The 72,089-nt window shown below is 39.0% G+C and overlaps 1 protein-coding gene across 1 annotated transcript; it reads right to left on the reverse strand.

Annotated features, from left to right (window-relative positions):
* Positions 1–35,893: 35,893 nt before the first annotated feature.
* LOC131243986 (uncharacterized) lies at positions 35,894–36,250 on the reverse strand. The gene has a single exon (XM_058243651.1). It carries the CDS (start codon positions 36,248–36,250, stop codon positions 35,894–35,896), a length of 357 nt encoding a protein of 118 aa, XP_058099634.1.
* Between the last annotated feature and the right edge of the window lie 35,839 nt (positions 36,251–72,089).

Genomic DNA, 72,089 nt, shown 5'->3' on the forward strand with positions numbered 1-72,089 from the left:
ACCAACCAATCAGATGATTATGAAGGTTAAGAAGGATAGCGCCATCCAACCATGCCTAGGAGACGATGGCGAACAACAGGGCTTCCTGACGTCATAATCAAAATAAGGAAAAAGAAATACTCAAAGCCATTGCAGACCCATTGTAATTTCAGTCACAATAGACCATTAAAAACCAAAAATATTCCCATAGTAAAATTAAATCAAAATCCCTTCAATCTACATAAAAGACACACACATAAATTCGCCCATCAGACTACAAGCTTCACCTCTTAGCCCTAGCTAAGAGGTTTAGCTGATCACGGGCATGATTAAGCTAAATTCAAAATAAACAAAAGAAGAAGAAGAAAAGAAAAAGAAAAAAATCAGGTCCAGCTCAAGCCTTGCTCCCAACTTCACGTCCCAGCTTTTCCAGATCTTCCCCTCTTTTCTCTCCCTTGGTTCTCTCTCTCTCCCTTGCTTATATGGTCTCCTCCGGTCGGCTGGGAAATGTGGAGACTTCATGCAGAAGTCTCGGTTGGATGGCGAGGACGGAGGCTGGGTCGGTTGAAGCTTCCGCACCTTTTCTTGCGCAGCAGCAAGAGATTTCTTACGCAAATTTTCTGGTGGGGCCCATTCTTAAGTTCGGACAAGAGATCCACTCCGTTCACCAGCTTCTCCTCGAAATTTCGACCGGAGATGACTGGTTTTGGAATGCTTTTGACGCGGCCACAGGTAATAATCACGCTGCAATCGGTGCAGGGCTATCCGTTTATGACCGTTGAAACCAGCACGTGTGCATGCATGAGTACACAAAATCAACATGAGTTTGACCAGATCGCACCCCTCTGCATTATGGACGACTCAGATTGATTATTTGGTCCATGATGATGGCCCACTGAGATCATCCACAGCCTCTGTTTCGCAGACAGAAACAGAGACGCGGATGCGAATTGAGTCGGTAGTGTCTGTGGGCCCACACTAGAATTCCAATGGGAAATCCATGCCGTTCATTAGATGAAGGACGAAAAATAACTCGGACGTGAATGGTTCTTGACTGATTTCGATGTGGCCCACTGAGTTTTTTAGACTGCCGTCCGAATTACGTTCGAACGATTGGGTTTAGATCCTCGCAATATTCTGAAATTACGCCACCTAGGCCTGAGTGATAGGGGACATGTGAGTCTCATAGACGGTCCGGATCTGACCGTTGATGCATGGTGGTGGCCCACAAAGATCCGTCCGCACGTCCGTGTGCGGACGCTGGAAGGAAAAACGGACTTTCCGTTTTTTTACTTGGAAGGACTCTCGGTCAGAGATTAGGTTTCCTAATCAGTGTTTTCTTGGTCTTGAGCGAAAATTGTGAAAATTTTAAAATTTTCTGGGATTTCGTATGAATTCAAAGTGATTTTGATGGCCATCTGGGGCACTTGGAATTGCAAAATACATCATGTTGGTAATTTATGACTCTTGGATTCAGTTATCTGTTAGATTTCACAACTAAGTTGAATTGTTAATCCATTATTAGAAGTTGTAAACATTGATTGAGTCATGAATTCTCAGGACACATCTCACTTGCACATTAAGGTTTCAGTTCGATATTGAATTATAACTTGGTGATCATTAAGCATGGAAGGAACCAACCTGGGGAATTGTCTAAAAAAAAAAAAAAAAACAAAACAAAACAGTTGTCATTAGGAAAGGGTTGGGTGTACGATCTTCAACATAGGTTTGCTCCTTATAGGTGTGGATGCGATTCCCTTTCCCCTCGATGGAAAAATCAAAAGCTGGAAGAAAAAAAAAAGAAAAAAAAGAAAAAAAAAGAGAGAGAATTGTAAGCCAATTTTTGGTTAGGTTTTAGTTGTCTTGAATGCTCATTCGATCATCAATGTATCATAGAAATTGATAATTGGATCTCTTAATGATGGTAAGCCGTGATTACACTATACACCCATGGAACTCAATGTTTAGAATTTTTCTAATTGATGGATTAATACTTTGAACTTGACCATGAAATTTAATGTACGCTCGAGTCCAGGAGATAGTAATGTCCAACATTCATTAGTCTTAGAATTCTCGTATCTGGATTATTTTGCAAAATTCACTTGAGTACATAGAAATTGTCTTGTAATTCTCAACTTATTTTTGGCATATTTTGCTCGGGACTAGCAAGATGCTGGTTGGGGGTTGTGTTAAGAGTCAAATATTACATATTAGACCCCAATTATTACCTGGATCTTCAAGCATAATACTGCTTAATGGCTGATTTAATCGTGTTTGTGATGCAGAGTGTACTTACGAGCTTAGACTGAAAAGGGATGATAAAGCATAGATTTAATGCGCTGATGACACCAAGGGCAAGGGACGGACTCCAGGGGACCAAGATCAACGGAATTACACGCCAGGGGTCCGCGAAAATTGAGAAACTGAAGCTCAAGCGGCCTAAAAGTCAGCCAAAATGCAAGATCATTATCTGGGCCCACCTAATCTTCGGATATGCTTCAACTTTGGTCTCAACCCCTTAAATTTGATGATTCAGAAGATGGACGGTGCAGATTTCTCGTGAACATATAGTGCACACCTGTCTCATATGGGGTCCACATATGATGTTCGCGAGAAATCTGCACTGTCCATCTTCTGAATAATCAAATTTAAGGGGTTGAGACCAAAGTTGAAGCATATCCGAAGATTAAGTGGGCCCAGAATCAACTGTTTATGGGCTGATCCGACAGTTGTGCCACTTCCAGAGGCATCCAATGGGTGAAATTTTACGTGTACGGTTAATTTATGGCCCTCAAGCCATGTATGAAGTTTCGAGCCAAACAGATGATGAAAACCCAGTGATCTTGCATTTTGGCTGACTTTCAAGCCGCTTGAGCTTCAGTTTCTCAATTTTCGCGGACCTCTGGCGTGTAATTCCGTTGATTTTGGTCCCCTGGAGTCTGTCCCTTGCCCTTAGTGTCATCAGCGCGTTAAATCTATGCTTTATCATCCCTTTCAGTCTAAGCTCGTAAGTACACTCTGCATCACAAACACGATTAAATCAGCCATTAAGCAGTATTATGCTTGTAGATCCAGGTAATAACTGGGGTCTAATATGTAATATTTGACCCTCAACACCCCGTTGATTTTCTAGTTTTCTCTGCAGATTTTCTAGTTTGCCCCGCTGATTTCCCAGTTTGCCCCGCTGATTTCATAGTTTGCCCCGCTAATTTTTTAGTTTTCCCCGCTCAATTTCATGTTTGCCCTGCTGAATTTCATGTTTCCTCCGCTTATTTTCTAGTTTACCCCGCTGATTTCATAGTTTGCCCCGCTGATTTTCTAGTTTGCCCCACTGATTTTCATGTTTACCCCACTGATTTTCTAGTTTACCCCGCTGATTTTCTAGTTTGCCTGCTAATTTCATAGTTTGCCCCGCTGATTTTCATGTTTGCCCCGCTGATTTTCTAGTTTCCTCAGCTCAATTTCATGTTTGCCCCTCTGAATTTCTAGTTTGTCCCGCTCAATTTCATGTACGACTGAAAGTTGGGCGGGTTCAACCCGACCGACCCGTGATTGACTCGACATTGGGTTAGGCTCGGGCAGGATATATCAGGTCTGATCTCAAGCTTGGGCTATACAAACACCAACTCGATAAAACTTAGGTTGGGCTTGGGTTGCCTGACCCAACCCGAACCTAATCAATATATTAGTTACTTATAAATTATAATTGAGTGTGGATTGTTTGTGTAGAAGGTACACTAGTGATGTCGGGTCTCATTTGTCCACGTTATTTCTAAGGACTCAAGCTAACAAGATATGTCGGATTTCTCTCTCCCAAATAGATTGCGTACTATGCTAAATGTCTTTTTAAAGGAGTAGTCTTATATTTTAGTTTGGTTTTTTAAAGAAAAAAAATGAAGTTCTTTATGATGAATAATCACGTATATAATTAATAAAATCATAGATATAAAAAATAAGTCCTATATTGAAATATAATAAACTAATGTAATAATGAAAATATTAGCATGTATACACCTGACCAACCCAATCAAGCCGTCGAGCCCTCTTGGGTTGGGCTTGGGTTGAGAATTCCCAACCCAAGATTGGGTTGGGTTGGGTCAAGGTTTAGGTATAGGAACCTTGGGTTGGGTTAGGGTTGAGCACCAACCCGAACCAACCGGCCCAACTTTCAGCCCTAATTTCATCTTTGCCCTGCTCAATTTCATGTTTTACTGGCTAAATTTCTAGTTTTCCCCACTCAATTTCATGTTTGCCTCGCTCAATTTCATGTTTGCCCCGTTGAATTTCCAATTTGACCGCGAAGTGATTGAAATTGACCACGAACTGAATGAAATGGATTTTCGACCATCGACCCGATGGAATCTTGGAAAATAAGTAGGTTGGTTGGCTAAATTAGCTTCTCATACCCTAAAATCATATGTGGTACGTTAAGTAAATCATTCTAGTTTAAGAGATATGCTTGTTAAATAAATAGACAAAGAAATGAATTGAAAGATAGAAAAATATTTTTATATACTTATATATACATATTTACTTAATTATGTATTAGAGAAAAATGTAAAGGAAAAGTTCTCCATGTAAAAAAAAAAAAAAAAGACTGTCGCGGCACTACCGCCGAACCGATGGTAGTGTCGCAGCACTGTTGATATTTTTTATTTTTTTTTGTGATGTTACTTTTGTGGTCCCATCATGACGTCTGTGTTATATCCAAACCGTCCATCTATTTGGTGAGCTCATATTAAAGCTTGAGAGGTAAAATAAGATAGATCTAACTATCAAGTTGACCACACTATAAAAGGCAGTGGGGAATTGAACGTCTACCATTGAAACCATTTTAGGGGTTACAGAAGTTTTGGATCATTATGAAATTTGTTTTTCCTCTTCATACAGACCTTTGTAACCTTATGAATAGATTGGATGGAAAATAAATGTCATGGTGGGCCTTACAAAATTTTTAACGGTGAAAATCAATTTTCCCGCTGCTCTTTGTGGTGTAGTCTAGTTGATCTTTGGATATGACTTTTTTTTTTTTTTGGGGATAATGCTCCGAAATGATCTCGAAATATGGATGAACGTTGTGGATATAATAAATACATAACTATGGGGCCTTGTAACTTTGATCTCATTTGAGCCGTTCGTACAACTCTCGGTTGGAGGAGCGCTAGCGCTCGTCTTCGAAAGGAAGGCAGGGGTATATTTGTCCTGAAATTCTGACTCCGTACGAGGAGGTCCAGGTGCGTATTCTAAGTTTGTATTGCTATAAAAAAAATGCTAGATAAAAGGTGGGGTCCACAGTCGTAAATTTCTCAAAAAAAAAAATAAAGAAAAAAAAACCGAAGCCATCGAGTTGGGGTCGACCGGGTCAGAGCTTGGCCTATCGCTATGGATTATAACCGTAGCTATAACTGTAGTGCTATGCACTTTTTTCTCTTATTTTTATTTTTATTATTATTTTTTTTTACATAAAGAACATTTTCCCCCTTACATTTTTCTATAATACATAATTATGTAAGTATGTATATATAAGTATATAAAAATATTTTTCTATCTTTTAATTCATTTCTTTGTCTATTTATTTAACAAGCATATCTCCTAAACTAGAATGATTTACTTAAATTACCACATATGATTTTGGGGTAGGAGAAGCTAATTTAGCCAACCAACCTAGTTATTTTCCAAGATTCCATCGGGTCAATGGTCGAAAATCCATTTCATTCAATTCATGGTTAATTTCAATCACTTCGCGGTCAAACTGAAAATTGAGCGGGGCAAACATGAAATTGAGCGGGGCAAACATGAAATTGAGCAGGGCAAACATGAAATTAGGGTTGAAAGTCGGGCGGGTTGGTTCGGGTTGGTGCTCAACCCTAACCCAACTCAAGGTTCCTATACTTAAACCTTGACCTAACCCAACCCAATCTTGGGTGGGAATTCTCAACCCAAGCCCAACCTAAGAGGGCTCGACGGGTTGATTGGGTTGGTCAGGTGTATACATATTAATATTTTCGTTATTACATTAGTTTATTATATTTCAATATAAGACTTATTTTTTGTATCTATGATTTTATTAATTATATACGTGATTATTCATCATAAAGAACTTCATTTTTTTCTTTAAAAAAACAAGCTAAAATATAAGACTACTCCTTTAAAAAGTCATGTAGCATAGCACGTAATCTATTTGGGAGAGAGAAATTTGGCATATCTTATTAGCTTGAGTCCTTGGAAATGACGTGGACAAATGAGACTCGACATCACTAGTGTACCTTCTACATAAACAATCCATACTCAATTATAATTTATAAGTAACTAATATATTGATCGGGTTCGGGTTGAGTCGGGCAACTGAGACCTCAACCCAAGCCCAACCTAAGTTTTATTGGGTTGGTGTTTGTATAGCCCAAGCTTGAGATCGGACCCGATATATCCTGCCCGAGCCCAACCCAATGTCGGGTCAGTCACGGGTCGGTCAGGTTGAACCTGCCTAACTTTCAGCCGTACATGAAATTGAGCGGGGCAAACTAGAAATTCAGTAGGGCAAACATGAAATTGAGCAGGGCAAACATGAAAATTAGCGGGGGAAACTAGAAAATCAGCGGGGCAAACTAGAAAATCAGTGGGGCAAACTAGGAAATCAGCGGGGTAAACTAGGAAATCAGCGGGGGGAACATGAAAATCAGCGGGGCAAACTAGAAAATCAGCGGGGGAAACATGAAAACGGCGGGGCAAACTAGGAAATCAGCGGGGGAAACATGAAAATCAGCCAGGCAAACATGAAATTGAGCGGGGAAAACTAGAAAATCAGCAGGGGAAACTAGGAAATCAGCGCACGGCCGGAACATGAAAACTTAGGTTGGGCTTGGGTTGAGGTCTCAGGTTGCCTGACCCAACCCGAACCCGATCAATATATTAGTTACTTATAAATTATAATTGAGTGTGGATTGTTTGTGTAGAAGGTACACTAGTGATGTTAGGTCTCATTTGTCCATGTCATTTCCAAGGACACAAGCTAACAAGATATGCCGAATTTCTCTTTCCCAAATAGATTACGTGCTATGCTACATGACTTTTTAAAGGAGTAGTCCTATATTTTAGCTTGTTTTTTTAAAGAAAAAAATGAAGTTCTTTATGATGAATAATCACGTATATAATTATTAAAATCATAGATACAAAAAATAAGTCCTATATTGAAATATAATAAACTAATGTAATAATGAAAATATTAGCACGTATACACCCGACCAACCCAATCAACCCGTCGAGCCCTCTTAGGTTGGGCTTGGGTTGAGAATTCCCAACCCAAGATTGGGTTGGGTTGGGTCAAGGTTTAGGTATAGGAACCTTGGGTTGGGTTAGGGTTGAGCACCAACCCGAACCAACCGGCCTGACTTTCAGCCCTAATTTCATCTTTGCCCTGCTCAATTTCATGTTTTACCGGCTAAATTTCTAGTTTTCCCCACTCAATTTCATGTTTGCCTCGCTCAATTTCATGTTTGCCCCGCTCAATTTTCAGTTTGACCGCGAAGTGATTGAAATTGACCATGAATTGAATGAAATGGATTTTCGAACATCAACCTGATGGAATTTTGGAAGATAACGAGGTTGGTTGGCTAAATTAGCTTCTCCTACGCCAAAATCATATGTGGTAAGTTAAGTAGATCATTCTAGCTTAGGAGATATGCTTGTTAAATAAATATACAAAGAAATAAATTAAAAGATAGAAAAATATTTTTATATACTTATACATACATATTTACATAATTATGTATTATAGAAAAATGTAAGGGGGAAAATGTTCTCCATGTAAAAAATAAAAAATAAAAAAAGAGAAAAAAGTGCATAGCACTATAGTTATGGCTACGGTTATAATCCGTAGCGATAGGCCAAGCTCTGACCCGGTCGACCCCAACTCGCTGGATTCGTTTTTAAGTAAGCTGGCCTATGGCTACGGATTTAGTGACCTCTATGGCTATGGATTATAACCGTAGCCATAGGTACCGCTAATCCGTAGTCATAGGTACCTTGATCCAGGGACCCGATAAACTGGGTCAGCTAGTTGGGGTCGACCGGGTCGGTTGTCTTGCCCACTTATTTTTTTAGATTTGTCTCATTTTTTGTCTTATATCATAATGAGAGTAGTCAATTCATTTTTTTAGATTTGTCTCATTTTTTGTCTTATATCATAACAAGAGTAGTCAAAATGAATTGACGCGAGACTCACATAGCTTTCAATCGTAAGGAATTTCTACCCTAAGTTGTTGTGGGCAATTTGCATCCCTTTGGATTATAGGGAATTCATTTAACCCTAGGTTACAGGCAAGTTGCATAACTTTTAGACAATTTAGTTTGCATATGGCTTAATTGAGTTTCAAAACTCAAGATAAACTCGACTCGAATTGAACCACCAGCTCGAGTCGAACTCGACTCGAAAGCTTTGGCAAACAAGCCAAGCCTCAATGTTGAGCTCGAGGGCAAGCTCGAGCTCGAGTATAGCATGGACGAGTCAAGCCGAGGTTGGCCCACCTTAACTCGACTCGGCTCGATGTACAACCCTATTTACAGATAATGTGCAATAGTTAGGCCTTAAGTCCAGTTTAGGCATGATTTTGTTGGCATGTGAGTGGTGTAATCATGCATGATGAGCTATGCCCTATTCTCGGCAAAAAATACTCGAACATGTCCTATTTCACTCGGTATTGGATAGTGGGGGCTCATTTAGCACAACAAGCTCTAGATGTCCTGCTTGTGTTATTCAGATAAGGTATGTATACGAGGAACAAGACATGTAAACTAGACATGACCCATTCATGATAGTTTCCTCCGTATCAATGACTTGGATAAATATACAGGGTCAGGTGGAATAGATGGTTCTTGTGAGCTATTTTGGATGCTTAGCTAAAAGCATAGACTTCTTTAACTTAGCCACAGAATGTTGTGGTTAGACTTAGCTACAATTGGTCATGTGGGATAAACTATCACCATTCCGGCCCCATTCCAAAAGCTGACTAAAAGAATCTAAGCTTAGCTACAGAATGTTATGGTAGAGTGGTTAAGGAATCATTTCCATGCATTTTACGGTCACTTCGCTTCACTTCAAGGTCAATTCAATGCATTTCATGGTCAATTCCCTTCACTACACTCTCATGTACCCAGAAATGATGTAGATCCAAAGCTCAATGGGCCACATGATAGAAAACCGTGGAGAATGAATGCCATCACCATAAAAAATAGTTGGGTTCGACCGGGTCAGACCCGGTCGACCCCGACTGAGTTCCATTTCTCTCTAAGATTCTACCGATTTCTATTCCCTTTGGAATAAATTTATAAAAATCAAATCCTTTCAGGTACTTCCTTCATCTAAAGTGGTAGAGATCTCCTTAAAATCTTCCTGTTTTCGCTTTAAATTTAGTGCTTTTCGGATTCAAAAAAGTCTGTTCTGTAATCCAAGAACCACGCCTTCTTTCGTTCGTTGGAATTCTTGAAGAAGAGTTTTAACGGATAATTGAAGTCTAAACATTGTAAACCCCATGAAATTAGATTTTTCAAGAAATCATTTTAAAAAAATTTGTTTTATTGAAAGATCAAAACATCTCATTTCCCATTTTAAATGAAGAAATATTGCTTTTCTTCTTCAGTTCCTAAAATGTTTATTTGAATAGGTAGGAAACCATTATGAACTCACAGTCATACGGTTGATGGAAAAGGTGAAAGCAGTGAAGAAAATTAAAGAAAATGAGCACGACAAACATGAAAATGAGCGGGGCAAACTAAGATATGAGCGGGGCAAACAAGAAAATCAGTAGGGGAAACTAGATAATGAGCGAGGCAAACTAGAAAATGAGTGGGGCAAGCATGAAAATGAGCGGGGCAAACTAGAAAATGAGCGGGGCAAGCTGAAATATGAGCGGGGCAAACTAGAAAATCAGCGGGGGAAAATAGAAAATGAGCGGGGCAAACTAGAAGGTCAGCGGGGCAAGCATGAAAATAAGCAGGTCAATCATGAAAATGAGCGGGTCAAGCATGAAAATAAGCGGGCCAAACCAGAAAATCAGCAGGGCAAGCATGAAAATGAGCGAGTCAATCATGAAAATGAGCGGGTCAAGCATGAAAATGAGTGGGGCAAACTGAAATATGACCGGGGCAAATTGAATTATGAGCGGGGCAAACTAGAAAAACAGCGGGGTAAACTAGAAAATCAGCGGGGTAAGCATGAAAATGAACAGGACAAACTAGACAATCAGCGGGGCAAACATGAAAATCACCGAGGGAAACATGAAATTGAGCGGGGCAAACTAGAAATTGAGTGGGGCAAACTATAAAATCAGCGGGGTAAACATGAAATTGAGCGGGGCAAGCATGAAATGCATGGAAATGACCATGAAGTGAAGCGAATTGACCGTGAAATGCATGGAAATGTGGGTTAGTTTGCTAGTAAACACCCATGCCAGTACACACCGTCCATGTTAGCCACCCCCACTAGGGATCGATACCAAGGAAAACGTACCTAAATAAGACTTTAATTTCATTACTAAACTATGGAGGTGTCCCAAAAGAATACTTTACGGATCTTTTGAGGAATGCTTTGAATCATGCTCGAAATGTTCGTTTCAATAAGCACATTGCATTGAGAGGTATGTTTTTTACTTAAGACTTATTAGATGTTGTAGCTTCAGCTGTTGCATTATTACCAAGCAAGCAAACCATTAGAACATGTTTTTTCCGATAGAAAAAAGTGCAGCAATGCAAGCCATTGGGGCAGACTGGAAATTGAGTGGGGCATGGGTAATTAATAGGATAATACGATTTAGCCATATATTAATATAATAAATAATTACATGTCAATCAATGCATATAGAGAATAAATTAGTAATGAATATCATGCTATCAACCTACGCATCCTTCTCCCATATCGTACCAAACCATAACCCCGCTGTCGTGGCCTTGTTCGCTTCATACCAGTCCTCTGCCTCTTTCAATTGCTGCTCGGATAGTATCCTGAATGGATCCATCTGTAGAGGAAATGGTATCGGATTAGTGGCAAAAGTTGTTGCAGCCTTGAATTCGGGAACCAAACCAGGGGTTGTATCAAATGCAGACAGGGATAAGTATGGAGAAACCTTATAAATTGATGGCTTCAGTACCCTTTTGGGTTTCCTCTGATAGACGGGATGAGAAGTGGATGCATCCAATATATTACCCTTGGCGATACCAAACGAGTGCACATCGAATTCCCCATGCATGAAGCGTTCTTTCTCTTTAATATCATTTTCTTCCCCTCTCTTCAACTCCTCACCCTCCTCCTCCATCATACAATCTTCATTCTCCTTATTAAACTCCTCTCTCTCCTTCGCTAACTTTTTCTTCTCTTCAAAAAATAAATCCTTCTCCCTTTTCAATGCTTCTTTCTCTTTCAGTAACGCCTCCCTCTCATCAACCATCACTTCTTTCCTTCTCAACTCTTCCTTCTCTTTCCTCAATTCTTCCCTCTCCTTCTTCAATACCTCTCTCTCCTTCTTCAACTCTTCCTTCTCAAACCGGAATTCCTTCATAAGAATAATACCCCCCCTCGTTCCCTCTCCCTCCACGCCTTTCTCAACATTTTTTCCCTCTTCGTCTGATTCGTCTTCCTCCTCATACAGTGTACCGAGGGGCACTTGATGCGGCAACACCAGATTCTATTCCTTGCGATATTGTATAGTATCCTAAACTATCCCAAGGATAGCTATAGAAATCATCTAGCGAGTCCACCAGGTGAATGTAATCCATGTTGCACATGTTTTTCGGTTTGGTTCCCCTGAGAAAGAACTCTACAACCAGGAGTCAGGCAACCTTCATGACATCCTCATGCTTATTGGTGCCAACTAATCTATCAAACACGTCCATTAGGTCCTTCTTTAATACCGGATATTGCTTGAAGTATTTGTCTCTTAATGTACTCGTAGTGTAATAATTTTTTGGTACAGAAAGATCTCTAGTTTTAAGGCTCGTAATGAGGGCGAAGTCCATCTCGGTAAACTGCACTCGTCTTCCCTTGATCTCAAATACTAGATCACCTTTATATTGTTGAAAAAGAAAGTGAAATAGAGCCCCTAAAAATCTAAATGATGTAACATGTAATAGAAATGAAAAAGAGAATTGGCTAAACAAATTTAGCCGACTATCGTGCTTTTCCAATCCACCTTTCACCTTCTCAAGCCACCACTTCAGTGTACACCTAGAGGTTGGGTTAGGGATTACAGCAGAATATTCATCACCTGCAAAGATGAAATTGAAAAACATATCAAACATAAAATTCACAACATAAACATGGTGTGCAAAATCAGAAGTAATTGAAAACAATGTAGCATTTCATGAATTTGAACAAGGTTCATATGAAATAGAGATAGAAATTGAGCTAGGAAATACCAGAAATTGTGTAATACAAACTATCAAAATAAGCGAGGTAAACATAAAATTGAGCTGGGCAAACTAGATATTTAGCGGGGGACACTAGAAAAACAGCGGGGCAAACTGAAAATTCAGCGGGGCAAAGTACAAAATATAGCGGGGCAAACTAGAAATTCAGCGGGGGAAACTAGAAATTAAGCAGGGTAAACTAGAAATTGAGTGGGGCAAACATGAAATTCAGCTGGGGAAACTTTAATTTGAGCGGGGCAAACTTGAATTTCAGCGGGGGGAACTTGAATTTGAGTGGGACAAACTAGAAATTCAACGGGGCAAAATAGAATTCAACGGGGGAAACATGAAATTGAGCGGGGCAAACTAGAAATTCAGCGGAGGAAACATGAAATTGAGCGGGGCAAAATAGAAATTCAGTGGGGTAAACATGAAATTCAGCGGGGGAAACTTGAATTTGAGCGGGGCAAACTAAAAATTCAGCGGGGCAAACTTGAATTTGAGCGGGGCAAACTAGAAATTCAGTGGGGGCAAACTTGAATTTCAGTGGGGAAAACTAGAAATTCAGCAGGCAAATAAGAAATTCAGCGAGGGAAACTTGAATTTGAGCGGGGCAAACTACAAAATCAGCGGGGCAAACTAGAAATTGAGCGGAAGAAACATGAAATTGAGCGGGGCAAACTAGAAATTCAGCGGGAGAAATATGAAATTAAGCGGGGCAAACTAGAAATTCAGCGGGGGAAACTTGAATTTGAGCAGGGCAAACTAGAAATTCAGCGGGGCAAACTTGAATTTTAGCAAGGGAAACTTGAAATTGAGCTGGGCAAACTAGAAATTGAGCTGGGCAAACTTGAATTTCAGCGGGGAAAACTAGAAATTTAGCGGGGCAAATAAGAAATTCAGCGGGGGAAACTTGAATTTGAGCGGGGCACACTACAAAATTAGCGGGGTTAACTAGGAAATCAGCAAGGTAAACATGAAATTGGAGGGGCAAACTCAAAAATCAGCGGTGCAAACTTAAAAGATAATTTCATGGATTGAGCCCAACAATTTAAACGTATCCAATATTCAAATGGACCACACCACATGAAAGTTTTGAATTGAACTTCTCATGTTGATCATTTCTTAGGGGCCACAGAAGTTTTGGATTAAGCTTATAGTTGTGTTATGGTCCACTTGATCTTTTGATATGCTTCAATTTGGGGCTCAACCCCTTATACACACACACACACACACACACACACACACGCACGCGCGCGCGCATGCATGCACATGTGTCGTGTGTATATATACGTGTGTGTGGGAAAAGGTTCTATATGGTCGAGCTCATGTGAACTACCCATAAGGTTGAGCTGTGTGGGCGCTATCATGAAGTATGTCAAACATCTACCCCATCAGTCTGATGCACCATTCCATGGTGGGCCTAGAGCTTAAAAATCAAGTTAATCCGTGACTTTTGTAGGCCACACCACATATAAAACTTTAGAGGGGTTACCTTCTATTAAAACATTCATATTTATTTTTTGGGCCCACTGAGATGTGTTTCACAAATCCAGCCCATCCATAATGTGTGTCCCACTTGGATGAGGGGTCAGACCAAGTTTCAGATACATCCAAATTTCAGGTGGGCCCCACCAAGTAATTTTATATGTTTTAGGCATGTCTTCACATGATTTTAGATGGTATGGCCCGCCTGAGTTCCGTATACGGCTAATTTTTCTACTATCCCATAATTGAAAGGGGACCCATCAAGTTCACGGTGTTGATGTTCGACATACATCATGACGGGGCCCACACAGCTCGACCGTATAAAACCTTTTCCTCTAGTATAAAAATAAAAAATGGAACTACATACATTCAATGTGGGCCCAACCGAGTTTAAAATATACCTGTGCTGCATGCTTTCTTCACTGGACCGACCATTTTCAGAAGAAGACAAAATGTTGATGAGAGGGGCCCACAAAAAGAGTTTTTTGGGGCTTTCTACTGGAAATGTAGTGAGGAAAGGGGGTGAAAGCAACGGCAGTGAAAGCAACAGTGGAAAGGGAGAGGAAAAGCAAGCAGTGGAAATGGGAGAGGAAAATCTACAGCCGTGAAAGGAGGGGTATTTTCGTCCTGAAAATCCGACTCTGTACGAGGAGGTCCAGGTGCGTATTCTAAGTTTGTCTTGCTTCAAAAGAACCGCTGGATAAAAGGTGGGGTCCACAGTCGTAAATTTCTCTTTCTCATATATATTCCGAATGCTCAGTTACCCACCAGCTGTGAGAACTCTTTTGATAACTCATCAAAGTGATGTGACTCTAAAATCTAAACGGTCCAAGTGAAGCACCACCTCATGAAACCTTCCGTCTCAAATTTTACTTCAATCCAAAAATAGAAATTGAAAATAGTTTGCTCCCTTGACTTGTATTTCTCTTTGATATGGCCCATCAGAATTTTATATTTAGAGCATCAGCTAAAAAAAATGAAGCATGTGCCTTAAGTCTATGCCCTCTATCAGTTTTGACAGATCGTTTTAGAGCATCAGCTAAAAAAAATGAAGCAGATCCAATTCTTAAGTGGACCACACCACAGGAAACATTGGTTATTGACTATTAAAAACTTCTTGCAAGCCACGAAAGTTTGGATCAAGTTGCTATTTGTGGGGTTCCTTCTTCCGGGTCTTTTTGACCTTATCAATAGTTGGTCCTCGAGAAGTTTTTAATGGTGGGTATTCAATCATAATTTTTTCTTGTGGTGTGGTCCACCTAAGATTTGGGTATAATTCATTTTTTGGTTTCCTGTCCTAAAATGAGCTATAGAAAACAGGTGGACGGCATGGATATAAGGCACATGCATCACAGTTGGTCTTACCATGGCATCTTTTTTGGAAAGATATGCTCCATGCTCTAGAGAACCAAATATTACAATGCTCTTAGTTGCATTGGAATGCGTAGACAATCCAATCCATTGATCTGAAATGTCCCCCAGTCAAGAACACTTTTCACGGACTCCCATAAAAAAATGACATTGATTAGATGATCGAATCCATCTTTGATGCCTTATTTTCTATAGCCAACCCTTTTCCAGGCTATGAATGGGATGGTTACGATTGCCTGATAAAAAGTGAATCTCAAGAGCCATTAGTAACCAATGATGCTCCCAAACATATAAATGGATCAAATTGCTGGATAGACCTATTTTTATGTAAATAATCTTGATCATCCATATTAAAGGACATTTTTCAAATGATTAATAGTTGGATCGTGTGATGTTTTCATATTAGCCCATGAAAATGTGTTCCAGACCTAATGAATAACTTAGATCAATGGATTGGACTAAGAGTCCAACTATGAGCATATATAATTTATAATATCTGAGAGCACCAGAGCACATATTTCTCTTCTCTTAAGAAATCAGAAGTTTACAACCTGACTCGTCCAAGTTATATATATACTATCCAAGTCCCATCGGCCAGGTCTATTCCAGCTCAACACCACAAGTTAGCATCGAAAAAATGGGTAACTCAGCTGAGTCTTGACTTGACTGAAGACCAAGCAAACTGTATAATTGGGCGAGTCTTAAAACTATGGTAACTCCATCTAGAGCTATTATAACCTTGTGACTAGAAGCACATAAGTGGCGTTTGGCGTAGGGTATTAGATGTGATTAGGTGGGATAGAATTGCATTTGGTCCCGTGCAATTCCATCCCACATTTGGAGAAGATGGAAAGATTGAGATTAGGTGGGATAGAATTGCATTTAGTCCCGTGGAATTGCATTTGGTCTCATGCAGAATTTATGTGGATTTTGAAATCCACTACACATGTGGGCCCCACATTGATGCATGTGTTTATCCATGCCGTCCATCCAAATGCATTGTTTATACATGACATTCTGATTATATATGTGTACAAGCGAACAACATCCGTTGTGAATTTGATCTGTTGATTACAATTCCATGGTTCACCAAACATGATTTTACTTAATCCAGTGTTTTCCCCTGGCAAAATTTTTATTCCAAACATGGGATTGGATGGCTACAATACCATGGTATTTCTAAACATACAATCATTATACAATAATGATGTTAATCACATCTAATACAATTCAATACCATTCAATTCCACGAACCAAACACATCCTAAGGGTTGGGTTAATCCACTAGATTACCGGAGTTGGCTAATAATAAATCAGCTTGGATATGGATATGGACCTTTTATTTACTCTTGACCTAAAAACTAACCCAATTAGCTAATGACTAAAAGGCAATTGATCTGTCTAAGAGGGCCTTATTTAAGTTATCCTTTTCTTACTTCTAGATTGGCCAGGTTTGAACCACACAGTAATAGACCAAAGCGGATTCGACTTGAACCCAATCTAGACAGCGAGACAAGGCGCTTTAAAATTATTTAGTTATGGCAATCAACGATTCTAGTTAAAAGCTAAAGACCTACCTAATCAGAAAAAAAAATGTGGTAGGGTGTTTAACAAAAAGTCTATTTTTGATAGAGAACTAAAGATTAAGAAAACATGCATCCACCCAACTCAAAATCCTATCTAAATGTAATCAGGTTTGGATATATATTTTTCTTCTTCCCAAGCCTAACGGGCTTATTTCAACCTGGACCTGACCAATGTGTTAGTGCTTGTATGCTTGCACTAACCCATCAAGACACATTAAAAAAAAATAAAAAAAAATCCATTTTACCTTGTGTTTTGGACTATAAAAACGTGAGTCAGTGAAATTCATCAAAATAAGTGAAACAAAGTAGATAATAGTTATTTAATTTCACCTTTATAAAAATATGAATCCTGAAATTTTTATTTGTGATCAGTTTCTTCTTTCTTCTTCACAATGGTTGCTAGAAGCTTCAAACGGATGGTGGGAGAATAAAATAAAATAAAATCCAAAAACCTAGATTTATCCAGTAAAGACAATGAAGAAAGGATGCAGATTACATACTGACACCATCACTAGCCACCTCACTACCGGATGGTGTTCCTGTTAAACAGACTGAAATATACCTTGTATAGCTAGCATACCTTGTATAGTTAGTTTTCATAGGTAGAGGATTCTGATTTTATTTCTTTCCTTGTATAGATGCTGTAATCTCTATATATTCAACACCTTTGGGTTGTCTCAAATACACAAAAGCTTTCAGCTCCTCTCGGTTTACATGACATCAGAGCTTCACTGATCCAAATCCGGCACTACCTGTCAGATCCAACCATCCCTGCGTCGTCCGGCCATCCCTACGTCGTCCGACCACCTCTGCTCGTCCCGCGCCCTCTGTTGCTCGTCCCGCGCCCCCTGTTGCAGATCCGACCACCCCTTCTCGTCCGACCACCCCTCTGATCGTCCGACCAGCGTCGCCCCTCTGCTCGTCCGACCAACCCTGCTCCCATCCAGATCTGTTGCTGTTGCTGTTGCGTCGCCAGATCTCGATTATCCCGATCCAACACCAGATCTCGCTTATCCAGATCCAGATCCACTATTGCTGTTGCGATTCCGCCAGATCCAGATCTACATTTTCCAGAACAAGAGCTCCTGTTGCTGTTCCTATTCCGCCAGATCCAGATACTGCTACCCTTGCTGTACGGTACACCTAAAATATTCTTCTACTACAACTCTTTGCGTCCTTTACATTAATTCCGATCAATGGACAAGAACTCATCACGTACAGAGGCCCCAATGTGTAGTTTTGATGGTACCAACTATTCGCTATGGGCCATCCATTTTCAGAACTTCCTCAAGGGTCGTGGTTTGTGGGGACTAATTGATGGATCTGTTACTATTCCCACTTCCACAGATGCCGATAAATTGGCTGATTGGGAAATGAACAATGGACGGATTATTACCTGGATTCTCGATTCGGTCGATCGGTCCATTGCTGTTGGCCTCACACCCCATCGCACGGTTAAGGCAATGTGGGAGCATCTTCAGACAATTTATCAACAAAGTAATGCGGCCCGGTCATATCGTCTAGAGCAAGATCTCGTTAACCTTACTCAGGGTGACGACAGTATTCAGTCATTTTACTCTAAAATTGTCACAATTTGGATTGAGATGGCCTTGATGGATCTTACAGTTCTGTGGGCCACGACATGATATATGTGTTTTAGCCATGCCGTTCATCCATTTTGGATCATTATTTTAGGAAACGAGCCCAAAAATGAGGCAGATCAATATCTCAGATGGACCACACCATAGGAAAATAGTAGTGATTGAATGTCCACCATTAAAAACTTCATAGGAAGCACTGTAATATTTATTTTCCATTCAACCTGTTGATTAATATAGACTAGGATAAAGGGATAACAAAATATCACCTTGATCCAAAACTTTTGTCCCCTGAGAATTTTTTAATGGTGGGCGTTCAATTACCATTGTTTACTATAGTGTGGTCCACTCGAGATTTGGATCAGCCTCATTTTTTGGCTCATGCCATAAGACGAGCTGAAAGAAAATGGATGAACAAGGTGGATAAAATACATACATAATGGTGGGGCCCATAGAGCACCGTCCAGTAACATATTTCTTAAAAGAACACCGTTAGTTGAATGGTGGTGACCACTGTTCCGCCTGAGATTGGATTTGCCTTTCTTTCTTTCTTTCTTTTTTTTTTTTTTTTTGGTTTTTGTTTTTGTTTTTTCGTTTTTGTTTTCATTTTCGTTCTTGTTTTCGTTTTTGTTTTTGTTTTTGTTTTTTTTGAATGGCACATGCACTAAAATGAGTTGAAAAAATGATGGACAGCATGGAAGAAAAAACACACACATCATGACGAGGGCCATAGAGCACGTACTTGCTATAGGCAGTGTCATACGCTTTATAATAGAGGCAATGCAAGATATATGTACACATACTTGGAAAGTACTATTTAGAAAAATAGGAATCGGTCTACCGTCACAGGTAAGTGCCAGATAATCCAAAGTGCATGGTCATATGAAGAGTTTTTAGGGCATAAACAAACTAGCTGACAACTTGAATAACATAAATAATATCGGGACAAGTCATCATCGATCAAGTACACTAAACTATTCACGAAGCCACGGTAAAGTGTGCGCTACTCCAAAAGGTTACCATCATCACCGCCACACTGAACATTTAGCTCCATGAGAGTATGAACAAACTTATGGTAAGTCAACTTTGTAAGAATAATGAGATTTGTAGTATACTTATGCTGGCTAACAAGAATTTCATGCTTACATTGAAATATATCAAGACCAATAAAATAAATAAGGGGGTCCAAATTCTTTATATGTAATGAAGTGCACAAAATCATTTGTAACTCAAATAATCCTAGAAGAGTCACTACCAGTCAATAACAAGTCATGCACATAAATCAGAAGGATGACATGTTGGAAATTATATAGATTTATATTATTTCTGTATAATGTGAAAACTGAAAATAAAAATTAGCTTGAATAAGGACAGGCTGAAGCACGTCAGGGATGCTGTCCTTAAAACATTATTTGCCCCTACTCAAGTGAATTGAGTATGCTGATAGGTTACAGGCAAACCACTTCTAGGATATGACGAACTTGGTGTGGGTCTGCGTTCAGCAAATACGAAGGCCCACCAAATGGAACTCTGTTACACTCAGTCTAACAGAAATACAATAAAAGAGAAAATTTCAAAAAGAAAAGGAGAGAAGAAGATGCATGTAAATGAGACCACTGCACTTGTCTATTCTTTAGCTATTGATTCAATTGAACCATTCTAGACCACACCGTTGATTTGTTCTTCAAGCAAAGGGTTCAACCCTTTCTATCTTGCTGGAATCACTGGAGTATAGGAGAGGATAGTTGGCTGTTCCAGTTCGTATGGGTTTGCTGGAGTGGGTTAAGAGATGGTTTAGAAACCCATCCAGACCCTCCTTTTATAGGCTATGGTGGCTGGGGACCGTTTTCTAGCTATTGGAGAAAACTAGCCGTTTTATGACCATTTTCTGACTGTTGTGCATGGGCCATTAAGCTGCTGCATGCTGACTGTTGTGAGACAACAGCTAGCCATTTTCTAGCTGTTGGGCTAGCCATGTAGCAGTTACAGCTGGACCCTGCACTTATGGCACAACTGTTACAGATCTGCTACAACAGCTCTTTTTCAGCTATGCACTGGAACACGCAAGTTCCATTTTCCTATGGACCATGTGGGTAAGTATTACAATACTCCACCTCTCTCATGTAAAGTACTTTTTCTTCTCCTCTTTTTCCAATGTGGGACTATTCCCAAAACCCATAAAAAAAGTATTTTTCAAACTTTTTTTATAATATATATTATATTAAAATATATTTAAAATCAATATTTTTGCAACATGACAATGCCATGAAAAGTGGTGCGTGTAAACAAAGATGGGGTTGTGTTCACTCTAAGAGAAGCCATCACCAATACTCACATCATGAAACATTGGAACGTGGATCATGTTTGATGCTATATAATACTTTCACCAAATGACACACCATATATATCTCCAGAACCGTCAGTAGAGTCAGTTGATGGCTGCATCATATACACCATTTCATGTAGGTCACCATAAAGAAAGCCATTCTTTACGTTCGTCTAAAAATTTAGCCAAGTGCGAACTGAGGCAACTACAAGAAGAGTATGAACGGGCTTCATTTTTGCCCCTGGGGCAAATGTCTCATGATAATCAATCACATATCCTTGCTTGTACCCATGAGAAACCAACCGTTCTTTATACCGGTTAAGAGATCCATCATATTTTAACTTCATGGAATACACCCATTTATTGCTGGTAACCAGTTGCCTTAGAGGACATGGAACAAGGTCCCATGTATGGTTCTTAACCAACACTTTAAGCTCCTCTTCTATAGAATCTCGCTAACAACTTTGAGAAGTGGCCTGCGAATAGGAGGTAGGGACAAAAACAAAATCCAATGTAGAGGATATGACAAACATAGAGTAAATCAAACGATCTAGAGATTTATGGGGCTAAATAGAGTGGTGTACCAGTGGGGAGCTTGAATCGGTAACAATGGGGGAATAAGGAACTGTAATAGGTGAAGTAGCCGGAAGAGGAGGAAGAGGTGATACTTTGGATTGGTGTCAATAAATTTGCAAGGGATGAGGAATAGAAGAAGCAATTAGAATATCTGAAAAATTAATTAGCCTAGAAGAAGAAAAAGTTGGTGGAGTATTAATGGATGATTGAGAATAAAAAGATACATGCTCTATAAAAACTACATTACGAGAAATACGTACCCATCTATAAATAGAATCATAATAACGAAATTCCTTTTGAGTATCACCAAATCCCAAATACATACATCAAGTAGACTTGAGGGATAATTTGTTACGCTTTCGAGCAGGAGCGTGAACATAACAAATACACCCAAACACATGAAATGATGAATAGCTAGGTAAGATGTACTGAATGCAACATAGCCTCAACCTAGAATGCATATGGAAACGACATATCAGGCATTAATAAATTTGTAGTCTCCATAATGTGGCAGTTCTTCCCTTCAGCCACCCCATTTTAATTAGGGGTGTCAGAACATATCTTCTGACGATCAATAACCCCAAAATAATGCAGATATGCAACAAATTCCAAATAAATATATTCTATCCCTTGAATTAGAACACAACACTTTAAATATTTTTACCAAAGTAAGTATCCACTATGAATAAAAATTATTGGTAAATGTCAAAATTTGTGACTTGGAATACATGAAACAAATTCATGTAAACCGAGTAAAATCATCTATCAATATGACATAATATCATAATACAAATTTAGATAACATAAGGGAATGGCCCCAAACATCAGTATACACCAAATCAAATATATCAGAAGTACAACAAATACTCTAAGAAAAAAGAAGTAACTTTACTATTTGATAAATAGTATGAAGAATAAGGCAAATTTAAATCAAATTTAATAATGTTCAATTTATCTAATAAACCAATGGAAAACAGATGGTAAAGCCTATCAGAATGTCAATGATGAAGGTGACAATGCCAAAGTCTATACAATTTATTAGCACAAGAAATATTCAAAGCAGACAGGGCAAAAAAATAAGAAGCTGAAGTGCCATTGGAAGGGAACTCTAGCATGAAGAGGCAACCATTCCTCCTACCCTTCCCAAGCGCTTTTTCTATTGTTAGATCCTGCACAATACAAAAATCACTGAGGAAAATAACCAAACAATTATTTTCAGTAAGTTGACTCATAAAAAAAACTTGGAAGACAACTTAGGAACATGAAACACATTTTTTAAAATAAAGGATTGATCAGTAGTAGGGGACAACTGTAAAATACCAATTGACTTAATGGGTATAGTAATGCATCATTAGCCATAAAAAGAACTTGATAAGTATAAGGAATAACATCATGAAGGTGAGAAGAACTATTGATCATATGATTTGATGCATTGGAATTAATATACTAAGGAGATGACAAAGATTTACCTGATAGGCTTGCAACAAAAACAACCTATACGATCTATTGAACCATCTCAAGAGTTCGAAGAGAGGTAGAGATAGAGCTAGTAGAGTCACTAGAAGCAGGTGCAGGCTGAAGATGAGTATGGAAAACAACAAAGGCATAACCACGACAGCATTCACGACGACGACCACCACCTCCTTGGCCTCGGGAAACAGTAGTAAAATCCTTCGCTTTACATTCATAAATGCCATGACCAATTTGGCGACAATAAGAGAACTACTCCTTGAAACTAGATGTCCCACCTTATTACAACCAAAACAAGTCATACTGTGAGTATAACGAGTACCAAATGAGGTTACTAGATTCATATAAGAGGAACTGGGAGACTGGGGAATTGAGGAGAAAAACCTTAATCCACTCTTCTTCCATTAACAAATCATTGATTATAACATTCATGGATGGAAGATACTACGGTTGAAGAGAGCAACTCAGTAATGCTCATACTTTGGGCACAGTTTCATCAGAAATTGCTGAACACGTGTCCGCTCTTGCAAATCCTGATAAATATTAAATCATTAAGAAACTCTATATCCATTGTTGCCATCTTAGTCCATATGGCCACAATATCATTGTAGAATGCCTGAATACCTTTAGCACCTTGGGGAAGATGTACCAAATCCCATTCTAAATGATAGAGATAAGCTTCATTGTTGTAGTAGTATATTCTTGTAAATGATCCCACATAGCCTTAGCCGTGCGATGTGGAATCAGCGCAACAAGAATAAATTTCTCAACTGAATTTAAAATTCAGGTCGTTATTCGACCATTCTTCATCTTCCAATCAACTAACTTTCAACATCTACCAATTTTAGGGTCTGAACAGACCCATCTATCAGCCCCCAAAGACCACTGTCCCTTAAGAAACACCTGAAAGTGGAGAGACCAAAGTCCATAATTGATACCATTAAAGGTACATAGGGGAGCATTATTGTGAAAGTTTTCTTTTTTCCATAGTCACAATATAAACAAACATCAAGATGCAAGATCACAATACGGAATCACCAGCCACCAGATCGCACAACACAACAAATCCAACTTACTACCAAAATTTTTAAACACAAGTACAACTAGATCCGTACAATCAAATAGCGTTAATTATTACTGAGAAAAATTCCTATTGAATGCTTCACCTAACGAACTTATTTTAAATCAGAGCTTTTTCACGTTATGAAAAAGTGATTTTATCAAATGACCTTGTCGTAAAGCAAGTACCAGAACAAAAAGTCTTGATTCACTAGCTCTTATTAGAGTAGCTGCTGTTGGATTAGATAAGAGGTGCCAAACAGCCCTTAAATTAATGGGGCAGCTTATTAAAAACTTTTTTGATAAAAGTACCAAAATGTAAATTTTACATTGAGAAAGTATTTATTTATTTTTGTAAAATCCCTTCTGTTTATCGAGGCTACACCTTTTGACTAGGTGTGGCATAGAAATAGGGTCCGATTTGGATAAGAAGCCGATCAACTTATCATCTGGGCAGCCTTGCTTTCCATCCAAATCTCGAGGGGTGGACATGACACCAAACAATTCATGTTATTCACGAAGGGAGAGGCAATACAAGAATATTATTTAATTACCATACAAAAGAATTCTACTCACCCTATTTTATTACAAGCAGCTAGCCCTTAGGAAAATAAAAAAATAAAAATCGTTCTAACTTCATCTGTCTCTGGGTAGTCAAAGGCTGGGTTTTGGCAATAATCATATTGAAAATCCTAACTCAAACAACCACGATTTTACGGACTGCACTTTTTAATTTTTTTATTTAAATTTTTACGGTTAGCTTGTTAGTACACACCCATGTGTGTACACACAGTCACACACTCCATGTTAGCCACCCCCACTAGGGATCAACACCAAGACCTCAAGTGTTGAAACGAGGTATCTCCACTCAGTGGGCCAGTTGAGCTATGGATCTGGGTGTTTTTACGGACTGCACTTATCACATAAGCATTATCATGTTCGAACCTCCTAGGAAGAAACTTTCTGCAAAATTAAGAAATTCTTAGGATTCATTTATGTACGTAATCCTGTCAGGTCAAGATTAATTAAGCCTAATCCTGAATTTTGGTGGGCCTCCAGATGCATTGCTTTCCTACTGTAATTGTGATTTGGAAACGTTTAGATAAGAAAACCAAACAAGTTCATAATAGCAATTAAGTGGAGGAAAGTGTCGTGCGGCCCACCAAGAATCAGGATTAGCCTTAATCCCGATTTTCTAAGATCTCCTACCCAAATGGGCCATAAACACAACTAAATGGCACACTACGCTTATGAGGTGGGCATATGACTGGCAAAACTATCATCGTTTGATGAATTTCAGTAGTTTGTTAACCAAATTTTGTCTATGATTGGACCGATAATCGCCTTTGGCCCACTCCAGACATTTCCATATCCCAGAGATCTTGTAGAAGGAAACCTTCAAAGGGAATTGGGTGAAAAGGATTCAATCTAAGGGTGACATGCACATTTTCGTCATCGCCACTGTAAGTGAAATAGAATTCCTTGGGGATTGGGATTTAGAGCAGTCTAGAAGACGGGGGAAACAGTTGGATCTGCAATGAATGAAGAATGAGCAGCGGAGAGAGAGAGAGAGAGAGCTGATTTGGAAATAGTGGTCAATATTTATCATGTAAATGAAATAGAATTCTTGAGGATTCTTCGTCCTTCCCATCTTTTATTAATTTATAATGAAAAATATGTACGCTTATAGAATGAAATAAGCAAATAAGAAAAAGATAAGAAAAAGTATGTGAATCCGTTCTTTGCAGGACGACCAATATATACAATAATAGTCACCGTCACCAATCGCCATCTTCATAATCGAGACCATCATCATATTCAATTCACCTCTGGAATACTCTGGAGAGTGGGCCGCCACGACTGGTGCCTTGCATGGCGATCACCACCTCCATTCATCAACTGGGTCAATACTTGCTCGACCGACATCTCTTGGATGTCGAATCCTTCTAGGAGTTCCTCTAATTGCCTCTTGGTAACCTTGATCTTCACTTCTGTGGAAGAAACTGTCTTGTTCTCACTTATCAACCTCTCCTCTTCCATCTCCATATCATTTTGGACCCTATCATGACAGATCCCATCACGAGTATCATGCTCAAAGATCATATTGGAGCTATTTGACTCCAAATCGTTGCCGGCCCATGTCATGGAAGATTCGTGTTTCAGACAATTTCCCATTCTCTCTCTCTGTGTGTGTGTGTGTGTGTGTGTGTTTTCTCTTGTTCCAAGAATTCTCTTGTTCCAAGAATTTTGTGAGGTTTGTGGTATGTATATATAGAGAGGGTCTGTGAAACCAAGTTGGAGAATATGACAAACGAAATCATCTTCTCACGTGGGTTGCTTAAAAAAATAAGAATAAGAATTTTGGACATTCAACCTCAATTCCAAGAAGACAGAGACAAACAGAAAACCTGACTTTGGCCTGTTGGATTCAAACATTGGAATAGGATAATCCAAGAACTTAGGCTTTGTATTTGAAGAATCTTGTAGAGTTTCACCAAACAAGTCAGCAAGCGTACGTTTTGATCCTGACCATCCGTATTGTGGAGCCGATGTTGATAGGGCATACCTTGCATTGATAGGAGGATCCTAACCATCTGTTTGGCTGCATCAGAAGTGGCCAATGTTCCCGTTTCAACAGGAAACATATGATTAAGATCATTAATGAGTTTAAATTTTTTGGGTGTCCTGTCTATAGTGGGGCCCATAACGTGAACAGTCTGGATTAACATGCATGCATGCATGCATCGTGTGTTGACCAGAAGCCGACAAGTAAGAATTGAAGGTTGGCCCTATGTTGCCATCAACAAATTGGTTTTTATAATGATTTCATTTGAAGGTTGGCCCTATGTTGCCATCAACAGATTGGTTTTTATAATGATTTCATTTCAGTGCTTGAATTTAGATGTTTGAACTTTGATGCCGGTTCCTCTTGAACTCGTGTAGAATAAGCTTATTCCACCGTTTATCATGTGCGGCCCATCAATTTTCTCCCAAAACTCAAGTGAGCGACACCATGTCAATCATGCCTAAAACCTCTAACATCACATGGTGTGGCCCATCGAGTTTTGGAATGGCATTATTTTTTGGGGTGTCCACATAATGGTCGGATCATCTCATGTATGTAAGATTGGATTGGATGGCATAAATTCACAAGTCTTTAATGGTGGGCGTTTCCAGCGGTGTGTGATCCACATGTGGCCTGGTTTGGGACATAAAGTGAACTGTGGTACGACGTTATGAACAGATTGGATGTTGGCCTTACATCACAGTGGGACCCACACCCAAGATTGTAAAATAAGCTTATTGCACTCCTGTGGTATGCTACAGTGATAATGGTAAGAAATGGTGCCCATGGGATGTATTCCATACATCCCAACTGTCCAACTGATGAGTTGCCTCACATTCTGTAGGATAAAAAGTTTGCTCAAATGGTAAGTCGAGTGGCCACAGCATAGTGATAGGTTGAGAGGGGATGCCCATCCTTGATTTAAGTATATGGGCCCACCATGTTGCATATGAAATATGGAAACGGATTGGCTACTCCCCCTGCCACCAGCCAATGGCTGATGGTCAGTGCTCTGTGGGCCCCGCCATGATGTATGTGTCTCATCCATGCCGTCCATATATTTTTATAGATCATTTTATGGGCTTAGAAAAAAAATGAGTTATATAGAAATCTCAAGTGGGCCACATTACAGGAAACAGTGTTGAATGAACGTCGACCGTTAAAAACATTTTGGGGCCATAAAAGTTTTGGATCAAGCTGATATTTATTTTCCCCTTCATCTGGGTATTTATGACCTAATCAACAGATTGGATGTAAAATAAAAATTACAGTGGGCCTTAGGAGGATTTTAATGGTGGATATCCAATCATTGGTATTTTCCTGTGGTGTGGTCTACCTGAGATTTATATCCCTCTCATTTTGTGTATCAAGCACTAAAATGATCTGTAAAGATGGACGAAAAGAATGGATGAAACACATATATTATGGTGGGGCCCACAGAGCACCGACCATCAGCCACCGGACTGGTGTTGGGGGAGTAGCCAATCCGTCTCCATGAAAAATCTAGGACATCCAAACACTTCATTTTTCCATTATATATGGAGAAAATCAGGCTGTTATGCAGTTCAGGTGAGCCCTAGAATCAATGCTGAGTGTCACCTCCCACCTTCTTCCCTGTTATATGGCCCACTACAGTTTTTGATGGTGCTGATTTTCAAGTCCTCAAAGTTGCCTGATGGGACGCATCTGATGGAGAGGTTGGATGTGATACATACACCACATGGGCCCCACATCTTCACAGTATCACTGGAACGCACCTCGTTCTCCAATTCTTGTGGAAGAATAAGCCAACAAGCATGTTCATTATAATGACTATAATCTCAGGTAGGGGAAGGTTTTTAACTTAATCCAAAAATTCCGGAGAATATTCAATCTTCGCCATTCATTTTTAGGGGCAGCTGACTGACGGTTAGAATCGTTCGGTGCATACGATTTTATGTACAGTAGCCGTAAGGCTCGTTTTTCATCTGAACATAAAAAATCATCCATGGAGCCGTTTTTAGACAAAACTCAATCAATCGATATTTTCTAAGTTGGATACCAAGAATTCATTATGGCTACACGTGGTACACATGTATATGTATTGCTTTTGACAAAAGGTCCAACCACGAAAGTAGTATACAATGGAAGGACATGTAAGAATTATATAAGGTGAACATTATTGATCAACCGTCTGGATTACCCTAAGAGTTGGATAGTGTGATTGGGAGAACTAGTAAATCCACTTAGTTGTGATTCATTTAAAATCATGTAATGGGTGGTGTGTCACAACCGTATGACACGCACAATATTCTAGTTGAATTAGGATTGATAAATTTGTATGGAGCTAGCCTTAAGGAGAGGAGTTTCAGTGGGTTTAAAACTCCTCAACCCTCAAAGCTATATAAACAGGGCTGGGTCCCAAAGCCTGCACACATCATAAGCTTTTCATCCCATCACGGTGCTTTTCTAAGGGTGTAAGGTGTGGAAGACCATGACAATCAACTTATAGTAATGGCCACGCAACCATGTATGGATTTTAGTTTAATAACTCAATCCCAATCTCCGATGCAATGGACGGTCCTTTAATTGCACAAATTAAAGTTTACAGTTGGTATTAGAGTCGACTATGCATCGACTATGGTGGATCCGTTCAGTTCATTGGATTTATTCTAGAACCTTCTGGGCCAAATTTGTCCACTGCATTCACAGTAATCTAGACTCTTATTTGGGCCTTTGGGCATTATTCCAATACCCGTCGTAACATCAATACATTTGTCATTCAGATTGTACATTACCTTACCAAAATCCGACACCTACAACAAGTTAAACCCAATTAAGGGGGCTATTAGATCTCAGGTTTAGGCAGTAGGAATCTGGAAAAATTGACATGGGATAAATCCCATTGCTGTGGCGGTGTACATCACCATTCTCTTCATGTAATGACCTTGAATTTTAGTGCGTTTAGAACTAACATAAATAGTTAAATATTTTTAATTTTAATTTTAATTAAGAAATAAAAACAAGTTAATAGCTAGGTTGGTAGTCACATTCTTGTTTGAGAAAGAGGTCGAGGGATTGACTTTTGCCATAGGGAGATTCTAGGAGGGATTGATTAAGTAACTTCCAACCCTTATATCTTTTTATTTTTTTATTATTTTATTCATCTCTTCCCGATTTATGCAGTGGATGGTGTGGATCATCCACACGATTATTGTATAGGTGCGTAGAGAAATTATAACAAAGAGATAATTTATAATTTCAGATTTAGGTAATAGTATTTTCGAAAAAGATTTAATTGCTTGCATTTGACTATGTTAAGATAGATTTAAACGGGTCATTTGATCCTAAGCACTAAAAGATATTAATTCCTTAAATCTCATATCAATACGATTAATGGATGTGACATTATTGTATAGGTGCGTAGAGAAATTATAACAAAGAGATAATTTATAATTTCAGATTTGGATAATAGTATTTTCGAAAAAGATTTAATTGCTTGCATTTGACTACGTTAAGATAGATTTAAACGGGTCATTTGATCCTAAGCACTAAAAGATATTAATTCCTTAAATCTCATATCAATACGATTAATGGATGTGACATTTTTATCAAATTTAACCATAAGAATCATTTATACCTTAAATTTTAAAATTGCGATCGGACATATATATCTTAACATTTGACTATGTTAAGATAGATTTAAACGGGTCATTTGATCCTAAGCACCAAAAGATATCAATTCCTTAAATCTCATATCAATCCGATTAGTGGATGTGACATTTTTATCAGATTTAACCATAAGAATCATTTATACCTTAAATTTTAAAATTACGATCGGACATATATATCAGATCGGATCCCATCTACATATGCTCATTCTGGAATAGATCTAAATTGTTGTCTAAAGAATATGGGTAGATTTGACCGTTTTTGATGGGTCAAAAGGATGAAAGGTTAGGATCGTACTTATTATACTTTAAATCAGTTATTATTATTATTTTTTTTGAAATATAAATTGTTTGGATCTAAGCAATCTTTTGACCAATTCTCAATCTAAGATTTTGTGATGTCAATGGATGGCTTATATATGTCCCATATAATCAATGGATTATCGGATGTATCAGATCCGATCTATGCCATTTATGTGAATTTTGGAATATATCTAAAACCTCATTTGGAATTCTAGATGGGTTTGATTGTTTGAAGGGCCGCACTAATTGTAAGAATGATTGTTGTTAAAAGAAATATGGATCTTATATGGTTTAGATTTGAAAATTAATTAGTTGTCCCCTCAATTGATTATGTGGGAGTTGATGAATGGTTCAGATTTGACCATATGACTAATAAATATTAAAAGTAGGAAAAATAAAGAAGAACATTCAAAGTTATAAATCGATAATCATAAACTTAGTTTTTATAGCATCTGTCGATCAATTGACAAGACGGTTTGATTGATCGGATGTGGTAAATTATGTTTAGGGACCAAATTTTGAAAATTAAAATGAATTCGACTGATCAACAGGTCAGTTCAATTGATCGATGGCACAGTTCGATTGATCGACAATTCGATAGAATATTTTGTTTGATTTGTAAATTCTAATATTTTAATGTGTAATGTAAAGTAATAATAACTCTCGCTCATCTTAAAACATTAGTGTGGTCAGATCACCTTAGGTTAATCAAGTGGGCCCCACAGTGAAGAATGATCATCCATAATCACATGTTAAGAATAGAAGTAAAGGGATTCAAATCAATGGTTAGATTTCTCATGTGGGTCTTAAATTAGGTGATCAACAAGCTAGATAGATTATATAAACTACTGAAAACATAAATATATTTGATTGTGTTATGTATTTAGGTGGTTGTCATTTGATTGATTTTGGGTAACGTCTCGGAATTTACATCCTCAAAATATTGGTGAGTGACTCCAACATGTTTCCTCTCCATTGTGATTAAATTCGTCATCCAATTGTTTTCGTTGATTGTAATTCCTTGTGTTGAATGGCTGTTTGCTTAAAATTAAAATGATATATACTGTTATATATGTGACAATTGTTAACATAATGTATAAAGCATTCTCATGCATCCATGTCATGCATCGTATAACTGTGTTGAATACCTAAGGGCACTCCCTAGATAACCCGTAGGTATTACAGTACTGGATGACCTTGGAGATCGTCCCTGGATGCTCATAATATGTAAAAGCCTACAAAGATGGTGTAAGCGTATCCCAAAAAGGGAGAGATGCAAGTTAATGAGATCTAACTCAAACAAATAAATTGATCAACCCATTTGATGCATTCATGCATCCATACATCTAATGACATTCATACATTTCTATTTTAACTATGATTTGCATGAATCATGATGGATTCACTCACTGGGACTGACTCACTGACATTTTATTAATGAAAAAATTGTACGAATTTACTGAATGATGAAATAGCTACTCAAGTTTCAGGGCAATAAGGTAAACCAGTGGATGATTCACAAAGGCTATGGCCCTATCTTGATGAATACAAGTTGAATATGTTAAATCACTAACATATTTAGTTGAACTCACATTATTCCTTTGATTACGTCTTAAAACAAACTTTAAGTTGATTAACTAAAAGTTACGAATAGTAAAACTTTTATTAATAAATAATTTAATGGATCACCAAATGGATGGATTGTGGTACCATGCTTAACTTTTGTGAATATTATCAATATATGGATTGAATGCCTATAAATGACCGTAATGGTGGATATATGTGCGTGTGATAGAAATAAATGAATGTGAGATGTTTTGATGAAGGTTTAAGTTTGAAAACTTAGTGTATATTTTAACTAAGTTTATGGAAAATAGCACGAAGGGATGATTTTAATACACATGGTGTACAAGTCATTTGTCATAGCTCTGTACACATGGGGTACAAGTCATTTTCCATCACTCGGGTATGAGTTCATACTCTGTATTTGAATTTTAAGTCGTGACAATTTAGATTCAGCATAAAATAAAATAAAAAAAAAAAGGGAGAAAGAGGAGCGCCGCACCTCGATTTCGATGAATACCGGTCTCCATCAAGAGGGACAAGGTGACAACCGCAGCTCGAGGGAGTAGGGTTTCTCGAAACCCTTGCCAGATATTGTTTTTCGAATAGCATAAAGTGTTCGCCAATCCCGCAGCCATGAATTCCAATCATCTGTCGACGTTGCCGTAGCTGATGCAGGTAACGCGGCCATTAATGGCCACCATTGATGCTCAAGCAGAAATGGGTTCTTCAACCCTAAGGGATCTCTGCCGTGGTAGCCATTACCTCGGCGATCGACTTCAGAGATTTGGGGAGATGGCGAAGAACTGTTGAATCCATCTCGTGCATGACTATTCCATTCAATTGCTGATAAAACCCTTTAGAAAAATCCTGATTGCGGCAGCCATTGATCGTTATCATTGATGTTCACCTTTTGTGATCTTCGCCGGTGACAACTAGTTTTCGAGGACGCTTGCGGCCACCATTAATGGTGTCACTGAGCTTCGATTCATGCACTTGGCCCGCCCGCAACCTCATCTCTTCTCCATCTCCAATTCTGGCGCCCATCAGGGATGGTGATGAAGGTCACCATTAGCAGCCGGAATTTTCAGTGGAGGCCAACTTTGGAGAGAGAAGATTCAGAGGAGCGCGACTATGGTGGGGTTTCTTAAACGCTTTTGCAATCCAGTGAGAGACCAGAGGCCTCTATTGGTTCTCTTTTTGGTTTTTGGGTTAATTGAAGGCCTTATGGTGGGCCTTCTGAGTCGCACACAAGCCCAGGCTTGACTAACAACGTTAGTATAGGCTTGTTGGGCCCAGATTGGGTTGTTTCATTAGGTTTTGGTCTCAAGTGTCAACCGTTCAGTGGACCTTGTTCTTGGACCCGTTTTTCAATTCGAATTAAAGCCCAATTAGGGCCTGATTACGGGCTATGTTTGGACCACCTTTATAGGCCTATGCCAATTCCAAATTCTTTAGTGGGCCATATCTTTGGGCCGGATGGTCCAGTAGTTCCTATGTGTGGGCCGTTTGCTTAATCCCACATCTGTTTGTGCTCAAGTATTGGATTGTTTGGTTGCTTATTTATGGGCCACCTATTAAGTCCCATTTCAGAAAATTTGTGTCCAATTTGAATTTTAATTTGGATCCAGTGGCTGACAATTTGATGGCATTGTACTGGGCCTTCAATCGCCTTTATTCACCCTTTTAGGACCACTTTCAGGGCCTTTTCTTAGATTTGAACCATCTATTCAACTTAGAATTAGCAAACCATCTGGCTTGTTCATTAGGTGGATAATTAACAAGATTCCCATCATGCGGACCTTATGTATCAAATATGAACCGTCCACTTTATGGACCCTAATGAGAGACTTAACTGTCCATCTGATTTGGGTAAATGTTTTATCTGGCCGTCCATCTTGTGAATGGAAGATGCCAGACATGGAATGCTCATCTATGATACTGAGATCATATAGAGTCTTGATTCGGCTCAGTTGTAGGCTCATCATCCATATTCTAGAAGCTAGCATCCACCATTGATTTAAAGGGAATGAGGAGAGAGAAACCTAGCTAGTTGTCTATTTCCTTTTATTTTTATTTTTATTTTTATTTTTATAGATCCCCTATATTTCAACTATCAATGTTAGCTACTTTATGGGATAAATTAGACTATTTTATAGATAATCCGTTGAGGTTAAGATTATATTTGCAATCCTGAAGTTTAAATTTGTGGAATTGTATCTGGTCGTGTTAGCTACCACAGTGACCTCAATCAATGAAGATTTTATGCATTTTGACTCTTATAATGGGTTACGGTGGTAGGATTGCTTATGGCTGCATTTGCGTTCAATGTGGACGGTGATGAAAACGTAGACAATCACCTTTCAATAGGGATGTAAGCGGTGTGGAGTAAATGGTTCTGCTAATGTAAGCTTTAGAGACTCATCTTATCCACAAGTATTGAGTAACTTGAATTTATATGATTGGCATTGATTAGCTTCATGTTTAGGGGAGTCACGTACATGTCATAACTACTTTCCACAGGAGAAGTGATGATGATGTAACCGATTCTCATTAGAATTGACTAGTTGTGCCCATCTTCGTCCCGAGTAGTTCAATTCGGAGGGCCCAATCAATTGAATTTATAATAAAATTTGCCTAATATTCAGTTTCATTCATGAAGAAACTTTCTACAAAATTAAGAAATTCTTAGGATTCATTTATGTAGCTGATCCTGCCAGGTTAAGCCTAATCCTGAATATTGGTGGGCTCCATAACTGGCCTCCAGATGCATTGCTTTCCTCCTGTAATTGTGATTTGGAAACTTTTAGATAAGAAAACCAAACAAGCCTGCAGGTCTCATCGGATTTGCCACTAGAAGTGCTGGTCAGCTAGGATCAATAGGCTGAAGCTGAGAGGGCAGCTTAAGTTTGTCGACGTTCTGACGGAAGGAAATGTGCCGGCAAATGGGATGGCCCGCATGGGGAGCGATCTCAAATGAAGCTTGCTCGTCCGGTGATCATCATGACCTACCCCATATTTGGAGCCTCCTTTTACTGGATAGAGTTAGGCTGTGAGCGATTACGCAGTCCTCTAGGGGAGTCATCAGTGGGTCCGGCCTGTCACTCTGATTTAATTTTCTTTGATAGGCTACTCTCATGGCCTTTTTTCTTGGGGGCAGCCCGAATGTTGTTTGCGGTATATAGTCTTATACTTGCAATGAAAAATTTGTGTTTTTAAAAAAAAAAACAGAAAAAGAAAAAGAAAAAAGAAAACCAAACAAGCCCATAATTGCAATTAAGCAGAGGAAAGTGTGCGCGGCCCACCAAGAATCAGGATTAGGCTTAATCCTGATTTTCTAAGATATCCTACCCAAATGGGCCATAAACACAGCAAAACGGCACAGTATGCTCATGAGGTGGGCATAGGACTGGCCAAATTGTCATAGTTCGAAGAATTTCAGTAGTTTGTTATCCAAATATTGTCTATTATGATCAGACGGATAATCGCCTATGGCCCACTCCAGAATTTTCCATGCCCCCATAGATCTTGTAGAAGGAAACCGTCAAAGGGAACTGGGTGAGAAGGATTCAATCTAAGGGGACACATTTTCGTCATCGTCACTGTAAATGAAATGAAATTCCTTGGGGATTGGGATTGAGAGCAGTCTAGAAGACGAGGGCAGCAGTTGGATCTGCAATGAATGAAGAATGAGCAGCGGAGATAGACAGCGGATTTGGAAATAGTGGCCAATATATATATATATCATGTAAATGAAATATAATTCTTGAGGATTCTCAGTCCTATGTCTCTTTTATTAATTTATAATGAAAAATATGGTACGCTTATAGAATGAAATTATCAATTAAGGAAAAGATAAGAAAAAGTATGTGAATCCTACTGTTCTTTGTAGGTCGATCAATATATACAATAATAGACACCGTCACCAATCACCATCTTCATCACCGTCACCATCATCATATTCAATTCACCTCTGGAATACTCTGAAGAGTAGGCCGCCACGACTGGTGTCTTGCATGGCAATCACCACCTCCATTCATCAACTGGGTCAATACTTGCTCGACGGACATCCCTTGGATGTCGAATCTTGCTAGCAGTTCTTCTAATTGCCTCTTGGTAACCTTGATCTTTACTTCTGTGGAAGAAACTGTCTTGTTCTTACTTATCGACCTCTCCTCTTCCATCTCCATATCATTTTGGACCCTATCATGACAGATCCCATCATGAGTGTCATGCTCAAAGATCATATTGGAGCTTTTTGACTCCAAATCGTTGCCGGCCCATGTCATGGAAGATTGGTATCTCAGACAATTTCCCATTCTATCTCTTTCTCTCTCTGTGTTTTCTCTTGTTTCAAGAATTTGTGAGGTTTGTGATATGTATATATAGAGAGGTGTTCTCTCTTGTTCCAAGAAATTTGTGAGGTTTTTGGTATGTATATATAGAGAGGGTCTGTGAAGCAAAGTTAGGGAAAATATCAAACTAAATCATCTGCTCACGTGGGTCGCTTTAAAAAAAAAAAAAAGAAAAAAGAAAAGGAGTTTTGGACATTCAGCCTCAATTCCAAGAAGACGCAGACAAACGGAAAACTTGACTTTGGCCTGTTGGATTCAAACATTGGAATAGGATAACCCAAGAACTTAGGCTTTGTATTTGAAGAATCTTGTAGACTTTCACCAAACAAGTCAGCAAGTGTACGTTTTGATCCTGACCATCCATATTGTGGAGCCGATGTTGATAGGGAACACCCCGAAAATGGCATTGATAGGAGGATCCTAACCATCTGTTTGATTGCATCTGAAGTGGCCAATGTTCCAGTTTAAACAGGAAATCATATGGTTAAGATCATTAATGAGTTTAAATTTTTTGGGTGTCCTATCTATTGTGGGGCCTATAATCCGAATAGTCTAGATTGACATGCATGCATGCACCATGTGTTGACCAGAAGCCGATCAGTATGAACTCGAGGGTTGGCCCTATGTTGCCATCAACAAATCGATTTTTATAATGAATTCATTTCAGTGCCTGGAATTTAGATGTTTGAACTTTGATGCCGCTTCCTCTTGAACTCGTGTAGAATAAGCTTATTCCACCGTTTATCATGTGCGGCCCGTCAATTTTCTCCCAAAACTCAAGTGAGCGACACCATGTCAATCATGCCTAAAACCTCTAACATCATACGGTGTGGCCCATCGAGTTTTGGAATGGCCTTATTTTTTGGGTGTCCAAATCCTGGTCGGATCATCTTATGAATGTAAGATTGGATTGGATGGCATAAATTCATAAGACTTTAATGGTGGGCGTTTCCATATCAACAGTTCTCAGTGGAATGATCTACCTGTGGCCTGATTTTGGGACATAAAGTGAACTGTGGTACGACGTTATGAACAGACTGCATGTTGGCCCTACATCATAGTGGGACCCACACCTAAGATTGTAAAATAAGCTTATTGCACTCGTGGTATGCTACAGTGATAATGGTAAGAAATGGTGCCCAAGGGATGTATTCCATGTAAGAACTCTATCTAGTGGGCCTTACTGATCAACAACGGTCTAGATTGTCATTTAGTTGGACTATGGGATTGAGTTAACTAGTGAGCCTCATTTCAGGTGATGCACTGCGCAATCTATTTGCGCAGCTTTGCGTACTAGGTGTACTAGGGCTGGAATGCTATAGCTATCTTATGCAGACAATAATTTGAGTTGAAATAGGATGCTGCAATGTGGAGCGTGGGAGAGAGAGTTGTGATGGGTTTCAAACTCTCTCTCTCCACAGACTCTATATAAGAGAGCTGAGTCCCCGATCCTACACCACGGTAGAATTCTAGTCCCATCTTGTGAATTACAGAAAGGGTGTGAAGGAGAGGAAGATCCTAAGCTCTACAGGAATTTTGGTATTCTGGTATTTTTATTCGGCTTCTATGGCGGCGTCTCATCTAGGTACGCTATTTGAACCCTTGATCCCCATGTCCCTTGCACAGATAGATCCGTGGGCCTATTATGCCTAGATGATTAGATTATCTATTCAGATTCATCCTTTAGGGATTCAAATTTCAGATCAGATTTTGAATTCCCAAATCAGATAGATTGGGATTTTGAATTCCGAATCCGATTAGGGATTTACATCCTCATTACCTGAATTAGGGGCTTCGAATTCAAATCCCCAAATGCAGACAATAATTAGGGATTATTCGAACCCCAAAACTAGTTAATTTGGGGATTTCAGTCCTATACCCCATATCTAGCTAAGATTAGGGATTTTCGAATCCCAAATTCAGATTAGGGATTTTTCGAATCCCCAAATCCAAATTAGGGATTTTTGACCTACAACCCTAAATCCAGTTTCAATTAGGGATTTTAGAAACCTCAAAATTAGAAAAGGGATTTCGAATATCAGAATCAGAAGTAGGGTTTTAACACCCAAACAAGAACATCATCAGGGTATACACACCTTTTCCGATTATTCTACAGTCGATCCTTTCGATCTCGATTCGCCTCTGCTAGATCAATGATTGATCTGGCATCTAGGGCTAAAATCATACATGAGCAGGCCATCTTGAAGGTTGTGACTCAATTTCTCCAGTCCGCCTTCGTCACGAGTGGAATTTTCCTCCATTATTATCTCATGGCAGTTGACAACCCCATCAGGACTTCCGCCTTCACATCTACCCTTGAGCCTTGGATTTTAGCCAGATCACTGTGATTCCAGGGACGGCAGCCATTGTCGACATCTTGATGTTGTAGTTGAGAGTGCGACAACCATGGTTGAAGATGGTCGGCCTTCTCTTCTATCGTCAACAGGGAGACAGAGAGACGATCTCTCTCGTCTGCTGCTTGCAGAGTGAGACGAAATGCAGGGTCGTTTATGACCTTATTAACATTCTGGTCTGCGAACCCGATTTATTTGGACTTCGGGTCCATTCTGTAGAGCCGTGAATGGATTTGTTATGGGCCTCTTCTTTAGGCCAAAACTAGTCATCTAGATCTGTTATGGGGCTGTTCTTTGGGCTAGAACCGGATTTCTGGATCTGAAATTGGGCCTGTTAGTTAGGCTTGTACCGGATCTTTAGTACTAATCACCTTATGGCATGAGCCCTTGACTCGGCCTAATTTTTGGAACCATCAGATTTTAGCCCAAATTTGTGGACTCACTCCAGTCATCTTTGGGCCCTATTAAGGCTAGGTGATTATACATATAAAGATCTTAATTTATAGTTTGTGATATTAAACATTCACGGTTTTGACTCATTTGCTAGATATCCATACATATGAATTTATAATATATGACCTAATTTGTCTGTCATATGGACAAATATGCATGGGTCTACACGTCCAGTTAAATAATTCCATCTATCATGCGAATGTCAAGGGTTAGAATTGTAATGTTTATTTATTATGTGGAGTCTTAATTCGGCGTAATTATAGCCCATTACCTATACTCGGAAGTTGTTATAGACCATTACAACATATAATTTGAAACCTATATGTATGTTTCATTTTAAAATCCCTTTATGTTCCAATGATTAACACCGACCATCTTATGGGCCGCATTAGACTCATTTAGACATAATCCATTTAGAGGCAGGATTATAATCGTGATCCTAAGTCTATATTTATAGTGTTGGATTCGGATATGTTAGCCACCATAGTAACCTCAATCGATGAAAGTTTTACAAGTATAGACTTGTAAAATTGGGATAAGGCGGATTGCATACAGTTGCATTCACATTTTCATGGTACGGTAACAAAAACACAGACGTTTACCGTTTGGCAGACACGTGAATGGGTGAAATAAATGATGCTAGTAATGTAAAGCTGAAAGACTCATCTCACTCACAGGTGTTGAGTGTCTCAGATTTACATCATTGACATCACTTAGCTTCATGTTCAGGATGATCATTAGCATGTTATTATTACCAACCATAGGAGGAATGATGATGATGTGACAGATTTTCACCAGGATTTGATGGTTAGGCCCATCTTCATCTTAGATGATTCAGTTGATGCCTCTCTTAGTAACTGAATTGATTAACTTTGCCTAATAATTTTGTTTACATTCACGAAATTGCTTTGTGAAACTATGAATTAATGTGAGTATAAATGTATCTTTTTCATTTCAGTCTCAATTCCAACTAATTAGAATCAAGTCCCTGCCCTAAATGGATCTAATTACGCTCAATGAAAGAACGTCATTGAAGTTGTATTGGGCTGTCTTTAATTAGATCTGGCCCTGATAACACCAGAACCGCCAGAACCATCTAATGATGCCACTGAAGCTGAATATAATCGATGGGTTACATGGTTTAGATCAAATGATACATGCTTAAAAGTCATAAAGTATCCGATTTCTAAATCTATGAAGGGCGTCATGCTTGAAACAGATAAGGCCAAAGTTTTCCTGACTGAAATGGGAAAACAATTTAAGAAATCTGATAAATCTGAAGTGGGCATTCTTTTGAATAAATTGACTCGCTCATCCTACAATGGAAAATGCAATATCCGTGAATATATTATAGAGCAGATTGAAGTTGTATCTAAGATCCGTTTTCTAGAGCTTGTACTCACTGATGACTAACTGATTCATTTGATCATGAACAACATACCTCCTTAATTCGGCACGTTCCTGGTAAACTATAACACTCTGAAGGACATGTGGACATTGGATGAACTTATCACTCAGTGCGTCTAAGAAGAAGATAGGATCAGGGAGATGGTTAAAGTTCAAAATGTTAATATGGTGACCTCTAGTCATGGGCATGGGCAAGGGAATAAAGGTAAAAGGAAAAGGAAACAAGGTTCTAATAATGGATTCTCTGGTCCTCCATCTAGAAACCATGAGAATCAATCTAGCAATTGTTGAGGGTCAAATATTGCATATCAGACCCCGATTATTGCCTGATTTTACGTACACGATAATGCCTAATATTATAATTTAATCGTGTTTTTGTTGCAGTCTGTAATAAGGAGCTTTGATTGAAAAAGAGTATTAAAAGCATGGATTTAATGCTCCGAAGTCACCAGAGCAAGGAATGGACTCCAGGGGACCGAGATCGATGGATATACACGCCAGAGATCCAAGAAAATTGAGAAACTGAAGCTCAAGTGGCCTGAAAGTTAGTCAGAATGCAAGATCACATGGTTTCCACCGTCCACTCGGCTCGAAACTTCATACATGGCCTGAGGACCATAAATTAACCGTACATGTCAAATTTCAGCCATTAGATCCTCGTGAAAGTGGCCCAACAGAGAGATCAGAGGGTGCTAGCCGTTAAAGAGCATCTTGAAAATCCAGAAGCGATTAAGGCTCAAACTTAGGCGTTAGAAAGAGCACGAAAAATAACAAATCCTAGTGAAATTTTGTGTCATTTGCATGGTGCAATCAGGAGATACTGACGGCAGAAGATATAACAAAAGAGAAGGGCAAATCTGTAAATAGATGTGCCATGCATGGCTTACGTGAAGCAAATTGTATTTTTAAGGGTTAATGTTGTCCTTAAGTGTGTGGCCCACCCTGAAGTCAGATCTACTTTAAACTAGAGGCCATGGGCTAACACTATGTACAGGAGCTGATGGAGGGAGTGGATTTCTAAGACAGGCATCACAGTGGACTCCACCTATTTTTTGTGCAAAACATCCAAATTGAGCAGTTTTGGACGTCCAGTGACGTACGTGTTCCACTTGGGTTTTGACAGTGGGCCCCACCCATCATTCCATTAGATGATCTGACCCGTCCATTTGCTCTGGAGGATGGCCAAGACCCTGGATATGATTCCTTTCTGGTCCTATACAAGCGATCGTGTGAACTTCTTATCCAAACGGAAGACGGACGGTGCAATGAAACGTTCCGTGGGCAACACCGAATCTGACCCAAAACCAGTCAATTCTACATAGTTTTTCGAGTATAATCCAGTGAACGGAGCGGATTTCTAAAACGCCGAAGAAAGTGGGCCCCACCAAGCATCAGTCATTGCGAAAGGAGTGCATAACTCCACCTCTCAGCTCCGCACGCCTGTTCTGGCTTGTTATGTACTCTCCCAGCCGACCGCCTCACAGAGGCTATAAAAAGAAGAGAGAGTGAGGGAGAGAAAAAGAAAAGGGGCCGTGGGGAGAAGAGCTTGGCTGGATGTCAGGGAGAAGTGTTTTGAAGGCTGGACGTGAGGCTGTTTTTTTTCTTGTTCTTTTCTCTCTCTTTTTATTTTTCTTTTTAATTGCTTTGGGTTCAGGCCATTCATGTGTGGCTAAACCTCTTAGCTAGGGCTAAGAGGTGAAGCCTGTAGCGAGATGAGAAATTATATTTTGTGCCTTTAATTTAAAATTCATAAACTGAATTTGATTTTAGTTGATTATTAAAGGAATATTTTTCTTAGTCTTTTATGGTCTGTTGTGACTGAAATTACAATGGGTTTGCAATGGCTTTGAGTATTTCTTTTCCCTTTTTATGTTTATGAAGTCAGGAACCCCTGTTGTTCATCATTGTCCCATGGGCATGGTAGGATGACAGTATCCTTCCTGATCTTCATACATTGTTAATTGGTTGGTAATTAGTTTAATTCTATTGTTTACTCTGTCTCCTAGGCATGGTTTGGTGATGGAATCCATTCTAATTCATATACCTTTCATCTCTTAAAAACCAGATCAAGTAAGTTCAGTTTGAATTCCATAATCCTTGATGCAGGCATAAGATCTCCATGATCTCTACAAGTGGATCCTCTGAATCCCTAGTCTCCTTCCTCTGAATTCCTTAAATTTTTAGATAATTATTCCACAAATTATTTCTTAAATTCTATTTGGTTTAGATCACATCTTAGTCTAGTTCTAGTTCTACTTGGTTCCAGATAACGTACAAGTATCAGTCCCTGTGGATTCGACCTCGGTCTTACCGAGTTTATTACTACATCACAACCCTGCACTTGGGGTGTGAACAACAATGGATCTAAACGCTAACGGGTTAAGGTAAACCGTGCTTCTTTTGCAAAAAGGCGGGATATCTAAAGAAAGACTGTGAAGGGTTTAAGAATTAGCTCATAAAGAAAGATAATCATTATGTTCCTGTCTGTTTTGAATATAATCTAACTGATCTGTCAGCGGATTCTTGGTGGATAGATTTAGGAACTACTATTTAGATATGCACTTCTATACAGGAATTACTACAAGTCAGGCCACCAACTGATGTGGAGCGCTCAGTATACATAGGCAATGGTGTCAAGGTTGACGTAGAGGCAATATGAGTTTATAGGCTTAAGTTGAAGTCTGGTCATTTTTTGAATTTAGTAGATACATTTTATATGCCGTCTATAAGATGCAATTTGGTTTCAATTTCCTGTTTGGATAAGTTAGGATATTCATTCCACTTTGAAAATAAAAGTTTTAGTATTTACTTTAATTCGATTAAAGTTGGAATCGGCTATATAGTAAACAACTTATACCAATTAGACTTGATTGCCTCTCATGTCTATAATGTTAATATCTTGCATGGAAATAAAGTGGGATCCAAGTGAAGGCTAGACTATGAGAATTCCTCTATGTTGTGGCACAGACGGCTATGCCATATATCTCGAGAGAGATTAGACAGGCTTGTGTGAGAAGGAATTTTGCATTCTCTAGACTTCTCTGACTATAAATTATGCATTGATTGCATAAAAGGGAAACAGACTAGAACGAAAAAGGTGCACCTAGGAGTGTAGGTCTATTAGAGGTTATACATACAGATATCTGTGGACCATTCCCTACAGCTTAATGGAGTGGCTACAAATATTTTATTACCTTTATAAATGACTACTCTCGCTTCGGGTACCTATACCTTATCAGTGAGAAATCAGATGCCCTAGATGTTTTTAAAATCTATATGGCCGAGGTTGAAAATCAACTCGATAAGAGAATTAAAGTTATCAGATCTAACCGTGATGGTGAATACTATGACAGATATGACGAATCAGGACGCAATTCAAGGCCATTCGCTAAATACTAGCGGGATTGTGGCATTGTCGCTTAGTACACTATGCCTGTACTCCAGAGCAGAATGGAGTGGCTGAGAGACGCAATCGCACCCTTATGGATATGGTGCGAAGCATGGTCAGCAATTTGACATTGCCAGAATCTCTGTGGGGTGATGCGTTCATATACTAAACAGGGTTCCTAGCAAATCAGTAAGCAAAACTCATTTTGAGTTGTGGAATGAGAGAAAACCAAGTATCTGTTATCTCCATGTTTGGAGTTGTCCTGCTGAAGCCAAAATTTATAACCCGCATGAAAAGAAGCTTAATCCTAGAATCGTAAGTTGGTTCTTCATTGGATATCCAGAAAGATCAAAAGGCTATCGATTCTACTGTCCTTCCCACTTTATCAGGATTGTTGAGACTATGAATGCCAAATTCATTGAGGACACTGAAAACATTAGGAGCACGAAAACCAGAAATTTTGTATTTGAGGAACAAAGGACTTTGACTCCAATCATAGTCACTTCAGATCACTTGGATATTAATGATGCAGTTGATCCTGCAGTTACTGCAGAATACCATGTAGAACCTCATGTACAAACCACTAATGAGGAAATCAAGATCACATCCAACAAGCTGAACCATTGAGAAGATTTGAAAGAGAGAGAAGACCTGTAAATCGAGACGATTATATCTTATACTTACAGGAGCACGACTTTGACATAAGGGTGGAAAAGGATCTTAAATCCTTTACATAAGTCAAACAAAGTGCTGATCATTCTCGTTGGTTTGATGCCATGAAAGATAAGTTGAAATCCATGAGGGACAATAAAGTATGAGATCTTCTAGAGTTACCTATTGGAATAAGGCCGATTGGTTCTAAATGGATATTTAAAGCTAAAAGGAACTCCAAGGGTAATGTCGAAAGGTATAAAACCCGACTTGTTACTAAGGGTTTTAACCCGACTTTGAGGAGACTTTCTCACCAGTATCTAAGAAAGACTCATTCAGGATTATAATGGCTCTTGTAGCTCATATGAATTTAGAGTTACATCAGATGGATGTAAAGATTGCATTTCTCAATGGGGATCTGAATGAGAATGTGTACATGTTGCAGGCCGAAGGTTTTGTAGCTACTAGCTCGGAACATTTGGTTTGCAAACTTAAAAAGTCTATCTATGGGTTGAAACAGGCATCACGACAGTGGTATCTTAAGTTTTATGAAGTAATTTCCTCATATGGCTTTATAAAAAATACTGCAGATGAATACATATACATTAAACCCAGTGGGAGTAAGTTCGTTATGATGATTTTGTATGTTGATGACATTCTGTTGGCTAGCAGTGATACCAGGATATCGAGCGACACCAAGAAATTCTATATAAGAAACTCTCTCTCCACAGACTCTATATAAGAGAGCTGGGTCCTCGATCCTACACCACGGTAAAATTCTAGTCTCATCTTGTGAATTACAGAAAGGGTGTGAAGGAGAGGAAGATCCTAAGCTCTATAGGAATTCTGGTATTCTGGTATTTTTATCCGGCTTCCATGGTAGTGTCTTATCTAGGTATGTTATTTGAACCCTTGATCCCCTTGTCCCTTGCACAGATAGATCTGTGGGCTTATTCCACATATAGATTAAGTCCCACATTCCATACATTGGAACTGTCCAAAAGATGAGTTGCCGCACATTACTCTGTGGGATAAAGAGTTGGCTCAAATGGTAACTCGAGTAGCCACAGCACAGTGATAGGTTGAGAGGGGACGCCCATCCTTGATTTAAGTATATGGGGCCCACCATGTTGCATATGAAAAATCTAGGACGCCCAAACACTTCATATTTCCGTTATATATGGAGAAAATCAGACTGTTATGTAACTCAGGTGAGCCCATACAGTGAGAATCAATGCTGACTGTCACCTCCCAGCTTCTTCTCTGTTATATGGCTCACTACCAGTTTTTTATCGTGCTGATTTTCGCGTCCTCAAAGTAGCCTGATGGGACGCATCTGATGGACAGGTCCCACATCTTCACAGTATCACTAGAACGCACCTCGTTCTCCAATTATTGTGGAAGAGCATGTTCATTAAAATGACTATAAATAATATCAGGTAGGGGAAGATTTTTAACTTAATCCAAAAATTTCAGAGAATATTCAATTTTGGCCATTCATTTTTAAGGCCAGCTGACTGATGGTTGGAATCGTTTGGTGCATACGATTTTATGTATAGTAGCCGTAAGGCTCGTTTTTCATCTGAACATAAAAAATCATCCGTTTAGTCATTTTTAGACAAAAATCAATCAATCGATGTTTTCTAAGCTGGATACCAAGAATTCATTACGGCTACATGTGGTACACATGTATATGTATTGCTTTTCATAAAAGGTACATCCATGAACGTAGTACACAATGAAAGGACATGTAATAATTATATAAGGTGCACTTTATCAATGAATGGTCTAGATTTCCGCAAGAGTTGGATACTGGGAGCACTAGTAGAACACTTAGTTGTGATTAATTTAAAATCATGTAATGGGTGGTGTGTAACAAATGCATGACATGCACAATATTTTAGTTGAATTAGGATTGGTAAATCTGTATGGAGCCTTAATGAGAGGAGTTTCGATGGGCTTCAAACTCAGCCCTCAAAGCTATATAAACATGGCTGGGTCGCAAAGCCTGCACATGCCATAAGCTTTTCATCCCATCACGGTGCTTTTCTAAGGGTGTTAGGCGTGGAAGACTACGAAAATCAACTTATTTCAATGGCCACCTAACTAGGTATGGATTTTAGTTCAATAACTTAGGTAGTAGCGGAGATAGAGAGCTGATTTGGAAACACTGGCCACAGTTCAAGAACGTGCGACCATGATTAGTGACAGAACAATAGTGACGTGTCTACTGGAATCAATGGCCCACGACAATTTTTGCATTGGTGGGGCCATCTGGAATTGAGTGGGTTGTAGTAACAATGCTTGTGGCTATAGGCAAAGATAATGGTGGACGATTTTGATGATTAGAATCGGCCGGAGGGAGTCTGGCCCCCGAGGGAGGAGGAATAGAGGGCCCTGTGGCAGCAGCTAGTGGACTCCTCAAATCCATAGAGTAAAATGGGAAAATAAAAATAAATTCTAATAAATTTATAAAAATAAATTGATTGATGATAAAGATGAATTTATAATGATATCAAACCTAGAAAGAAATTTCATAATAAAACTTCAACTCAAACTCCCTAAAATTTGTGACTTAATATAAATAATAACTTTACTATTTATAGTTTATAGTAAATTTACTATTTATAGACAATCACGATTGATAAAAATAGTGTCCAATTTAGCTTAACCACGTTATTCTCCTAAATTTTCTAAGCTATTTTATTGTTGGCATGACTCCTCAAGCTCAAAAGATCAAGAGTTATGATCAACATAAAACTTAATATAAACTAACTAAAGTAGCTTCTCTTACCCAAAATCATATATGGTACGTCAAATAATTCATATCGATTTGCAAAAAATGCCTGTTTTAGGATTCTGGCGGCCCTGATCACTTCCACCTTCGATTGGGCCTTCTCTAATCCATCCTGGACATGAAAGTGACCACGACCCGATCTAAATCAAGGAGAACAAAGCCGATCGGAGATTTGAGACTGATCCATGGCTTGCCAGTGTAGTTTGTGTTAAGGTGAATTAGTTTGACCACAACGGTGATATTATGAATAGAAGCATAAAGAAGATTAAATGCAACAAAGGTTACAAAGATCAATACTAGTAATGAATAATACAATTTTTTTGCAGATTAACATAAACGATTTAAGGAATTCAATGTAGGGGACTCTGTGATGGTCCGCATTAGGCCAGAGCAGTATCTTTGGGGAACCATTCAGAAATTACATGCGCGTAGCGTTGGACCATTCAAAATTATAAAACGAAATGGTCCTAATGCGTATGTTGTAGATCTTCCACCTTCTATCGAAATTAGTTCCACATTTAATGTGGATGATCTAGTTTTATTTCAGGGGATCACTAACACATTATCCAGCCTTTTACCTAACCATCCTAATTCTCCAGATCTTTCCTTTGACCTATGGCTTCTTCTTGACCTATCTTCCCAGTCTCTACCTCCTATACCGACCATTCCCACATATAGAGAGGAGATAGATGATATTCTAAACCATCAAATTGTATCGACCTTGGACGATGGTTTTCAAAAATTCCTTGTCAAATAGAAGTCATGCCCAACTTTAGACAGTATGTGGCTCATTGAGGAGGAGCTTCAAAGACTTAATCCAGACGTCTTGGAGCGGTTCAGGAGTTTTGTTTCGCCAGTGGTGAAACCTTCGCAACCGGGGAGAGTTGATGAAGACATCATGCACACGCTTCTCTACGCACATATTCGAAGAGGAGGCGAGCCCCACTTTCGATTGGGATCGACGACGACATCTTTGGAGGACCTCATAATTAGGGGGCTGTGTTATAGAGCATTGGAGTGGACCCGATCATCACATAGATTCTTCTATCGGATCTCATGATCGTGGCCCACTACTTTAGATGATCTAGGATTTTGAATGTTAACTATTCTTGTTATTAGAAACTTTATGAACGACTTTGATTGCTTAGATTAGTTATTTTATTTGCTTTAGTTTTGGTATTAGTGCACGCACATGATGCAAGGGTAATTTTATCTTTTTGGGTTTGGGGTTTTCTTATAAATATAGCAATCCCATGTAGGTATTGCAATGATATTTTATAAATAAAAATTCATGCGTTTCTTCCTCTCTCTCTCTCTCTCTCTCTTTGGGTTGAAGAATCGAATTGGGTGTGAAACCCTCCCTTCCTCGAATGGCTAACTACCGTGGTGCGAAGCCACATCCGCTCTAAATAATCTCCACCTTCTTACGCACCATATCCATCACTCTTTACACCCCTTCCACTTTCAGATTCACCCACTTTCGTATCCAAATTTTTTCATACAGCAGTGCATAAACAGATTTTCAGATTTTGGCCCATTTGAGGGGCTGAAACTTCGGCGGAGTACTACGCACACGCCTTGCGACAGATCGACACGAAAGTTGATATGGAGGGAGCCCATCCCTGGTCAAAGTAACGGGGTTCCATTAGACAAAGTGACAATGTTCCACTAGATAAAGTGATGGGGTTGCTAGACAGATTGGTAGGGTTTCGTTTGATAAAATGACGAATTTTCGAATAAATTAAGTGATTTGGTTCCACTAGACAAAGTGACGATGTTATTCTGCAAAGTGACAGGATTTCACTAGATAAAATGGCGGCTTGTCAAATAAAATGACGGAGTTTCAATAGATAAAGTGATGAGTTCATTTGACAAAGTGATATGGTTCTATTAGACAAAATGATGAGGTTCCATTAGATAAACTAATGTGTCCATTTTATATAATCATCATGGTGGGTCTTATAAATTTTAAGGGTGGATGTGTCTCTTCCAAATATTTTCTTTGGTGTGGTTTGCATGAATCTCATGTTAACCTAATTTTTTTTTCTGAATTCAGGCCTAAATGATTATACATTTAATTGTCAGAATGGATTCTGTATACACATCGTGGTGGGCCCCCGCCAAAAATTCAATCCCCCCATATTTCTCCAATTGTAAAGAGAGTTTATATATATGTGTGTGTGTGTGTGTGTGTGTATATATATATATATACACACACACACACACACACACACACACACACACACACACACACACACACATATAAATATATGTTGTATGGGGCGTGACTCTTGATTTTTCTAGGGCCCACTGCGGTGTTTATGTAATATCTATTATAACCATTGTTTATTAAGTCCCATATTGAGCCTAGAGATATGTATTAAAGGAAATAGCTGGGAGAGAGATGTCTACCATTTATTTTAAAGGGTCAAATCTTATACTTACATCAAAATCTACTTCAACAACTAGATTATTAAAAAAAAAAAAAACATTTTGCCAAAAATCATACCGATACGTGAATCACTTAGGCCAAACTAATGGAAATAATTTGGAAGGTGAGGATTGTCTATACACTGTTTAATATCATGTGGTCAACCTGAATTATAGATAGAACTGAGTTTTTTCTGCCTGTGGCCTAAAATGGGATGATGTGCCTTGTGGTCCAAGTTGATTTTTTCAGAAACATCACAGTATGGCCCACTTCAGCAACTGAGTATTTGCTCATACAAGTGGCTATGATAAAGGGGGCACTGGTAACACATACCACCAATTGCAGTACTGTGTGTTATTGGAAAAGCTCTATTGGCTCCACCATGATGTATGTATTTTATCCACGTCGTCCATCCATTTTTATAGATTATTGTAGTTCATGAACACAAAATTGAGGAAGATCTAAATCTCAAGTGGACCACACCACAAGAAACATGGATGATTAGAAGATTAAAAACTTATTAGGGGCTACAAAAGTTTTGGATCAAGTTGAAATTTGTATTTTCTCTGCATCCATATCTTTGTGACGTTATTAGTTGGTTGAATGGATAATAAACATTACATTGGGCTATACAAAGTTTATAATGGTATGTGTTCAATCACCACTTTTCCTATGGTGTGGCCTACTTGAGATATCGATCTATCTATTTTTAAATTCATGCCCTGATATAAGTGGACAAAATGGATAAACAGTGTGGATAAAAAAAAAACCATCATGGTTAGAGGTGGGCATTGAGTCGATTCGGATCGAGTTAGGGTTGACCCGACTCGATTTGGTTTTGAAATAGGCCTGACCCAAACTCGACTTGACTCAGTACTGAGTTCGGGTCTGGCTTGGACTAATCCGGATTGAGTCTGACTTGATCGCAAGTACCGATTTGGGTCGAGTCTTAAAATAATATGAGAAAACAGATGGATGGAGTAGATATACAACACATAGATCAAGGTGGGCCCACGGTGAGGATATCCTACGGATGTCACTCATCCTGGGTCGCAGCTAATATTCCCTGCTAATCAAGTAGATTTTGTAAATATATATATTTTTATCTTATAAATTTGTCGTGAGATGACATGGCCTAATTAAATTTTATAAGAAAGAAATTAGAAGTGGATTAGCTACCGACACGTTGAGTAGCTAGACTCGCTACTGAAGTGATGCCACCAAGTTCTGTGGGGCCCACCATGATGTATGTGTTGTATCCACACTGTCCACCCATTTGGAGAGATCATTTTAGGGCATGATCAAAAGAATGAGGCAGATCCAACGCTGGAGTGGACCCTACCACAGAAAACAGTGAGGAGAGTGACGTCCATCGTTGAAGCCTTCCTAGGGTCCACCATGATTTTTATTTGAGATCCAACCTCTTCATAAGTTAACACATACATTAAAGAAGGGAAAACACAAATATCAGCTTGATCGAAAACTTTTGTGGCCCTTAGAAGTTTTTAATGGTGGGCGTGACTCTCTCCATTGTTTTCTATGGTGGGGTCCACTCGAGTTTTGGATCTAATTCATTCTTTGGCTCATGCCCTAAAATGATCTCTCCAAATGGATGGACGGTGTGGATACAAAACATACATCATAGTGGGACCCACATAAATAGGTGACATCACTTTGGTAGCGAGTCTCACTGCTCAACGTGTGCGCTAAATCCCAAATGGAAAAGTAAGCGGATTGGCTACTCCCCCTACCACTAACCCGGTGGTGGTGGTTGGTGCTTTGTGGGCCCCACCATGATGTATGTGTTTCATCCATTCCGTTAATCTATTTTTACATATAATTTTAGGGCTTGATCCCAAAAATGAGAGGGATATAAATCTCATATGGACCACACCACAGGAAAACAATGGTGATTGGATATCCATCATTAAAGTCCTCCTAAGGCCCACATTACTGTTTATTTGACATCCAATCTGTTGATTTGGTCATAAAGACCCAGATGAAGGGAAAAAACAAAGATCAGCTTGATCCGAAACTTTTATGGCCCCTAAAAAGTTTTTATGGTCGATGTTCATTCAACACTGTTTCATGTAATGTGATCCACTTGAGATTGGGTTATACCTCATTTTTGGTCTCATACCATAAAATGATCTAGAAAAATAGATGGACGGCATGGATGAAACACATACACCATGGTGGGCCTACATAGCACCGAGTGGCAGGGAGTAGCCAATCCATTTCCAATGGAAACTGTCCAACGGATGCGGTTTTCCAGGGAAAGCCTTTTACAGGAAGTTCTAGCAGTGGGATGTATGGTGGGGTCCACCATGATGTTTATAAGAAATTCAATCCATTCATCTATTTTTAGAGCTTATTTTAGGACAGGTAACCAAAAATTAGGATGATAGAAAACTCAACTGCGCCATACAAGATGAAACAGTGGAGAAAGAAATTCCTACCGTTGAAACCTTCCTAGGCATCTTGATGTTTATATGCCATCCAAACCGTTTATAAGGTCATTTTTACTGGGATGAAGTGAAAACACCAAAAAATTAGACCGGCACAAAACTTTTGTGGCCATATAAATATTTCTACAGTGGTCACTAAATCCCCACTGTTTCCTCTCGTGTGGCCCATTTGAGTTTTGTATACACCTTAGTTTTAATATAATGCCCTAAATTGATATCCAAAAACGGATGAATGGGTTGGATTTATCACAAACATCGTGGTGGGCCCCATCCAGAATCCTTGTGCAGGAACTCACTGCAGAAGGAATCCGCGTGCCCGTGTCTAACGTCTCCGTTATACTTCTTATTAAATGTAATTTTTTTAATATATTAAAAAACCTGGTGATGTGGCACTTACAGTGACGTGGACCAATGAAAACGCTCAAGTCTGGGAGTTCCTGACTCCAGGAAACACCAGATCCGCACTCCATCTTATGAATATAAGATTGGATTGGATGGCATAAATTCAGAAGTCTTTAATGGTGCGCGTTCCCATATCAACAGTTCCCGGCGGTGTGATCTACCTGTGTTTTAGATCGGCCTGATTTTGGGACATTAAGAGAACTATGGTATGACTTTATGAACGGACTGGATGTTGGCCCTACATCACAGTGGGCCCCACAGCCAAAATCATAAAAATAAGCCTATTGTGCTAGCTCCTGTGGTATGCTACTGATGTACTCAATGCATCCGAAGTTCCGAACCGTCCATCAGATGAGAGGGGAAACTCAAGTTGGCTACAGCACAGGGATAGGTCGAGAGAGGGGAGGGCTCGTCCTTGATTCAAGTAAAGGGCCCACCATTTTGTTTATACAAAATCCAGGCCATGAAAATGCTTCATATTTCCTGGTTAAAAGATAAAAACAAAATCGGGCTGATATGCAACTCCTGTGAGCCCCATTGAGATTCAATGCTCGGTGTTGCCTCACACCTTGTTCCTGGTTATAAAGGCCCGTTGGAGTTTTTGATCGTGCTGATTTTGAACTCTTGAAAATAACCCGAGGGAACGTATCTGATGTGATACATAGACCATGTGGACCCCAAATCTTCCTAGTCCCACTGGGGTGCAGTTCATCCTACAATTGTTGTAGAAGAATAAGAGATGACTATAACCTCAGAGAGGAAAGTTTTAACTTTATCCAACATTTTTGGAGAATATCCAATCCTCCCAGTCCATTTTTAGGGGCAAGTGATTGACGGTTAGGATCATTCAATGCCTATAATTTTATGTACAGTAGCTGTAAGGTGCATATTCCTTTATTTTTATTTTTATTTTTATTTATTTATTGTTTTGTTTCTAAACTTCGTAGCCGTAAGTGTCGTTTTTAATCCGAGCACAGAATAACGTCCGTGAAGCGGTATGAGACAAAAATCAGTCAACCTGTATTTTCTAAGTCGTATATCATCAATAATTCTCAATGGATAGGCGTGGTACAGAGATGATTTCTGACATACGGCGGCTCATTCAGGAGATGCTACCATACAAAGACATTCTAGATACGGGCACGCGTGGTAAACACATGTTTTTCTCATATGGACCATTCACGGAAGGGAAGGTACATACGTACACGAATGTTTTTCTCATATGGACCATCTACGAAAGTACAATACCATTGAACGACACTTTACGTGCACGCGCGCGCGCCCACACACACACACACACACACACACACATATATATATATATATATATATATATATATATATTCCAAATGCCCAGCTGTGCACCAGTTGAACTTATTTTAGAACTCATCATGAGTGATGTGACTCTAAGTTCTTGATGGTCCAGGTGAAGCAGCACCTCATGAAACCCTTAGTCTCAAAATTTACTTCGATTCAAAACTTTGGTGAGCCATGATAATTGAAAATAATTTAAAACTTTGGTGGGCTATGAAAATTGAACACAGTTTACTCCCTTCATTTGTATTTCTTTTTTATATAGCCCATTAGATTTTTAGATAAGGTAAAAATTTGTCCCTTTGGATTTCATGGGATTCCGCATCATATGGACCGATCGGATTAGATGCACATGACACACGTAGGTGTGTAAGTGAGCATGACTCATATATATATATATATATGTGTGTGTTAGCTTGTTAGTACACACACTGTCTGTACACTCCACCGTTAGCCACCCCCAATAGGGAATCAATTCCAAGACCGCGAGTGGTATCTCCATTCAGTCTACCAGTTGAGCTATGGGTCAGGGTGTGGCTCATATTATATACCTATATATACTCCCCACACACACACACACACACACACACACACACACACACACATATATATATATATATATATATGCACATGTGCATCTTTGCACACGTGTCATGGGCATTTACTCTGAAGGGTCCATGCCATGCAGAACCCCATGTTATTCCAGATTCCTATGGACAGGTGCAAAGTTGGACTGCTTGTTAAGTCGGATTAGCCTTGGACGTGGATTATGCAGTGAGGCCCTCCTTATCCTGGATGGTCATTCACGTGCTGTCGGTGAGATTTGATTGGTGGGGCTCTTATCAGGGACAGGTCTGAGCACCGAAAAGCTTTTAAAAGGCACGGTTTCATTTCTAACAATCTACCACCCCTGACAAATGAAATGAGACCACGCCACCCCCACACTACTGCTGGGGCGGCCTGGGGTCAATACTGGATCCATCAACGTCCCCACTGGTGTTCATCACCGGATCCACCGAGGTGCCTGTGGGGTCTACTGTGATGTATGTGCCTTAAATCTATGTCCTCCATCAGATCGTGTTAGACCGTCAGCCAAAAACTGAAACAAATCCAATTCTTACGTGGACCACACCACAGGAAACACTGGTTATTGTCTATTAAAAACTTCTTGCAGGCCACAAAAGTTTTGGATCAAGCTAATATTTGTTGGGGTCCCTTCTTCTAGGTCTTTTTGACCTTATCAACAGTTGGTCCTCAAGAAGTTTTTTATGGTGGGTATTCAATCACATTTTTTCTTGTGGTGTGGTCCACCTAAGATTTGTATATAATTCATTTTTTGGTTCATGTCCTAAAATGAGCAATGGAAACAGATGGATGGCATGGATATAAGGCACATACATCACAGTTGGCCCTACCATGGCATCTTTTTTTGAAAGAGATGCTCCATGCTCCAGAGAACCGACTATTACAATGCTCTTAGTTGCATTGGAACACGTAGACAATCCAATCCATTGATCTGAAATGTCCTCTAGTCAAGAGCACTTTTCACGGGCTACCATAATTACATTGATTAGATGATCGAATCCACTTTTGATGCCTTATTTCCTATAGCCATCCCTTTTCTAAGGCCACGGATGGGATGGTTACGATTGCCTGATAAAAAGTGAATCTCAAGAACCATTAGTAACCAATGATGCTCCCAAACATATAAATGGATCAAATTGTTGGTTAGACCTATTTTTATGTAAATAATCTGGACCATCCATATTAAAGGCCATTGATCAAATGATTAATATTTGTTAGATCGGTGTGATGTTTTCACGTTAGCCCATGAAAATGTGTCATGGACCTAATGAACAGTTTAGATCAATGGATTGGACTAAGAGTCCAACTATGAGCACATATAATTTATAGTGCTCTGAGTGCACCAGAGCATTTGGTAAGTGGAATTGAATGGTATTGAATTGTATTAGATGGGATTAACATCATTATTACACAATAATTGCATGTATGGAAATACCATGGTAATATTGTAGCCATCCAATCTCATGTTTGGGGCAATTTTTTTGCTACGGGAAAGCAAAATCATGTTTGGTGGATCATAAAATTGTAATCAATGGACCAAATTCACAACAAATGTCGTTCACTTATACACATATATAACGAGAATGTCACGTGTAGACGGTGTATATGAATGGACGGCATGGATAAATGCATGCATCAATGTGGGGCCCATATGTGTAGTGAATTTTGAAATCCACGGAAATACTGCATGGGACCAAATGCAATTCCATCCTACCTAATCCCAACCTTTCCTATCCTCTCCAAATGCGGGATGGAATTATAGGGGACCAAATGCAATTCTATCCCACCTAATCCCATCTAATACCCTGCACAAAATGCCCCATAAATAAATTAGAAGTTTACAACCTTAACTTGACTCATTCAAGTTATATACGATCCAAGTCCCATGGACTCGGGCCGGTCTATTCCAGCTCAACACCACAAGTTAGCATTGAAAAAAATGGGTAACTCAACTAAGTCATGACTTGACTGAAGACCAAGCAAACTGTTTGATTTGGCTAGTCTTAAAACTATGGTAACTCCATCTAGAGCTATTATAACCTTGTGACCAGAGGCACACAAGGGTTGGGTTAATCCACTAGATTACTAGACTTGGCTAATAATAAATCAGTTTGGATATGGATATGAACCTTTTATTTACTCCTAGCCTTAAAATTAACCCAATTAGCTATTGACTAAGGCAATTGATCTGTTAAAAAGGGCCTTATTTAAGTTGTCCTTTTCTTACTTCTAGATCGGCCAGGTTTGAACCACACAGTAATAGACCCAAGTGGATTCAACTTGAACCCAATCTAGACATCGAGACATGGTGCTTTGAAATTATTTAGTTATGGCAATCAATGATTCTAATTAAAAGCCGAAGATCAACCTTTTTTTTTTAAAAAAAAGAAGGGCAACACCAACGGCTAGAAATCGTCGGCAATGACCCTTTGCGATGGCTAAAAGCCATCGGACGGTCCGTCGGGAAAGGGGGTGTCAGCATTGCTCACCGACGGATTTAAACCGTCAGTGTCTTTGGCGGCTAAATCCGTCGGTGTTTTCGATAGCTAAAACTGTCGGCATTTCCGATGGCCATTCGCCAACGGTTTTAGCTGTCTTAAAAATAATAATGAAAATTAATTGCCTAATGAATGCATTACATCCAAAACTAGATATACTCATTTCTCCAAAGCCTTAAACCAACCAACCAACCAAGCTATTTGAAAAGGTAAGTCTACACAAAAGAAGAGGAAGAAATCGAAATTAGATATATCATCCAAATTCCAAACATATGAAATTTGTATTTCCATAAAACATAATTAGTTTCAAGGTAAAGATGGAGGCAAAGTCGAACCAGGAACTAATCTCTCCTCCTGGCAGGCAACCTCCATCTATTGAACCTGGGCATTGTCCGATCTCCCCCACCCCTAAAGAGGTTCGAGGTGGTTTATTGGGCCAGGCCTTTAAGTGATTGGGTCAAGCTTAATGTTGATGGGTCGGCCAAAAGGAACTTGGGCTTATCGGGTGGAGGTGGAATTTGCAGGGGGCGGATGGTAATATGCTCTTTTACATTTTCAAATGGCTATGGTTTAGGCTTGAATAATAGCTCCGAATTTAGAGTAGTGTGTGAAGGGCTGCTTCTCTACGTCAACCAAGGGTACTGGAAGGTGGTGGTAGAGTCGGATTCTATGTTGGTAGTGGATGCTTTGAATCTTGCATCTGATGTAGGCTGGAAACGGAGGCATTGGATCACTCAGATCTCAGGCCTTAACCACCTCCATTTTTTCCGATTCGAGCATATCAACAGGGAAGGTAATGGCCCAGCTGATGGTTTGGCCCGAGAAGGAAGTGAGTTCCAGTGCAACCGCAGATATTATGAGACAACCTAGATCCCCTCGCACATTAATAGAGGGTTGGTCTTTCTAAACAAGGTGAGTCTAGGTTCAATTAGAGAATTGGACAGTGTATAGGTCCTCATGATAGGCGTCCTTGGGGGTCTTTTCATGGCTTGCAGGCAGCCTGAATATCTGTAATTTCCCCCCTTATCAATACAAAATCGTTGACTTAAAAAAAGAAAGAAAGCTATGTATCCCATCATTCAGCATCATCACCTGCGATCAGGTTTATTGAAGTACTCATTCAGCTCTGAGTACTACATTTACAATATAATCAGCATGACACGAATCCTCAGTGACCCCATTCTATACATTTATTATATGTTCTCCCCTATTTTACAAGATCTTAGCTCCATGAAGAATATATAACAGTATTATATGAATGTATTCATTGAGAGGTCCCACAGTGGATAATGCAAGTAAAGTCTACACCATGCATCTCTCTTCAAAAAAAAAGAAAAAAAGAAAAGAAAAAAAGAGGTAAAGATGGAGGCGTTACAAGGAAAACACATATTGGCACAAGAATACCAAAGTTTCTTTCTCCATTTTACGGACATCACCTATCCATTCATATATTGGGCAATATTGCATGTGCATCCACAATATTGTTTAACAAAAAGTCTATTTTTAGATAGAGAACTAAAGATTAAGAAAACATGCATCCACCCAACTCAAAATCGGATCTAAATGTGATCGGGTCTGGATATATATTTTGGTTCTTCCCTAGCCTAAGCGGCTTATTTCAACTGGACCTGACCAATGCGTTAGTGCTTGTATGCACTAACCCATCAAGACACATTAATTTTTTTTTTTTTAAAAAAAAAAAAAAAAAAAAAAATCCTTTTTGCCTTATGTTTTGGACTAAAAAAATGTGAGTGAAATTCATCAAAATAAGTGAAACAAAGTAGATAATAGTTACTTACTTTCACCTTTATAAAAATATGAATCCTGAAAATTTTATTTGTGATCAATTTCTTTCTTCTCCGCAATGGTTGCCAGAAGCTTCAAATGGATGGTGGGAGAAAAAATAAAATAAAATCCAAAAACCTAGATTTATCTTGTTTCTTCTCAGCCATTGGGACCAATGATCAACCACTTGATGGCCGGTGACTCCCAAAAATAATTAACCAGTAAAGACAATGGAGAAAGGACGCAGATTGCATACTGACACCATCAGTAGCCACCTCACTACCGGATGGTGTTCTGTCGCCCCGACATGATATATGTGTTTTATCCATGCTGGTCATCCATTTTGGATAATTATTTTAGAAAATGAGCCCAAAAATGAGGTAGATCAATATCTCAGGTGGACCACACCATAAGAAAATAGTAGTGATTGAACGTCCACCATTAAAAACTTCATGGGAAGCACTGTAATGTTTATTTTCCATTCAACCTGTTGATTAATATAGACCTGGATGAAGGGATAACAAAATATCACCTTGATCCAAAACTTTTGGGCCCAAAGAATTTTTTAATGGTGGGCGTTCAATCACCACTGTTTACCATAGTGTGGTCCACCTGAGATTTGGATCAGCCTCATTTTTGGCTCATGCCATAAGATGAGCTGAAAGAAAATGGATGAGCAGGATGGATGAAATACATACATCATGGTGGGGCCCATAGAGCACCATCCAGTAACATATTTCTTAAAAGAACACCGTAAGTTGAATGGTGGTGACCACTGTTTACTGTGGTGTTGTCCGCCTGAGATTGGATATATTTTTTTTCTTTTCTTTTATGGCTCATGCGCTAAATTGAGCTGAAAAAATGATGGACAGCGTGGTTAAAAAAACACATACATCATGGTGGGGGCCATAGAGCACGTACTTGCTACTGGCAGTGTCATACACTTTATAATACAGGCAATGCAAGTTATATGTACACATGCTTGGAAAGTACTGTTTAGAAAAATAGGTATCGGTCTACCGTCACACGCAAGTGCCAAATAATTCGAAGCGTGGTGGTCATATGAAATGCCTGCGAGTCAAAAACAAATTGACTGATAATTTGGATAACGTATGCAATATCGGGACAAGTCATCATCAAGTACACTAAGCTATTCACCAAGCGACAGTAAAGTGTGGGCTACTCTAGAAGGTTACCATCGTCACCGCCACACTGAACATTTAGCTCCATGGGAGTATGAACAAACTTATGATAAGTCAATTTTGTAAGAACAATGAGATTTGTGGTATACTTATCTGGCTAACAAGAATTAATTTCATGCTCAGATTGAAAGATATGAAGACCTACAAAATAAATGAGGGGGGTCCAAATTCTTTATATTTAATGAAGAACATAAAATCATTTGTAACTCAATAATCCTAGAAGAGTCACTACTAGTCAATAACATGTCATGCACATAAACCAGAAGGATGACAATGCCATGAAAAGTGGTGCGTGTAAACAAAAATGGGGTTGTGTCTACTCTAAGAGAAGCCATCACCAATAGCCACATCATGAAACACTGGAACCATGCACGTGGAGCCTATTCGAGGCTATATAATACTTTCATCAAATGACACACCATATCTCCAGAACCATCACCAGAGTCGGCTGATGGTTGCGTCATATACACCATTTCATGTAGGTCACCATAAAGAAAGCCATTCTTTACCTTCATCTAAAAATTTGGCCAAGTGTGAACTGAGGCAACTACGAGAAGAGTATGAACGATCTTCATTTTTGCCACTGGGGCAAATGTTTCATGATAATCGATCACATATTCCTGCTTGTACTCATGAGAAACCAACCGTTCTTTATATCGATTAAGAGATCCATCATATTTTAACTTCACGGAATACACCCATTTATTACCGGTAACCTGTTACCTTAGAGGATATGGAACAAGGTCCCATGTATGGTTCTTAGCCAATGCTTTAAGCTACTCTTCTATAGAATCTTGCTAACAACTCTGAGAAGTGGCCTGTGAATAGGAGGTAGGGACAGAAACAACATCCAACGTAGAGGACATGACAAACATAGAGTAAATCAAACAATCCAAAGATTTATGAGGCTAAATAGAGTGGCATACCAGTGGGGGAACTGAATCGGTAGCAATGGGGGGAATGAGGAACTATAATAGGTGAAGTAGTCGGAGGAGGAGGCAGAAGTGGTGCTCTGGGTCGGCGTCAATAAATTTGCAATGGAGAAGGAATAGAAAAAGCAACCAGAATATCTGAAAAATTAATTAGCCTAAAAGAAGAAAAATTCGGTGGAGTAGTAGTAGATGATTGAGAATAAATAGGTACATGCTCTATAAAAACTACCTTACGAGAAATATGTACCCATCTATATATAAGTAGAATCATAACAACAAAATTCCTTTTGGGTATCACCAAATCCCAAATACATACACCGAGTGGACTTAGGGGATAGTTTGTTACGTTTTCAAGCAGGAATGTGAACGTAACAAATACACTAAATACATGGAATGATGAATAGCTAGGTAAGATGTACTGAATGCAACATAGGCTCAACCTATAATGCATAGGGAATCGACATATTAGGCACCAATATATTTATAGTCTCCATAATGTGGTGGTTCTTCTGTTCAACCACCCCATTTTAATCAAGGTGTCAGAACATATCTTCTGATGAATAACCCCATGATCATGCAAATATGCAGCAAATTTCAAATAAATATATTCTACCCCCAAGAATTAGAATACAACACTTTAATTTTTTTATACCAAACTAAGTATCCACTATGAAGAAAAATTATTGGTAAATGGCAAAATTTGCGACTTGGAATACATGAAACAAATTCATGTAAATTGAGTAAAATCATCTATCAATATAATATAATATCATAATCTAAGTTTAGATAAAATAGGGAAATGACCTCAAATATCAGTATACACCAAATCAAATATATCAGAAGTACAAGAAATACTCCAAGAAAAAGAAGTAACTTTACTCTTTGATAAATAGTATGAAGAATAAGGCAAATTTAAATCAGATTTATTAATGTTCAATTTATCTAATAAACCAATGAAAAACAAATGGTAAAGCCTATCAGAATGTGGATGATGAAGGTTACAATGCCAAAGTCTCTACAATTTATTAGCACAAGAAATATTCATATTAGACAGGGCGAAAAAAATAAGAAGCTGAAGTGATATCGGAAGGGAACTCTAGCATGAAGTGGCAACCATTCCTCCTACCCTTCCCAACTGCTTTCCGCGTTGTTAGATCCTGCACAACACAAAAATCACCAAGGAAAATAACCAAACAATTATTTTCAGTAAGTTACTCATAAAAAAACATGCTTGGAAGACAACTCAGGAACATGAAACACATTTTTTAAAATAAAGGACTAATCAGTGGTAGGAGACAACCGTAAAATACCAATTGACGACTAAATGGGTAGTAATGCATCATTAGCCATAAAAAGAACTTGATGATGAGTATAATGAATAGCATCATGAAGGTGAGAAGAACTATTGGTCATATGATTTGACGCACTGGAATTAATATACTAAGGAGATGACAAAGATTTACCTGATAGGCTTGCAACAGAAACAACCTATATGATCTGCTGAACCATCTCAAGAGTTAGAAGAGAGGTAGAGATAGAGCTAGCAGAGTCATTGGAAGCAGGTGCAGGCTGAAGAGGAGTAGGGACAGCAACAAAGGCATAACCACGACCGCGTTCAAAATGATGACCACCACATCCTTGGCCTCGGGAAATAGTAGCAAAATCCTTCCCTTTACATTCATAAATGCCATGACTAGTTTGACAACAATAAGAGAACTACTCCTCGCACTGTGAAACTAGATGTCCCACCTTATTATAGCCAAAGCAAGTCATAGTGTGAGTATCACGAGTTCCAGATGAGGTTACTAGATCCGTATAAGAGGAACTGGGAGACTAAGGAATTGAGGAAAAAAAAAAAAAAACCTTAATCCATTGTTCTTTCGTTAACAAATCATTGATTATAATATTCATGGATGGAAGAGACTACGTTTGAAGAGAGCAACTCGGCAATGCTCGTACTTTGGGTTTTATCAGAAACTGCCGAACACATGTCTCCTCTTGCAAATCTTGATAAATCTGAAATCATTAATAAACTCAATATCCATTGTTGCCATTTCAGTCTTGAATACCTTTATCACCTTGGGAAAGATGTACCAAATCCCATTCTAAATGATAGAGATAAGCTTCATTGTTGTATTAGTATATTCCCGTAGATGATACCACATAGCTTTAGCCATGCAATGTGGAATTAATCAGTGCAACAACAATAAATTTAAAATTCAGGTCGTTATTCAACCATTCTTCATCTTCCAATAAGCTAATTTTCAACATCTACCAAATTTATGGTCTGAACAGGCCTATCTATCAGCCCCCAAAGACCACATCCCATGAGAAACACCTAAAGTGGGAGAGACCAAAGCCCATAATTGATACCATCAAAGGTACATGGGGAGCATCATTGTGAAAGTTTTCTTTTCCCATAATCACAATATAAACACACATCAAGATGCAAGATCACAATATGGAATCACCAAACAACAGATCGTGCAACACGACAAATCCAACGATCCACCAAATTTTTTTAACACAAGTACAACTAGATCCGCACAACCAAATAACGTTAATTATTACTAAGAAAAATTCCTATTGAATGCTTCACCTAACAAACTTATTTTAAATCAGAGCTTTTTCATGTTATGAAAAAGTGATTTTATCAAATGACCTCGTTGTAAAGCAAGTTCTAGAACACCTCTGACGGTCAGGTGAGTTTCCGCCATATTCTAAGAGAAGGCATAGCCCAGCGGATGGCCTCGCCCGTCAGGGAAGTGGTAGCCAGTCCCCTATGTATTTCAGCAACATCTCTGACCTCCCTAGCAGGATTCGAGGACAGATTTTCCTGGACAGGGATGGGATTGGATCCACCAGGTGGTCCACCCGCTGAAGTGGTCGTTCTTCTTCTGCTTTCCCAGTCTCCGATTCCTGGTTTTTTCCATTTTGCCTTTTGGGTGCTGATTGTTTTCTCTCTTTATGATAGGCCCCCTCCGGGTCCTTTTATTCCGGTGGGGTGCTCGAAATGTGTCCAAATGTTGTACAGATCAACAGCTTCAAATGAATGAAAGGATTTCTTCAAAAAAAAAAAAAAAAAGTGCTAGAACAAAAAGTATTGATTATCTAGCTCTTATTAGAGTAACTGCCGTTGGATTAGATAAGAGGTGCCAAACAGCCCTTAAATTAATGGGGGGCAGCTTATTAAAAACTTCTTTGATAAAAGTACCAAAATGTAAATTTTATATTGAGAAGGTATATATATATATATATATATATATATATATATATATATATATATATATATATATATATATATATATATATGTAGTAAAATCCCTTCTGTTTATTGAGGCTACACCTTTTGACTAGGTGTGGCATAGAAATTGGGTCCGATTTGGATAAGAAGCCGGTCAACTTATCATCTGGGCAGCCTTGCTTTCCATCCAAATCTCAAGGGGCGGACATGACACCAAACAATTCATGTTATTCACGAAGGTAGAGGCAATACAAGAATATTATTTAATTACCATACAAAAGAATTCTACTCACCCTATTTTATTACAAGCAGCCCTCAGGAAAATAAATAAAAATAAAAATCGTTCTAACTTCATTTGTCTCTGGGTAGACAAAGTCTGGGTTTTGGCAATAATCATATTGAAAATCCTAATTCAAACAACCATGATGTTACGGACTGCACTTATCACACAAGCATTATCATGTTCGAACCTCCTGGGAAGAAACTTTCTGCAAAATTAAGAAATTCTTAGGATTCATTTATGTACGTAATCCTGTCAGGTCAAGATTAAGCCTAATCCTGAATTTTGGTAGGCCTCCAGATGCATTGCTTTCCTGCTGTAATTGTGATTTGGAAACTTTTAGATAAGAAAACCAAACAAGATCATAGTAGCAATTAAGTGGAGGAAAGTGTCGTGCGGTCCACCAAGAATCAGGATTAGCCTTAATCCTGATTTTCTAAGATCTCCTACCCAAATGGGCCATAAACACAACGAAATGGCACACTATGCTTATGAGGTGGGCATATGACTGGCAAAACTATCATCGTTTGATGAATTTCAGTAGTTCGTTATCCAAATATTGTCTATGATTGGACCCATAATCGCCTTTGGCCCACTTCAGAATTTTCCATATACCAGAGATCTTGTAGAAGGAAACCTTCAAAGGGAATTGGGTGAGAAGGATTCAATCTAACGGCGACACATTTTTGTCATCGCCACTGTAAACGAAATGGAATTCCTTGGGGATTGGGATTGAGAGCAGTCTAGAAGACGGGGCAGCAGTTGGATCTGCAATGAATGAAGAATGAGCAGCGGAGATAGAGAGCGGATTTGGAAATAGTGGCCAGTATACATCATGTAAATGAAATAGAATTCTTGAGGATTCTTAGTCCTTTCCCTCTTTTATTAATTTATAATAAAAAATATGGTACACTTATAGAATGAAAAAAACAAATAAGGAAAAGATAAGAAAAAGTATGTGAATCCTACTGTGCTTTGCAGGACGACCAATATATACAATAATAGCCACCGTCACCAATCACCATCTTCATCATCGTCACCATTTACATATTCAATTCACCTCTGGAATACTCTGAAGAGTCGGCCGCCACGACTGGTGCCTTGCATGGCAATCACCACCTCCATTCATCAACTGGGTCAACACTTGCTCGACGGACATCCCTTGGATGTCGAATCTCACTAGGAGTTCCTCTAATTCCCTCTTGGTAACCTTGATCTTCACTTCTGTGGAAGAAACTGTCTTCTTCTCACTTATCAACCTCTCCTCTTCCATCTCCATATCATTTTGGGCCCTATCATGACAGATCCCATCACGAGTATCATGCTCAAAGATCATATTGGAGCTGTTTGAATCCAAATCGTTGCCCGCCCATGTCATGGAAGATTGGTGTCTCAGACAATTTCCCATTCTCTCTCTCTCTCTCTCTCTCTCTCTCTCTCTCTCTCTCTCTCTCTCTCTCTCTCTCTCTCTCTCTCTCTCTCTCTCTCTCTCTCTCAGTGTTTTCTCTTGTTTCAAGAACTTTGTGAGGTTTGTGGTATGTATATATAGAGAGGGTCTGTGAAGCTAAGTTAGAGAAAATGTCAAACTAAATCATCTGTCCACGTGAGTCGGTTAAAAAAAATAAGAAAAAGAGTTTTGGACATTCAACCTCAATCCAAGAAGACGCAGACAAACGGAAAACATGACTTTAGCCCGTTGGATTCAAACATTGGAATAGGATAATCCAAGAACTTAGGCTTTGTTTTTGAAGGAATCTTGTAGACTTTCACCAAACAAGTCAGCAATTGCACGCTTTGATCCTGACCATCCATATTGTGGAGCCGATGTTGATAGGGCACACCCCAAAATTTTCCTTGATAGGAGGATCCTAACCATCTGTTTGGCTGCCATCAGAAGTGGTCAATGTTCCAGTTTTAACAGGAAATCATATTGTTAAGATCATTAATGAGTTTAAATTTTTTTGGGTGTCCTATCTATAGTGGGCCCACAATATGAACAGTCTGGATTGACATACATGCATGCATGCACCGTTCGCCGACCAGAAACCGATAAGTAAGAAGACATGCATGCATGCATGCACCGTGCGCTGATCAGAAACCGATAAGTAAGAACTGGTTGTTGACCCTATGTTACCATCAACAAATTGGTTTTATAATGAATTCATTTCAGTGCTTGGAATTATAATGTTTCAACTTTGATGCCGGTTCCTCTTTTTTATTTTTTTGAGAAAAGAGAGAAATTTTATTGATATGGAGCAGGATAGATATAGGAGGGAATTTTGGGCAGGCCCAACGACAAAAAGAGAAGGGCCCGCCTATCATAAGACAGAAAATTCACAAAGAGCGACGAGGAGTTAGGCGATCCTTAGATTACTCAGTCCTAATCTATCCAAGAATATAAGACCACGAACATGCGAAGGACGTTGCTGCGCAGAATGCAAGCGCTTGTCCAGCTGGCCTTCACTCCCCAAGCGGGCCAGCGAGTCCGCCACCTAGTTGGCCTCTCTAAGGTTATGGGAGATACGGACTTCGATGATATTCATGATGGCGCGAATCCGTGTCATCCAATACCAAATGGGCCAGGACAAGGACACAAGATTATGGATAGCAGCAACCACCGACTTGGAATCGCTAGACACTGCCACGTTAGAGAAACCCCGCCGAACGCATTCCTCAAGGCCATCCAGTATGGCCTGAACTTCTGCTCTCGTGTTGGATCCAAATCCGTAGGCCAACAAGAAAGCGAAAAGGAAATCACCTGAAGAATTTAATTCCCCCACCACCTGAGGGGCTCGGGTTACCTAATGCGGAGCCATCCACGTTAATTTTGATCCAATCCTAGACAGGCTTGATCCAGTAAACCACTTGGCATCTAGACGTGGAAGGAGGAGGGTTGATACCCAAAGCATTGAGGGTAGATGACGTGGAGTGATTGGGAGAGGGCGGCAACTTGAGAGAGGGGGCGATCACTTCAACCAGCGGAGGATGTTCTTGATGACCATGGGGCTGGTGTTATTGGTGTCGTCAAACTGGGCCGCATTCCTGGCCTTCCACAGCTCCAAAAGATGAAGATGGGGAGCAGGCCCCTCAAGAGAAACGCCGATTTTGAAGAAACCGTTGTGGCCCACCAAGGACTGGCTCTCCGGGGAAAATCAGGCTGTTATGCAACCTAGGTGAGCCCCAGTGAGAATCAATGCTGAGTGTTACCTCACACCTTCTTCCCTGTTATATGGCCCACTACAGTTTTTTATCGTGCTGATTTTCACATCATCAATGTAGCCTGATGGGGCGCATCTGATGGACAGGTTGGATGTGATACATACACCACGTGGGCCCACATCTTCATAGCAGATCACTGGAACATACCTCGTTCTCCAATTATTGTGGAAGAATAAGCTAACAAGCATGTTCATTAAAATGACTATAATATCAGGTAAGGGTAGGGTTTTAAATTAATCCAAAAATTCTGGAGAATATTCAATCTTCGCGCCATTCATTTTTAGGAGCAGCTGACTGACGGTCAGGATCGTTTCGTTGCATTCGATTTTTATATACAGTAGCCGTACTGCTCGTTTTTCATCTGAACATAAAAAATCATCCCTGGAGACGTTTTTACACAAAAATCAATCAATCCATATTTTCTAAGTTGGATACCAAGAATTCATTACGGCCACCCGTGGTACACATGTATATGTATTGCTTTTGACAAAAGGTCCATCCAGGAACGTGGCACATGTAATAATTATGTAAGGTGCACCTCATTGATGAACGGTCTGGATTACCTGAAGAGTTGGATAGTGTGATTGGGAGTACTAGTGGACCCACTTAGTTGTGATTCATTTAAAATCATGTAATGGGTGGCATGTCATAACTAGAGCTGGGCAGAATCTGACTCGATCCGAACTGAACCAAAGGCTTGGATCGGTGCGGATCGAGTAGGACCACTCAGATCCGATCATACATGGGATCGTGGTCAATTCGTACCGATCCGACCCAATCCGGTTGGGTCCTATATATAAGTTTTTTACTTTTACTACTTATATCTCTACCCATCCCGAACCGAACGAACCCTAACCCCTCTTTCTCTACCCAAAGGAGACACCGCACCCACCCATCTCTCCTCATTTCTCTCCCTCTTTCTCCCCCAGTTTCCCACATTTCCTTCTTTCTCTCTTCCTTTCTCTCATTCTCTCTCCCTATCTTGATTTGGCTCAGTCCGAATCGACTGGACAGACTCAACTCGATCCAACTTGATTTGGTTTTCCAGATCCAGTCGGACTCGGTTTGGGTTAGGCCAGCAAGGATTCGGATCAGATCGAGTCAACCCTACTAGACTCGGTCCCGAATCGGATCGAGTTCAGGTCAGGTTCTTGAAAAATCGAATCGAGTCGAGTTAGACTCAATCAGGTTCGACTCGACTCGATGCCCACCTCTAGTCACAACATTATGACACGCCAAGCATTCTAGATGAATTAGGATTGACAAATTTGTATAGAGCTTTAAGGAAAGGAATTTCGATGGGTTTTAAACTCCTCAGCCCTCAAAGCTATATAAACCGGGCTGGGTCCCAAAGCCTACACACATCATAAGCTTTTCATCCCATCACGGTGCTTTTCTAAGGGTGTAAGGTGTGGAAGATTATAATAATCAACTTATAGCAATGGCCGCCTAACCAGGTATGGATTTAGTTCAATAACTCAATCCCCATCTCCGATGCACTGCATGGTCCTTTAATTACACAAATTAAAGTTTACGGTTGGTATCAAAGTCAACTGTGCATCGATTGTGGCATATCCGTTCATATCATTGGATTTATTCTAGAAACTTTTGGGCCAAATTTGTATGCTGCAATCACTGTAATCTAGACTCTTATCTAGGCCTTTGTGTGTTGTTTCGATACTCGCGTAACATTGATACATTTGCCATTCGGATTGTACGTTACCTTACAAAAATCCGACACTTATAACAAGCTAAACCCAATCAACGGGGTTATCAGATCTTGGGTTTAGGCAGTAGGATTCTGAAAAAATCGATATGGGATAAATCCCATTGTTATGGCGGTGTATGTCGCCATTCTCTTGATTAAAGAGGATTTACAAAACCGGCCCATTCATGTAACAACCCTGAATTTTAGTGCATTTATAACTAAAATAAATAGTTAAATATTTTTATTTTTAATTAAGAAACAAAAACAAGTTAATAGTTGAGTTGGTAGTGACATTATTAGTTGAGAGAGAGGTCGATGGATTGACTTTTGCCACTGCGATTCCTGATTATAGGTGAAGTGGGAGGATTGATTCCTGGAGCAGTTACCTTAAGAAATTTTTTGAGGAGGGCTTGATTAAGTAAGTTCCAACTCTTAGATCTTTTTTCTTTTTTTAATTATTTTATTAATCTCTTCCCAATCTATAAAATGGATGGTGTGGATCATCCACATGATCATTTTATAAGTGCGTAGAGAAATTATAACAAAAAAATGATTTATAATTTTAGATATGGGCAATAATGTTTTAGAAAAAAGATTTAATTGCTTGCATCTGACTGTGTTAAGATAGATTTGAATGGGTCATTTGATACTAAGGGCCAAAAGATATCAATGCCTTCAATTTCATATCAATCCGATTAGTGGATGGGACATTTTTATTAGATTTAACCATAAGAATCATTTATACATTAAATTCTAAAATTATGATTAGACAGATCAAATCGGATTCCCACTATTTATGCTCATTCTAGAATAGATCTAAATTGTTATCCAGAGAAAATGGGCAGATCTGATCGTTTGATGGGTCATGAGGATGAAATGTTAGGGCCGTACTTATTATACTTTAAATTAGTTTTTTCTTTTTTAAATATAAATGGTTTGGATCTAACCAATCTATTGACCCCTTCTCAATCTAAGATTTTTTTATGCTAATGGATGACTTAGATATGTTCCATATGATCAGTGGATCATTGAACGTATCAGATCCGATCTACGCCATCTATGTGAATTTTGGAATATATCTAAAACCTCATCTGGAATTCTAGATGGGTTTGATCATTTGATGGGTCACACTAATTGTAAGAATGATTGTTGTTAAAAGAAATATGAATCTTAGATGGTTTAGATTTAAAAAATCATTAGTAGTCCCCTCAATCGATCATGTGGGAGCTGAAGAATGGTTTAGATCTGATCATATGACCAATAAATATTGAAAGTAAGAAAAATAAAGAAGAACAAAGTTATGAATCAAATAATCATAGGCTTAGTTTTTATAGCATTGTCGATCAATTGACAGGATAGTTCGATCGATCGAAGGCAGTAAATTATCTTCAGTGACCAAAATTTGAAAATCGAAATGAATTCGACTGATCAATAAGTTAGTTCGATCGATCGAATGTACAGTTCAATTGATTGACAATTCGTTAGAACATTTTGTTTGATTAGTAAATTTTGATATTTTAATATATAATGTAAAGTAATAATAACCCCTCGATCATCTTAAAACGTTAGTGTGGTCAGATCATCTTAGGTTAATTAAGTGGGACCCATAGTGAAGAATGACCATATATAATCATATGTTAAGAATGAAAGTTAAAGAGATTCAAATCAATGGTTAGATTCCTCATGTGGGTCCTAAATTAGGTGATGAACAAGCTAAGACAGATTATATAAATGACTGAAAACATAAATATATTTGATTGTGTTAATTATGTATTCAAATGGTTGTCACTTGATTGATTTTGGAGTAACGTCTCGTAATCTGCATCATCAAAATATTCGTGAGTGATCCCAACATGTTTCCTCTCCATTATGATTAAATTAGTCATCCGATTGTTTTTGCTGATTGTGATTTCTTGTGTTGAATAATGTTTGTTTGCTAAAAATTAAAATGACATATATTGCTATATATGTGACAATTGTTAACATGATGCATAAATCATTCTCTTGCATCCATGTCATGCATCGCATAACTGCGTTGAATACCTGGAGTCACTCCCTGGATGACCCAAAGGTATTTACAGTACTAGGTGACCTAAGGGACCATAAATTTACAAAGATGGTGGAAGCATACCCCAAAAAGGAGGAGATGCGGATTGATGGGATCCAACTCCTGCAAGTAGACTGATCAATCCGCTTGATGCATTTACGCATTTAATGGCATTCATGCATTTCTATTTTAATTATGATGTGCATGAACCATGATGGATTCACTTACTGGGTCTGATCAGCTGACGTTTTATTGATGAAAAACCGTACAAATTTAGTGGACGATGAAATAATTGCTCAAGTTTCAGGGTAGCAAGGTGAACCAAATAACGATTCACAAAGGCTATGACCCTATCTTGATAAAGACAGGTTGAATATATTAAATCACTAATATATCTAGTTGAACTCATGTTATTCATTTAATTATGTATTAGAACAAATTGTAAGTTGAGTAACTAAAAGTTATGAATAGTTAAAACTTTTGTTAGTAAATGATTTAATAGAGCATCAAATGGATGGGCTGTGGTACCATGCTTAACTTTTATGAATGTTATAAATATGTGGATTGAATGTCCATAAATGATTGATCGTAATGGTGGATATATGTATGTGTGATTGAAATAAATGAATGTGAGATGT

This window comes from Magnolia sinica, chromosome 1 (genome assembly GCF_029962835.1).
Source record: "Magnolia sinica isolate HGM2019 chromosome 1, MsV1, whole genome shotgun sequence".
Taxonomy (NCBI): domain Eukaryota; kingdom Viridiplantae; phylum Streptophyta; class Magnoliopsida; order Magnoliales; family Magnoliaceae; genus Magnolia; species Magnolia sinica.

Coding starts and splice junctions, on each gene's coding strand:
- LOC131243986 (XM_058243651.1), bottom strand. CDS start 36,250: ATGGGAAATTGTCTGAGATACCAATCTTCCATGACATGGGCCGGCAAC.